The sequence below is a fragment of the Nicotiana sylvestris genome, chromosome 3 (assembly GCF_000393655.2).
Source record: "Nicotiana sylvestris chromosome 3, ASM39365v2, whole genome shotgun sequence".
NCBI lineage: Eukaryota > Viridiplantae > Streptophyta > Magnoliopsida > Solanales > Solanaceae > Nicotiana > Nicotiana sylvestris.
Window position 1 is genome coordinate 27,729,525 of NC_091059.1, and position 72,089 is coordinate 27,801,613.

The window sequence follows — 72,089 nt, forward strand, 5'->3', positions numbered from 1 at the left end:
GACTTTATGTAAATCAGGAGCAAAAGTCTTCGAAGGATGCAAAATTTTGTTGCAAATGTGGGTGATGGAACATCTCCAACAACAGCCCAAGATCATACAGTATGGGTCAAACAATGATAATTGCATCGAGAGCTATGAGGAAAGAACAAAAAATTATCAGGCTCCAGAAGGGATAGAAGCATGGGTATCTCATCTAAAGGCTTTAACGGCAAATCAGATTGAATGGACTTTGGGATGGCTCCCGATGAGGGAAGTAATACACATGTCAACCTCAAATAGTTATCTACTACTATTGGGATTGAGAAGCATTCAGCCGTATGCGCCACTAAGAGTCTTAAGGCAACTAGGGAGATATCAAGTAGTTCCTGATGATGAAGATTTGAGTATGCAAGTAATCGAATTACACCCAGAAGCCACTATTCCCGAGGCTCTACTTCAGCAGATGTGGAATGGATGTCGATACTTGAAAAGTGATACTCAAGTCCCAGACACTACAAAGGGTGAGATAAATCCTGGATATGCAAGGTGGTTTGAAAAACGGTCTCGCGTGGATGATGTACCAGAGCCTGAGCTAAGAAGGCCAACAAAAAGACCCCATGTTCAAAACTTCAATGATAAAATCCAAGAGCGGTTGATCTGGGGAGAAAAGGAAAAAGGGTACAAAGCAACTATCCATGCCCTAAAAGAAAATCTGAGAAGCCTCAGTTTGGAGAAAGATTTGCAAGCACAAGAAGCCGAAGGCGAGAAGAAGAGTCTAGCTTGTGAGAATGAAAATCTTCATGCTCGATTCCAAAGAATGAAAAGAGTTTCTGAGACACCAAAGAGGAGCTGGAAGGATCAAAAAACCATCGCCAATCTTTTTGAAAGAATGCAAGATTATGATTTTATTCTTGCAGAGAACGAAAGGGCATTGAGCAAAGCAAAAGAAAGGATCCAGCGATTAAACGAAGAAGCCATGTCTAATAAGGAACGCCAAGATAGGCAATCCGAAAAAGACAGGGCACAATTCAAGAAGGAAAAAGACCATTGGATACGATCAGAAAACCAGCTTCGTGCACAACTAGAAGAGGCAAGAAGATGCAACAGAGAACATCAACAAGCAGACCTCGATAGAGAAAGAGCGCAAGCAAGATTAGAGCAGGCCAGACTCCGAGCTCTGTTAGAATCAGCTCTAGATCGTGAAAACCGTGTCAGAGATATAGCTACCACTCGTCAGCAGCAATTGCAAGACCAAGACCAACGTCTCCAAGGTTTTAGGGCACAAATCCATGACCTGGCAGTCTTCACATCTCAAAGTTATGTAAACTGCCAAGGAATGAATTATGAAAGGTTTACAGAGCATGCACCCACTTTTGCTCGTCATCTAGCAATGGAGTTGGAAAGGATGTATCGTACGCTGGGAGGCCATCCAGGTCAAGCCCCGCATTGAGCAGATAATCCAATATTTGACAACAAAAATGGAAAGTGGGGCATGTTGTGAGATGTTAAGAATTGTATCTTTTATTTTGATTTAAGTGTGTGTGTTTCAAACCATTTTCTTAAAAGTTTTCAAATGTAATTCCATCTTTGTATAATGAATAAAAGTGATTGCCTTTAGTCCGAACTACGCAAGGTCTGATTCATGTAAGGGCATGATACGTAGGCAATCTCTATAAGATTCGACCACCACGATAAAAGACATATATAATAAATAAAAGTGAATAACAATAAAAATTTCAAGAAAGCTGGGACGACACAAGCAGCCGAGCAAAATGCATAATAGAAAGGGATTATTTGTCTAGGAGCATTGCATCTCAACGTGTGATTATATATGTGTTAAACTCTCAAAACTAACAAGTTTGTTCATTTTCAGAATTCAAGCAGTTAGTTTCTCTAAAGAGTATACTGGCATATTATCACTATCACACAAGATCAAAAGGACCAATACCCGAAAGTATGTCTATCCCAGATGTTGACACAGGTATGGAGCTAGAGGAGATGGATGTCGGGAAAATGAAAGAAGAGATGTTTAAACTCAAGCAGCAAATGGCTGAGATGTACCAAGCCTGGTCTACAGGACAGTTACCCCCATCTTACCCAAATAACCCTGCTCCATCAATGACCCAAACTCAGGATAATATTACCACTGAATTATCCCCAAACTTCCCCATTTACCAGCATTACCGAGGCACCACCTCCGAAACCAGTTCCATACTTTCCTCCACCTATGACTCCTGTTTTCGTAGCACCTCCCCCTGCTACATTTCACAAATCTCCTAGTGAGCCTACATTCCAGGCCCAAGACAACCAATATTACCCCCCGGAGCCTACCCTCAAAGCCTTCGAAATTAATTCATCTGCTCCTCATTTTGATCTCCCAACAGAAATTGACAAGCCAGCCAAAAATGCTGAACAAGAAGAGATGTTCAGGAAGGTCAAAAGTCTAGAACAATCATTCAGAGACATGCGAGGATTAGGTGGACAAGTCAGTGTAGCATACAAAGATTTGTGCTTATTCCCCAATGTACAATTACCAGTTGGCTTCAAGATGCCCAAATTTGACCTATACAACGGGCACGGCGACCCAGTAGCCCACTTAAGGGGATTCTGTAGCAAGATGCGAGGAGCTGGGGGAAAGGATGAATTATTGATGGCTTACTTCAGTCAAAGTTTAAGCGGATCAGCTTTGGAGTGGTATACACGCCAGGACCATGGGAGATGGTACACCTGGGATGACCTGGCACAGGCATTCGCATACCATTTCCAATACAATCTGGAAATCATCCCAGATCGATTATCTTTGACAAAATTTGAGAAGAAACACAATGAAAGTTTCAGAGAGTATGGTTTTCGGTGGAGAGAACAGGCAGCAAGAGTGGATCCTCCTATGAAGGAGAGTGAAATGGTAGACTACTTCCTCCAAGCCTTGGAACCAACTTACTATGCCCACTTGGTTTCAGCGGTTGGGAAATCATTCAACGAAGTAGTGAAGATGGGAGGTATGGTGGAAGAAGGCCTCAAGACAAATAAAATCATGAGCTATTCAGCAATTAAGGCGACTACTCAAGCTATTCAAGGCGGGGTAGGAGGAATCGGAAGAAAGAAGAGGGAAGAGGCAGCAGTAGTTGATTCAGGAATTTGGTCAGGACCAAGAGGTTCACCGCCTTACTATAATCAACAACGACCTCGCCAATCAACTTACCACCATGATTTATCCCAACACTACTATCACCCTTCGGAGTCTCATTTCTCCATTAACCATGCTCAAGCATACAATCAGCCACCTGTTCACGCCAATTGGCGTGCTCCTGTCATACCAAGTACTTACCCACGAGCCTATCCCGAACCAGGTTTCAGGCCGAGGCCAGCATTCAGGGGGGAAAGAGAACAGAAAAAGAAAACTTACACTCCATTGGGAGAGTCTTACACTAGTCTGTTCCACAGGCTGAGACAGCTGGACATGCTGAGACCAATACAATCCAAGCTACCCAATCCTCCTCCAAAGAATCTGGATTACACCATTAGCTGTGAGTATTGCTCCGGTGCACCAGGCCATGACACGGAGAAATGCTGGCATTTGAAAAATGCAATACAAGAACTGATTGATACTAATAAAATCGAGGTTCAAACCCCAGAAACTCCAAATATCAATAGAAATCCAATGCCAGCCCATCAAGAGGCCAATATGATAGAAATCATACAAGCTGATGGGGAGACAAAGAAGCCGTCACAAACTGTCATGATGATCAAGTCTCATGAAGCCAAACCAGATAAGCAGTTAACAAAGGAGAAACCGGTACCTAAACAGAGCAGAAATGGCGATGAATCATCTGTGGTAGACAAGGAGGGATCATCGAGCAAAGTTGCTCCAAAACAAGAAAGGCCGAAAGTGATAGTACCAGGGGTTGCTAACAAACCCATTGTATTCGTGGAAGGAGCCCGTACAGATCAGGTTATTATCGCACCTGTAATCCAGCTGCCGGTCATCAACAACAAAGCCATCCCATGGAACTATGAACGGATGACTGTAATGTACAAGGGAAAAGAAGTCAAGGAAGAAGTGTGTGAGGTACAAGGTTTGACTCGTTCGGGAAGATGTTTTACTCCCGAAGAGTTAAGAAAAACTAAAAATAATCCAACACCAACAAAGAGAGCTGTGACGGAAGAAGAGGCGGAATAGTTTTTAAGAAAAATGAAACTCCATGATTATTCTGTTGTGGATCAATTAAAGAAGATGCCCGCTCAAATTTCATTATTGTCATTACTGATCCATTCAGAGGAGCACCGTCTGGCTTTAATGAAAATCCTGAATGAGGCTCATGTTCCTGAAAAAATCTCTATAAATCATTTGGGAAGAATAGCCAACAGAATCTTTGAGACAAACAGAATTACATTTGCTGATGATGAATTACCTGTGGAAGGTACCGAGCATAACAGAGCTCTTTACCTCACCGTGAAATGTGAAAACTCCGTAGTAACCCGGGTATTGGTTGACAATGGGTCAAGTGCAAACATATGCCCTCTCTCCACTTTAAGCAAATTAAAAATTAAAGAGGAGAGGATCCAGAAGAATAGTATCTGCGTACGGGGGTTTGACGGTGGAAGCAGAGATTCATTTGGCGACATAGTGTTGGAACTAACTATAGGGCCAGTTGAATTCACAATGGAATTTCAAGTGTTGGACATAACTGTTTCTTACAACTTGTTGTTGGGTCGACCATGGATCCATGCTGCTAAAGCAGTCCCATCAATACTACATCAGGCTGTCAAGTTTGAATGGGATCATCAAGAAATAGTTGTGCATGGGGAAGAAAGTTTAAATGCTCGCAGCAGTACCATTGTACCAGTCGAGGGAACAGAAAATGACCAGGGACCATGGGTATACCAAGTGTCCGACACAGTGTCAGTGGAGAAAATTCCAGAGGGAAAATACCTTCCGAATCCAAAGATATCCTCTGCATCAGTCATGGTAGCTTATGAAATGTTAAAGAATGGCTTTATACCCGGCAAAGGTCTGGGCTTATCTTTGCAAGGAATTATACAACCAGTATCTCTCCCCGAGAACTGGGGAACATTCGGTTTGGGGTTCACACCCACTGTAAATGACGTAATAAAGGCCAGGAAGTTGAAACACCAAGCATGGGTTCTTCCAAAACCAGTCCCACGTCTGTCAAAGTCTTTTGTCAAGACCGGTGTTAAAAACCGCCCGATAACAACAATTCCTAAATCCCGGGTCAATCCTGAGGAAGAATTAATTGAAAGATTCGAGAAATTGTTTGATGATGTGAATATGTTGGAAAATGGAGAAGGGTGTAGCGACGCAGAAGTTCAATTCGTTGGGCCAGAAACAAAGCTTAATAATTGGAAAGCCACTCCTCTCCCCATTCGAAAGGAGTCTTGGTAGTTTATTTTGATTTTCTTTCAAGTTTGTTTGGGTTACTTCAGGGTTGTAATCCCAAAGCTTATCTTACAGTTTGTTTGAAGTGTGCAAACCTTGTTATCTTTCATCATCCAATAAAAAGCAGTTTCCTTTTTATTATCATTCCTGATAGTTTTTTTTTCTGTACAGTTCTTTTTACGCTGGCTCTAGTGATATGGCATGCATGAGGAATCCTCAGCCCAGTCTTAAAAATCAATCTGGTTCCGAAGTAATAATTCAAGAAATATATTGTGATTATGAATCAGAATATGATGAAGATGAGGTTTTTGAAGAGATTAGTAAAGAGTTAATTCACTTTGAGGAAAAAATCAAACCTAACTTGAGTGATACCGAGGACATCAATATAGGGGACACGAGTAATGTCCGGGAAACCAAAATAAGTGTCCATCTCGAACCAAAGATCCGAGAAGAGTTAATTAAAGCACTCATAGAATTCAAAGATATTTTTGCATGGTCATATGACGACATGCCGGGCCTGAGCACTGATTTAGTGGTTCACAAATTGCCCACCGATCCAACGGTGCCTCCTGTCAAGCAGAGGCTGAGAAAATTCAAGCCTGATATGAGTGTGAGAATTAAGGAAGAAATCACCAAACAGTTGGAAGCAAAGGTCATTCGAGTCACTCGATATCCTGTTTGGTTAGCTAATATCGTTCCTGTGCCAAAGAAAGACGGCAAAATTAGAGTATGCGTCGACTACCGCAATCTCAACAAAGCAAGTCCGAAGGATAATTTCCCATTACCCAATATCCATATTTTGATCGACAATTGTGCCAAGCATGATATAGGATCTTTCGTGGATTGTTATGCCGGGTATCATCAAATTCTAATGGATGAAGAGGACGCAGAAAAGACGGCATTCATCACACCATGGGGAACTTATTGCTACCGGGTAATGCCATTCGGTTTAAAGAACGCCGGAGCAACCTATATGAGAGCAATGACCACAGTGTTTCATGATATGATACACAAGGAGATTGAGGTATACGTGGACGATGTGATCATAAAATCAAAGCATCAGGCCGACCACGTTGGGGATTTGAGGAAGTTCTTCTTAAGACTTCGCAGGTACAACCTCAAGCTTAACCCTGCCAAATGTGCATTTGGAGTTCCATCTGGAAAGTTGCTAGGATTCATAGTCAGTCGACGAGGCATCGAGCTAGACCCATCAAAAATCAAAGCCATCCAAGAATTGCCACCTCCCAGGAACAAAACTGAAGTAATGTGTTTGTTGGGAAGGTTAAATTATATCAGCAGGTTTATTGCTCAGCTCACAACAACTTGTGAGCCAATTTTCAAATTGTTGAAAAAGGATGCTGCGGTCAAATGAACCGATGAGTGTCAAGAAGCGTTCGATAAAATAAAAGGGTATTTGTCGAACCCACCCGTGTTGGTCCCGCCAGAGCCAGCAAGAACTTTGATTCTTTACTTAACAGTTTTGGAAAATTCATTTGGTTGTGTATTGGGGCAACATGACCTCACTGGCAGAAAAGAACAGGCCATCTACTACCTTAGCAAGAAGTTCACAGTTTATGAGGTTAAGTATACTCATCTGGAAAAGACATGTTGCGCCCTAACATGGGTAGCTCAAAAATTGAAACACTATTTGTCATCCTACACTACTTACCTCATTTCTCGGTTGGATCCATTGAAATACATTTTTCAAAAGCCTATGCCAACGGGAAGACTTGCAAAGTGGCAGATATTGCTCACAGAATTTGACATCATCTATGTGACTCGAACTGCAATGAAGGCTCAAGCACTGGCCGATCATTTAGCCGAAAACCCGGTCGATGAGGAATACGAGCCGTTGAAAACCTATTTTCCTGATGAAGAAACAATTCATATCGATGAGGTGGAGCGAATTGAAAAACCTGGCTGGAGACTTTTCTTTGATGGAGCCGCTAACATGAAAGGAGTCGGGATAGGAGCTGTAATCATTTCTGAAACAGGGCATCACTATCCTGTTACGGCTCAATTGCGATTTTATTGCACCAATAATATGGCTGAATATGAAGCTTGCATTTTGGGGTTAAGGCTAGCCGCAGACATGGGTATCCGAGAAATCTTAGTCATGGGAGATTCGGATCTTTTGGTACATCAAATTCAAGGAGAATGGGAAACCCGAGACTTGAAGCTCATACCATACCGACAATGTCTACATGATCTTTGTCAGCGGTTTCAATCAGTGGAATTCCGGCATATTCCGAGGATCCGTAATGAGGTTGCCGATGCATTGGCTACTTTGGCATCAATGTTGCACCATCCAGACAAAGCTTATGTGGATCCACTACATATTCGAGTCCACGACCAGCACGCTTATTGCAATATGGTTGAAGAAGAATTTGATGGTGAACCATGGTTCCACGACATCAAGGAGTATATCAGGATGGGGATATATCCCGCACAAGCCACAGGAGATCAAAAGAGGACCATTAGGCGATTGGCAAATGGATTCTTCTTAAGCGGAGGAGTTTTGTATAAAAGAACACCAGATCTTGGATTATTAAGATGCATAGATGCCAGACAAGCTACAGCTGTCATGTCTGAAGTACATTCGGGAGTTTGCGGACCCCACATGAGTGGATATGTGTTGGCAAAGAAAATCCTCCGAGCTGGTTACTATTGGCTTACCATGGAGCGAGATTGTATCAGTTTTGTGCGCAAGTGTCATCAATTCCAAATACATGGAGATTTGATTCATTCTCCACCATCCGAATTGCACACAATGTCGGCACCATGGCCCTTCGTTGCTTGGGGCATGGATGTGATTGGACCGATTGAGCCAGCAACATCCAATGGGCACAGGTTCATTCTGGTAGCTATTGATTATTTTACCAAATGGGTTGAGGCCAAGACATTCAAATCAGTGACCAAAAAAGCTGTGGTCGATTTTGTCCACTCAAATATCATATGTCAATTCGGAATCCCAAAGGTGATCATCACAGATAATGGTGCTAATCTTAACAGCAACTTAATGAAGGAAGTATGTCAACAGTTTAAGGTTACACATCGCAACTCTACCCCATATCGGCCCAAGGCGAATGGAGCAGTAGAGGCAGCCAACAAAAACATAAAGAAGATACTTCGGAAAATGGTAGAAGGTTCAAAACAATGGCATGAAAAATTACCATTTGCATTATTGGGATACCGCACTACTGTTCGCACTTCAGTAGGAGCAACTCCTTATTTGTTGGTATATGGCACTGAAGCAGTAATTCCTGCAGAAGTTGAGATTCCTTCCCTTCGGATCATCGCCGAAGCAAAGATTGATGATGATGAATGGGTCAAAACCCGTCTGGAACAGTTAAACTTGATTGATGAAAAACGATTGGCCGCAGTATGTCATGGTCAATTATATCAAAGAAGAATAGAAAGAGCATACAACAAAAAGGTGCGTCCACGGAAGTTTGAAGTGGGTCAGCATGTGCTGAAACGTATTCTTCCACATCAGGTTGAGGCAAAAGGCAAATTTGCCCCGAATTGGCAAGGACCATTCATTGTGACCAGAGTATTATCAAATGGTGCACTATGCTTAACAGACATTGAAGGCAAATGCATAGACATGGCAATCAATTCTGACGCGGTAAAGAGATATTATGCATAAGTTTTTGAATGTTTGTATTTAGTATTATTTCGAAGATTGGAATGACAAAGGCAATTTATTCTGCTATCCAAACACTATACCATTTGTTTCCCCTTCGAGCCATATTTGTTTCTTTCTTACCCTCTCTTGGAATTAATAAAATAATAATAATAATAATAAAATAAAAAAAATCATCACTATTATCTAGTGAACTATGTTTGACCTGATTCCTCAAAGAAGGATACGTAGGCGCCTCACGGCTCGGTCATAGGGTGCACGACGTACACAATGTGCACGAAAAGAAACATTAAGAGACCCCAATCAAGAAACTGGGGCAGGAATTGTATTGGAAATAAGAAAAGGTTCCAAGAGTTGTAATTTTAAACCCATACCAAAGCTATTTAGCTTTTAATACCTTTTCCATTTTTAACCCCATACCAAAAAGACCTTTCGATCAATCTTAGAAAAATGCTAAGACAAGCAAATGAAGATGGTTCATAACACTCTGGTACAAACAAGAAAAGAAAGTAAAAATGAGAGAGTCTTATAGGTGAAAACCCACACGGGCACCATAAGGTGACGGAAGTTGAGAGAAAAGTAAAATGAGAGAGTCTTATTGGTGAAAACCTTCGTAGGCACCATAAGGCGAAAAGGAAGTGAGAAATGAACAAATGAGGAAGGTTTATCGGTGAAAACTCTTTGAGACATTACAAGTCCAACAGGTCTGTGAAATGAAAAATGAAGTTGGATTACGGAAATTTTGGGGGAAAATAAAAATGAGACAATTGAAAGGAGATTGATTAAAAGACTGGGTTGATTAATCCAAAATGCATACCCTGATCATTGGCGCCAGTAACTCCAATCAGATAAGTTTTTATTCTTTCTCCAACAGTCATCCAAACTTGGATTTTCTTTTCATTCTATAATTGTCGAAATCAGCGTGTTTCGTCACTAATAATCTTACTTTTCTAAAAGCTTTGAGATAAGTTTTATTCCAAACAAATAAGAAGGAATGTCAAGGTATACTACCAAGATTCAAGGTTACATGATGCAAAATACGGCCATGAAAGGCGGGAGATAAAAAGATATTGGTGTAAGAAAAGTGAAATCAAAAGTGGATCAGCAAAGTCAGAAGGGACATATGATTACAGTTAAAAGGATTTGAAGGAAAACATACAGAGGGAAATCCTATAGTCAAGGATCAATTACAAGGACAAAACGGTCTTTTTCAACCATTCCAAGGCAATAAAAAAGAGACGAAGAGAAGCCTCACCATCGGCAAGAATACCCCAGTTAACCACTCTGCTTTAAACTAACGAAGTTTTCTTTGAATTAAAACAGGGGCAAAGACAATATTTGTGTCAGGAAATACATGGTAAAGAATTAAAGAAATCAGGCGTCCACCTGGAGAATAAGGATGAGAAAAGAAAAAGTCAGGCGTCCACCTGGAGAATGAGGATGAGAATTAAAGAAGTCAGGCGTCCACCTGGAGAATGAGGATGAGAATTAAAGAAGTCATGCGTCCACCTGGAGAATGAGGATGAGGAAAGAAGAAGTCAGGCGTCCACCTGGAGAATGAGGATGAGAATTAAAGAAGTCAGGCGTCCACCTGGAGAATGAGGATGAGAATTAAAGAAATCAGGCGTCCACCTGGAGAATGAGGATGAGAAAAGAAGAAGTCAGGCGTCCACCTGGAGAATGAGGATGGGAATTAAAGAAATCAGGCGTCCACCTGGAGAATGAGGATGAGAATTAAAGAAATCAGGCGTCCACCTGGAGAATGAGGATGAGAAAAGAAGAAGTCAGGGGTCCACCTGGAGAATGAGGATGAGAATTAAAGAAGTCAGGCGTCCACCTGGAGAATGAGGATGAGAATTAAAGAAATCAGGCGTCCACCTGGAGAATAAGGATGAGAAAAGAAGAAGTCAGGCGTCCACCTGGAGAATGAGGATGAGAATTAAAGAAGTCAGGCGTCCACCTGGAGAATGAGGATGAGAATTAAAGAAGTCAGGCGTCCACCTGGAGAATGAGGATGAGAATTAAAGAAGTCAGGCGTCCACCTGGAGAATGAGGATGAGAAAAGAAGAAGTCAGGCGTCCACCTGGAGAATGAGGATGAGAATTAAAGAAGTCAGGCGTCCACCTGGAGAATGAGGATGAGAATTAAAGAAATCAGGCGTCCACCTAGAGAATAAGGATGAGAAAAGAAGAAGTCAGGCGTCCACCTGGAGAATCAGGATGAGAATTAAAGAAGTCAGGCGTCCACCTGGAGAATGAGGATGAGAATTAAAGAAGTCAGGCATCCACCTGGAGAATGAGGATGAGGAAAGAAGAAGTCAGGCGTCCACCTGGAGAATGAGGATGAGAAAAGAAGAAGTCAGGCGTCCACCTGGAGAATGAGGATGAGAATTAAAAAAATCAGGCGTACACCTGGAGAATAAGGATGAGAAAAGAAGAAGTCAGGCGTCCATTTGGAGAATGAGGATGAGAATTAAAGAAGTCAGGCGTCCACCTGGAGAATGAGGATGAGAATTAAAGAAGTCAGGCGTCCACCTGGAGAATGAGGACGAGAAAAGAAGAAGTCAGGCGTCCACCTGGAGAATGAGGATGAGAAAAGAAGAAGTCAGGCGTCCACCTGGAGAATGAGGATGAGAAAAAAGAAGTGAGGCGTCCACCTGGAGAATGAGGATGAGAATTAAAGAAGTCAGGCGTCCACCTGGAGAATGAGGATAAAGAAGTTAAGAAGAAGTCAGGCGTCCACCTGGAGAATGTGGATGAGAAAAGAAGAAATCAGGCGTCCACCTGGAGAATGAGGATGAGAAAAGAAGAAGTCAGGCGTCCACCTGGAGAATGAGGATGAGAATTAAAGAAGTCAGGCGTCCACCTGGAGAATGAGGATGAGGAAAGAAGAAGTCAGGCGTCCACCTGGAGAATGAGGATGAGAAAAGAAGAAGTCAGGCGTCCACCTGGAGAATGAGGATGAGAATTAAAGAAGACAGGCGTCCACCTGGAGAATGAGGATGAGAATTAAAGAAATCAGGCGTCCACCTGGAGAATAAGGATGAGAAAAGAAGAAGTCAGGCGTCCACCTGGAGAATCAGGATGAGAATTAAAGAAGTCAGGCGTCCACCTGGAGAATGAGGATGAGAAAAGAAGAAGTCAGGCGTCCACTTGGAGAATGAGGATGAGAATTAAAGAAGTTAGGCGTCCACCTGGAGAATGAGGATGAGAAAAGAAGAAATCAGGCATCCACCTGGAGAATGAGGATGAGAAAAGAAGAAGTCAGGCGTCCACCTGGAGAATGAGGATGAGAATTAAAGAAGTCAGGCGTCCACCTGGAGAATGAGGATGAGAATTAAAGAAATCAGGCGTCCACCTGGAGAATAAGGATGAGAAAAGAAGAAGTCAGGCGTCCACCTGGAGAATCAGAATGAGAATTAAAGAAGTCAGTCGTCCACCTGGAGAATGAGGATGAGAATTACAGAAGTCAGGCGTCTACCTGGAGAATGAGGATGAGAATTAAAGAATTCAGGCGTCCACCTGGAGATTGAGGATGAGGAAAAAGAAGTCAGGCGTCCACCTGGAGAATGAGGATGAGAAAAGAAGAAGTCAGGCGTCCACCTGGAGAATGAGGATGAGAATTAAAGAAGTTAGGCGTCCACTTGGAGAATGAGGATGAGAAAAGAAGAAATCAGGCATCCACCTGGAGAATGAGGATGAGAAAAGAAGAAGTCAGGTGTCCACCTGGAGAATGAGGATGAGAATTAAAGAAGTCAGGCGTCCACCTGGAGAATGAGGATGATAATTAAAGAAATCAGGCGTCCACCTGGAGAATAAGGATGAGAAAAGAAGAAGTCAGGCGTCCACCTGGAGAATCAGGATGAGAATTAAAGAAGTCAGGCGTCCACCTGGAGAATGAGGATGAGAATTAAAGAAGTCAGGCGTCCACCTGGAGAATGAGGATGAGGAAAGAAGAAGTCAGGCGTCCACCTGGAGAATGAGGATGAGAATTAAAGAAGTCAGGCGTCCACCTGGAGAATGAGGATGAGAAAAGAAGAAGTCAGGCGTCCACCTGGAGAATGAGGATGAGAATTAAAGAAGTCAGGCGTCCACCTGGAGAATGAGGATGAGAATTAAAGAAGTCAGGCGTCCACCTGGAGAATGAGGATGAGAATTAAAGAAGTCAGGCGTCCACCTGGAGAATGAGGATGAGAAAAGAAGAAGTCAGGCGTCCACCTGGAGAATGAGGATGAGAATTAAAGAAATCAGGCGTCCACCTGGAGAATAAGGATGAGAAAAGAAGAAGTCAGGCGTCCACCTGTAGAATGAGGATGAGAATTAAAGAAGTCAGGCGTCCACCTGGAGAATGAGGATGAGGAAAGAGGAAGTCAGGCGTCCACCTGGAGAATGAGGATGAGAATTAAAGAAGTCAGGCGTCCACCTGGAGAATGAGGATTAAAGAAGTCAGGCGTCCACCTGGAGAATGAGGATGAGAATTAAAGAAGTCAGGCGTCCACCTGGAGAATGAGGATGAGAATTAAAGAAGTCAGGCGTCCACCTGGAGAATGAGGATGAGAATTAAAGAAGTCAGGCGTCCACCTGGAGAATGAGGATGAGAAAAGAAGAAGTCAGGCGTCCACCTGGAGAATGAGGATGAGAATTAAAGAAGTCAGGCGTCCACCTGGAGAATGAGGATGAGAAAAGAAGAAGTCAGGCGTCCACCTGGAGAATGAGGATGAGAATTAAAGAAGTCAGGCGTCCACCTGGAGAATGAGGATGAGAATTAAAGAAGTCAGGCGTCCACCTGGAGAATGAGGATGAAGAAAGAAAAGAAGCAGTCAAGGCACCCACCTGGAGAACGAGGGAATGCAATTGAAGTTTTGAAATCAAAAGCCCGCTCATATAATATAGGAGCACATTTAGAATCAATAAAGCAGAGAAGTCCAACAAAATCCCCAGTAAGAAACAACAAGAGTCCCAAAAGAAAATACGGGACACAATGAAAAGGAATACGGAATAAGCCAAATGCCCAAGAGTCACCAAGATATCAAGACAACAAGAAACGCAAGGGCATGATCTAGATAAGATTTTTATAATTCATGTACCATAGTCTAGTTTAGCTTTTTGTATTTCCTTTAAAGTAAGGTGTAATAAGGAGGTCAGCAAGCAGTAAAAACAGCACGAAGCAGCAGTAACATCACAGTCCCACGGTAGTCCCAGCTACCCAAAACTTCCCGAACTACATTGACCTGATTCCTTTATAGCCAAGGATATGTAGGAAACCTTTGAAGCAGAGGTTCGGTCAAATCTTTCAAAAAATGCTTCCCACGGAGTATTTGAACGGGCAAAAATCGCTCGTATCCGCTCACTTTATCTTTGCACGAAAACTCTTCGAGTTTCCGCACAAAGAGGGGCAGCTGTGAGCACGTGATTTTTGCCTTACGAAAACTACTCCAAAATAAATCAAAAAATAAAATAAATTTCTTTTACTGTGTAATTCTTGAATTTGCGTGGTGTTAAATATTTGTGTTATGTCCGTAAATGTTTACTTTGTCATAATAAAATGAAAATTAAAATAAAATACATGTTGCATGCATATAAGATTTAATTATGTATTTGAAAGATAATTTAAATAAAATCACCAAAATATGCATTTCGTTCTATTTTTATATTCCAATGTGTGATTAATGTTTTATTTGTATGTTGAATAGTTGTTATGAAGTGGTTAATATTTTTGTGTAAGGTTAAAAATTGTTTTATAATTTTTGTTAGGATTTTTTAATGATAAATAATAAAATAGAATAAAAAAATATACAAATTGTAGAAATAGAATCGGACCTGGATTAAAATCCAGGCCCAAAACTAAATTACCCCCCTCAGCCCAATCCAGGCAACCCAGGTACCGGTCCAATTCAAACGAGTCAAAACGACATCGTTTGGTCGTAGTTTAGCAGAGACCGTTGGATCAAAGCCAACCAATGGCTGAGATCCCACGAACCTTAACCCACAATCCTTACCCGATCCGATACCCGGTCCAACCCGTCCCCCCAGCTTAAACCAAACGACATCGTTTGGTTAAGTGAGTAAATCCTGACCTTTCATCCTACTAGATCTAACGGTCAGCATCAATCCACCCCACCCCTATATAAGGCCCAAACCCTTACCCCGGCCCCCTAGCCAAACACCCCCCTCCTTCCCTGTTCATCGTCCCTTCCAAAACTCACCCCTAACCCTAGCCGCCCTAGGATCCCACCGCCTGAAACCCGGCGGCATCAACGCCGCCGGTCACCAAAATAACACCCTAGAATCCCCTGAACATCCTCTACACAGATCTAACCTTAGTTTCCTTCGAATCAGACCCCAACTCTTCGAATACTAAATCGAAGGTGGGTCTGAAAACTCCAACCTTTCCAATGGCTTCCAAAATAACACCATAGTACCCCCTAGCATGCCTTGTTATGGATCTGATGTTTGTTTGGCTCGAATCAGTTCCGAGCTTCTCGAATCTTCTTTTGAAGATTCGGACCAAACAAGAACAAACTCAGATCTGTTCTAAACTGACACCAAATGACCCCTAGGCTACCCCCACCCGTGTGTCATTGTTGGTTCCCCTCGAACCTACCCAGAAGTGTTCGGATTTAAAATCCAAGATCTGAAACCCTAAATTTCCAATCCTGGCAAAGATTGAGGTTTAATCGACCTTAGTCGAAGTATTTTCAGTGGAAAATACTTCGACTAAGGTCTGTTTGATTTCAAACAAAGTCCGAATCCAAGTTGAGTCCGAGTCGGAATAAAATTGAAGGATTCAAAGGTATTTTTTCTGTTTCTTATGTGTATTCTACATGTATTCTATGTTTGTTTCATTAGTCTGTTTAATTTTTCATGATTTTCTAGTCAATTCTGTTATACTGTCTCATACTCGTCTATTTGATCAGAATTATACTATTGTTTCTGTTGTTTATGAATGTTCATAATATGTGTAATCGACTCGATTAAGTTCGTCGATTAGTTGTTTTGTAAATTCTTATTGCCATTAATGCTGTTTGTAATACCCTGTTTATCTGTTTGGAATTGTTTATTGTCATTGAACTCAGTCAATTAGTTCTTCCCAATTAATTGATTCTCGTTTAATAATTCAGAAAGTTTGTCAATGGTGTGTATATATTGTTTTCTGAACAGGGCATTGTCAGTATATTGACAATGCTCCTGTGTATGTTTGATCTTGATTCAATGTTTAAGTCCAGTCTGAATTGTTATAATGATTTCATTGATATGTTGTTATGATGTTAGTTCTGAATTCAGTGTAATTTTACAAATGTTGATTAGATGTAATTGTGTTAGAAGGTTACATTCTTAGTTAGGATTCAGTCCAAAACTTTAGGATTGGTTATAGCTGCTTAAACAGATTTTAAAATCTGTATTGTTAGATTCTGAATTTAAGGCAGTAATAACAGTAATTACAGTAGGAAATCTGGGACATTTTCTGGGATAAAACAGTAAGGGTAATGTGACATAATAGTGGGCTGAAAGTGGTTTGTTAATGGTTTTAATTTAATAGGATAGTGGGAAACAAAGGGTAATGGGCTGCTGAAAAACAGGATAATAGCACTCAATAGGATTTAAAGTATTCAAAAGTAGTTTTAATGGAAACTTTTTGATTTTAAAAGGAGAAAAGGGTCCAAGAAGCACTAAAAGAGTATAGGACCAGCCCTGTATAAATACAGGGAGCTGGACTGATTTAAGGGAGAGACTTCAGGAGATTTGAGAGAGAAAAAATCAGATTTGAAGAGGAGAGCCTTTTTCAGACAGAAAAGAAAGGAAAGAGAGAAAATCAGGAGTTCAAAGGAAAAATCAGATTTAGATCAGATTTTAAGGGAAGAAAAAAGAGAGTGTGAGGAGAGAAAAATTTAGATTTTGAAGAGGAAAAAGAAACAGAAAAGAAACCAAAAGAGAACACTCACACATACACACAATCTGACACAGATACAAATACAGAAACAGAAAATCAGGAAGCTGAATTTGAAATAGGAAAGAAACTGAAAAATCTAAAAAAAAAATGTTGTTCTAGAATCTGTCCGTTGTTTGTTTGTGGATATTGTTCAGTTTGAAATCTGAAATTTTCCCTCAAGTTACTGTCACTGTTCATCTGGGTTAACGGGTCTGATTCAGACTTGCTAAATACTGCTATTCTGCTGATTTTGTTACTGCTGCAACTGCTGAAAACTTACTTCTTCTACCTTCATTTTCAGGTACTTATCTCTTAAATTCTATGTTGGAAAAAAGATTCAGCATGACAAATCAATGAAGCTTGAATTGCAAAATTCTATTTTTTATTTTGTCCAAGTTCATTAGTTTAAATTTCATTTTTTTTGTTTCATGTTAGTTAACTAGTAGTGAATTCAATTTGATAGTTATGAGTTAATTGTCTTTATTTGAAATTCATATAAAACTTTGTAATAATGTTTTCCATTCTAAATTTTCATTAAAGTATAGTTATGATTGAATTGTTAATATAGGGAACATGGCATGAAGTTGGCTATTAGTTAAGTCCTATGACATTGTTAGTCAGGTATAGAGTATTCTGAAATGTCAAGAAAATGCATGGTTAGTGTATTTCGATTGTTTGGTTGTGGATTAAGGTTAGATGTTGTTAGTTGAATAAAGAGTAGTATAAAAATGTCAAAAAAAAACCATATTGCTAGTTTTACCTGATTTAGTTATGGATTGAATGATGTGAGTTATACGTTCATATATGGCGTGATAATAGGTATATATATAACCATTAAGGGATGATGAGTTGATGTATCTCATTATGATGTTAAAATGCTATGAATGTTTTAGACATACAAACTATGTTGCATGTAAGGCAATATTATTAATCGATTTATAATTCCCTTTCTTATCAATTTGATGCCTATTTACCATCTTAAATAAATAATTAGGCCTATTAGATTAAAAGCAAGTATATGAGAATAAGATGAGATATACAAATTGCAACACTTTATATCAATGACAATTAGAAATAGGATTTGCACTAATTAAATAATGAAAAATTGTTCAAAAATACTTCTTCCCTTCATAAATCATGTTTGTTAGTTTCATATACAATTCATCCTTTGGCATATATATGTTGTATTTGTTTGAATCATATTTTTATTCTTTTCTTTGAACTTGAATAGTTGGGCTGAATATAATTTATATCCGGAAATTAATCGACGGTCTATATTTAATAAATTGTGAATTCTTTTAAAAGAATTCAAAGCTCCCTTAAATGTGAATTTCTCAGGATTTTCATATAAAATGTGTAGATATAATAAACAATTTGTGAAAAATCCATAATATTATTACAAAGATTTTGCGCAATTAGGGATGCGTTCGCGCACCCTGATTATATTAAAAAAAAATTTCGGATTATGCGTACGCGCAATTTCGAGCGAATATTTAAGAAAAGGATTTTTCCAAGGATGTTAAAATAATTTCATATAACCCGAGGTGTGCAGTTCATTATTTAAATAAAAAGGGTGATGATGTTCCTGATTTTATTTTAAATTTCGAACATATATTTTTTATAAAAACTATAACATGGACAATTTTATTGTGTACACGTACGCGTGGCATGATCCCCGATAATTATAAAAAGTATATAATACGAATATACGTACGCGTAATTCGTCCATATAATTGTAAACAATAAGTAAAAAGCGGTAGTAAAATCATGTAATAAAAATGTATTTCGTAAAATCAAGATGGTTAAGCCAATAATAAAAACAGTTAAGCGACCGTGCTAGAACCACGGAATTCGGAAATGCCTAACACCTTCTTCCGGATTAACAGAATTCCTTACTCAGGATTTCTGGTTCGCAGAATAATAAACAGAGTCATATTCTCCTCGATTCAGGGATTAAAATTGGTGACTTGGGACGCCTTAAAATTCCCAGGTGGCGACTCTGAAATAATTAAATAAATCCCGTTTCGACTGTCCTTCAATTGGAGAAAACTCCCCCACGCGCCCCGCGGGCGCATTAAAAAGGAGGTGCGACACAAAGCATAAAGAAGCAGCTATGGGAAAAAATGGAGTGGTAACTCATGAGACGATTGGCCGGATCGTCACATCCTCCCCAACTTAAACAAACGTTCGTCCTCAAATGAGTCAAGAAATATACCTGAAACCTCAAACATGTGAGGATATCTGCTCTGCATCTCCCGTTTGGTCTCCCGGGTAGCCTCCTCTATGGGCCGACCTCTCCACTGCACTTTCACTGAAGCTATATCCTTTGACCTCAACTTTCAAACCTGACGCTCCAAAATAGCTGCTGGCTCCACATCATAAGTCAAATCACCATCAGGTTGAACCGTGCTGAAATCTAGAACATAAGACGGATCCCCAATATACTTCCAGAGCATAAAAACATGAAATACCAGATGCACACTCGACAAGCTGGGTGGCAAAGCAAGCTCATAAGCCACCTCCCCAATCCTCCTAAGCACCTTGAAAGGCCCAATGAACCGAGGACTCAATTTACCCTTCTTCCCAAATCTCATAACACCTTTCATGGGTGAAACCTTCAACCGAACCTTCTCACCAACCATGTAGGACACATCCCGAACCTTCCTATCAGCATAACTCTTTTGTCTCGACTGCGCTGTACAAAGCCTCTCCTAAATCACCTTCACCTTGTCTAAAGCATCTTGCACCAAGTCTGTCCCTAATAGCCTAGCCTCACCGGGCTCGAACCAACCAACTGGAGATCTACACCGTCTCCCATACAAAGCCTCATATGGAGCCATCTGAATACTCGATTGGTAGCTGTTATTATAAGCAAACTCTGTAAGCGGTAGAAACTGATCCCATGACCCTCCGAAATCAATGATACAAGCATGCAACATGTCCTCCAATATCTGAATAGTGCGCTCGGACTGACCGTCCGTTTGAGGGTGAAAAGCAGTGCTCAACTCAACCTGAGTACCCAACTCTCGCTACACAGACCTCCAAAACTGTGATGTAAATTGAGTGCCCCTATCTGAAATGATGAAGGCTGGGACACCATGCAAACGAACAATCTCTCGGATATAGATCTCTGCCAACCGCTCTGAAGAATAGGTAGTATGCACAGGAATGAAATGCGCGGACTTGGTCAGCCGATCCACAATCACCCAAATAGCATCGAACTTCCTCAAAGTCTGTGGAAGTTCAACTACAAAGTCCATAGTGATCCTCTCCCACTTTCACTTGGAATATCTATCCGCTGAAGCAAGCCACCCGGTTTTTGATGCTCATATTTCACCTGCTAACAATTGAGACACCGAGCTACAAATCCCACAATATCTTTCTTCATTCTCCTCCACCAATAGTGCTGCCTCAAATCTTGATACATCTTCGCGGCACCCAAATGAATGGAATACCGCGAGCTATGGGCCTCATCCAAAATCAACTCCCGAAGCCCATCCACATTGGGCACACAAATCCGGCCCTACATCCTTAACACCCCATCATCACCAATGGTCACATCTCTGGCATCATCGTGCTGAACTCTGTCCTTAAGGACAAGCAAATGCGAATCATCATACTGGCGCTCTCTAATACCATCATATAAAGAAGATCGAGAAACCACACAAGCCAATACCCGACTGGGCTCCAAAATACCTAACCTCACGAACCGATTGGCCAAGGCCTGAACATAAACTACAAGAGGTCTCTCCCCAACTGGAACATATGCCAAACTCCCCATACTCACTACCTTTCAGCTCAAAGCATCGGTCACCACATTGGCCTTTCCCGGATGGTTCAATATAGCGATATCATAATCCTTAAGCAACTCCAACCATCTCCGCTGCCTCAAATTAAGATTATTCTGTTTGAACAAGTGCTGGAGGCTACGATGATCAGTAAACACCTCACAAGACACACGATACAAGTAATGTCTCCAAATCTTCAATGCGTGAACTATGGCATCCAACTCCAAATCATGAACGGGGTAGTTCTTCTCATGGGACTTCAACTGACGAGAAGCATACACAATAACTCTACTCTCTTGCATCAAAACACAACCAAAACTAACTCTTGAAGCATCACCATACATGGTATATGAACCTGAAGCTGATGGCAAAACTAACACTGGAGCTGTGGTCAAAGCTGTATAGAGCTTCTGAAAGCTCTCCTTACACTCGTCCGGCCATACAAATGAAGCACCCTTCTGAGTCAACTTGGTCAAGGGCGATGCGATAGATGCGAATCCCTGAACAAACCGGCGATAATAGCCTGCGAAACCAAGAAAGCTGTTAATCTCTATGGCTAAGGACGGTCTGGGCCAACTCTGAACTGCCTTTATCTTCTTCGAATCAACCTAAATACCCTCGTTGGACACCACGTGCCCCAAGAAAGCCACTGAACTGAGCCAAAACTCACACTTTGAGAATTTTGCATAAAGCTTCTCCTCCCTTAATCTCTGCAACACAACTCTCAAATGGTCCGCGTGCTTCTCCTGACTACGCGAATACACCAGAATATCATCAATGAAGACTATGACAAACGAGTCGAGATAAGGCTGAAACACACTGTTCATCAAATGCATGAACGCTGTTGGGGAATTGGTCAGCCCAAAAGACATCACCAAGAACTCATAATGACCATATCGGGTCTTTAAAGTTGTCTTAAGAATATCCGAGTCCTTGATCTTCAACTGGTGATAACCTGAACAGAGATCAATCTTGGAGAACACTCTCGCTCCCTGAAGCTGGTCGAATAAATCATCAATGCGAGGCAAAGGATACTTGTTCTTAATTGTTACCTTGTTCAATTGCCTATAATCAATGCACATCCTCATAGTGCCATCCTTCTTCTTCACAAATAGAACTGGTGCACCCCAAGGTGACACACTAGGCCGAATGAACCCTTTATCAAGGAGTTCCTGAAGCTACTCCTTTAATTCCTTCAACTCCGCTGGTACCATACGATACGCCGGAATAGAAATGGGCTGAGTGCTCGGCACCTGGTCAATACCAAAAGCAATATCCCTATCCGGTGGCATGCCCGACAGGTCTGCAGGAAACACATCGGGAAAATCCCTCACAACTGGAACAAAATCATTACTGGGAGTCTCTGCACCGACATCCCTCACAAAGGCTAGATACGAAAGACAACCCTTCCCAACCATACACTGGGCTTCCAAGAATGAGATCACTCTATTGGGAACATAATCAGTCACACCTCGCCACTCAATCCGTGGCACACCCGGTATAGCCAATGTGACTGTCTTAGCATGACAATCCAAAATAGCACGACACCGAGATAGCCAATCCATGCCCAAAATGACATTGAAATCCACCATACAAAATAATAAAAGATCCACACGGGTCTCCAGACCCCCAATAGTCACCACACATGACCGGTACACACGGTCTACAACAACAGTATCGCCCACCAGGGTAGATACATAAATAGGTGAAGCAAGAAACTCACGGGGTGTACTCAAATAACGAGCAAAGTATGATGAAACATAAGAAAAAGTGTAACCGAGATCAAATAATACAGAGGCATCTCTGTGGCAGACTGCAACAATACCTGTAATAATAGCATCTGAAGCAATAGCATCGGGTCTGCCCGGAAGTGCATAGAAATGGTCCTGACCACCACTTGATCGACCTCCCCCTCTGGGGTACCCCTAGATGACTAGGTGGGTGGTGGTGAAGTAACTGGCGCTGAAGCCGATGATTGATTCACCCGCACGTCTCAAATTGGAACCAACATAGCACATAACCGTGCAATCGACTAATTAATAGTGGACTCCCCCACTTGGCTCGAAGCCATAGACCAAAACATACACAATAACTCATAACTCATATACTTTATTTCTGCCATAATACCATAGTGAGATTAAACTCAATCCTTCATAAGCTCGTGGAATACAGACCATTTGGTACTTTATATCTTCTGCAAATCTCACATTCACTCTCGTAGTAGTCAAGCCTACTCTCTTGAGCAACCCAAATTCAAATTGTAAAACATACATTTCCCTGGTAACAGATATCTTCCAATAAATGACACAAGGGATTACGCAAACTTCAGAACAATCCGCAGGAGATAACCCCACCCGCTTTGCCTCAAACTAACATTTCTGTATACCTTCCACCGTCATAAACCTTACGTAGTCACTTAAACTTCCTGAGTCTGAACTTAGACTGCAACATGAAATTTACTCCACTCCCAACTAGGAAACATGGAAAGATTCTTCACACACCCATAACTCGGGGCTATACTGTTGATACCTAATTTTTCTTTATATATTTTTCTAATATGCAAAATAATTTCAAAATATCATATGTGTGCATATATAAGTATGACAAATGCTTTATTATTTTTCCTTAATTTTTAAAGATTTTTTAACCAATTTATTTCCCTATTTTGTTCATAAAAAATCCAATAATAATTCCCAAAATTATTATTTTGGTGATTCATTTGTTGGATCCTCATATTTTTACTAAAATATAGCTAAGATAATTTTTGTATATTTTTACAAATTTATTTAGTATTTTTAAAACTAAATTACATGTAATTGCAATGTTAGCCTCTTTTAGATTTAATTACGTTTATATCTATAAAAAAAATTAAGTCCAGTATTTTCAATTTGATAATTATGTACTATAAATCATTTTAGTACCTTTAATTTATTTACAAAAATTATTTTACTATTTTTTATAAATCAAATAGGAAAAATTGGCTATTTAAATGTTAGCCCCATTTAATTTCAATTATAGCCCGATTTTGAACACCAATTGAAACCAATTTGAAGCCCAATTACCCTAACCCAAATCCCATTCAAACCGACCCACAACCCATTTAAATGACCCATCCGGACTCCCATCTAATCCTAGCTGTTGATCGTTTAGATCAACAGCTCCTATTAATCATTTCCTAATTAAACCCAAAGACCCCCCAAACCCTTTTCATTCTTCATAATCCGCCGCCTCTGAAACCCCTCCTCTCCCAAATCCTCTCTACAACCACATCAAATCCTAGCCACCGTCACCCTAATCCACTCTAATCCATGGCCTTCCAAGGTCATCGGAGACTTGTATCAACCTCCTATGGCCCCTACGTGTTCGTTCTTGTGGTCTCATGACTAGATCCTAAAAGTGTTTTGTCTAGTATTTGCTTGATGACTGTTCTCCGGTCGTCTCTGACCTTTCTCCGGCCAGCCATGGCTATTCGAGTCAGACTTTTGACTCTCCTGCTTAGATCGATGGTTTTCAAGGCCTTTCTCATCACTTGGGGTTCTTCTGAAACCCTAACCTCTAAGGTTCTTTCGATTTCTCTTAGATCTGCTTCAGATCTATGTTTTTTGGACTTCTAAGCATTTTTCTCGAAGTTTCTTTTTAAAACTCTTCTTTCAAAACCCGTTATCTTTTCTGATTAGGGTTATTGTTAAGTTATTTCAAAATTTTCCTCTGATTTTTAATATGTTTTGCTATGTTTTCTCATATCGTTCTTCTACCCGAGATTGCATGTTAAAAGCCCTAATTTCTTTTGACAGTTTATTAGACAAATGCTTGTTTGCATGAGTTTTGTCTGATTTTGTTTGTTTATCCTCTTTTAAAACTCTACTGTTGTTGAAAATCCTATAGCTTTGAGTCTGAGACTGTTCGTTTAAGTGCATAACTCGATTTGAAGTTCTTTATTTCAAAACCTTTTATTCCTTTGTGTGATTCTTCTGACTCTGATTTTCTATCATCTCTAAAACTCGATTATGCTCGAAACCCTAATTTTTAAAAGGGGGGTTTCCTCACCTACTACTGTGAGATCTTCGCATGCCTTTGATATTCTATGTTTTCTTCACTACTGGTTCAATGTGACTTGACCTACTAGACTATCATGCTTCGAATGTTGCTATCTGCTGAATTTTGTGCTACTATTGTGTGCTATTTCCTTTTGCCAACAGGCTTGGCCTCGCATGTATAGTGTTTATGCACCTTATTTATATGTTGAGTTTCCTTCTTTGACTGATCTTCAAACTTGTGACTAATTTCAAACTTTTCCTTTGGGAAATTCTAATTTCACTCGCCGGTTAAGGTTAACGGATTTCTTTTCCTATTTTGCCTTACTGAATCCTTTCCAAAATTAAGTGTTTCTGTACCTAGACTCGATTGCTTACTTAATGTTATACTACTTCTTTTATGGCAACTGTCAGCCTGCTGACAAATTGATTTTCTTCCTTATTTTGAACCTGTCACTGCCCGTTAAGCAAGTGATCCCTTAATTAAAGGCAATCACTTGTATAATTGATTCTGAATCATGATTGTTTCCATGTTTGTAGCTTATTACCGCTCTCTTACTCGTTTTTAAAAAACTATATATACCCTGTACTTCTTTTCTTTCAAGGACACTAACACAAGGCAAAACACTTGAGTTCAAACACACACTCCACTAAATCTCTCTCTTTCTTTCTCTGTTACTTCTATATTGCTGCCTTGCCTAGCCGGCTGAAAGCCAAGGCTAGGCTGTGGGAAACTTTCTTATTTTTCTCTACATTTGCATTTCTTACTAGTATGTTCTAATTAAGCTTTTGCACAAACAACAAATGCTTATTTACTATTTCTTGCATCCTTTCTTGTCTACTGTTTGTATTTAACCCAGTACCATTATTAAAGCATGTTGTAACTTCCCTTTTTTCCTGTTCTGAATTAATGCATCATGACTTGTGAATCCTAAATCCCTACCCCAATGTGTTTAATACTTGTGGTTGGTTTGGGACATGACAACATTGGACATTGTTGTGCATGACCCAAACCTGATTCCCCTGGGATCATAACCTCCATGTTTATCTCATATGTAGTGATTGGGTTACAGGCATGTCAACACTTCTCATTGCTGTGCATGCCCAATGCTAACCCATACCAAAGTGTATAGGCTCATTGCAATGGACTCCCAATCCCCTGACCCCTTTATATGAAATTGTTAACTCTGTAAAATGTTAATGGCTGTCTCCCTATCATCCTTTCCCCTCCTCTATTCCCTCAGTTCTTGAAACTCTATTTCTGCACTTTACCATCTTCTTAGACTTAAGTTCTGGCCCCCTTATGTGAGCCCTGCCTTGGGACCCATAAGCTCCCTCTGAACTTGGACACAAAAGGGCAAGCATTTCCACACTACACTCATCCCTATCCTGGTTATGTAACTTGGGTGTGAGCACTGCCCGGGGTCCTATTGAGACTTTTAGGGAAATCTAACACACTCAAGTTCGAGAAAGGCTTTGGATCAATGGCATTTTTGAGGTGGTTTATTCCATAAATTAGAGAGGAAGTCAAGAATCAGACTTCCTCTAGTTGGAACTTTTCTTTGTACTTTTCTGATGTAATTCATTATTTCTGGTTTGTAATAATTTGTAATAAACATTTGGGGGTCGGCTAGTGAAAAAGGGTTAGGTAACTATGTATTCTCAAGGGTAGAAAACATGCCTATAGGACTGTTTTAAATTCTTTGTGTTCAATTTTGCATTTTTAGACACCATGTCTGTAGGGTTTATCTCAATTTCTTCATGGTTAATGTCACACCTAGATAACCTGCCTATAGGACTTATTTACATACTGCATGCCACTTAGATATCATGCTTTAGGTTCTAAACGACTATAAATAAGTGTCATGTTCATAATATCGAAATCAGTAACATATAGAAATCATGCCTATATGGATTCCCAAGTAAATCCGGTTCGTTTCCATTCACATTCAATTAGATATCATGCCTATAGGATCCCATCTAAACACTTAGGCAAGCCTTAGAGTAATAACCACAAAAAACTGAATCTGCCTTTGTTAATTGCTACAATCAGCAGGCAAGCATGATTCAGACTTCTTATCTGAGTTATGTAATAAACAGATCTGCTTCAATAATCAAACTCCCCTCGTCTTTAGTATTTTAATCAGACCTAAAAAGTATGTGCAAGTCATGCTAGTTATGTGCTTTTTTGTTTAAGGAAATGTATATGGGCCTTTATCTGTTTATATGCTTTCCACAACATGCAGTATGTGTTTTGTATGTCGCCTTAGATTTTTACCCTTTGAAACCAAACGGCCTAATATCCCTCTCCTTTAGGAATAGTAGTCCTAAGCTCCTCCGGGACTGATACGAATGGGACGGGTAATAGCGTGCAATAGTAATCGAGACCAATCCGCGCTTTAATACCTTAACGGGATGGGAAGGGTAGATATGGATATGATGACCGGTGCGCTAATGCCACGTGTATCCCCTCTTTTGAGGAGTGTCCTACCGGGTATCGCATTGATGTGATCCATATTAAATATAAACCTAGGACCCCCTTTCCCTTTATTTGCAAATTCCTTTTTAAAACTCTTCTTTTAATTGTTCTTTCTTTTTATGCGTTTAAATCCCCTAATATTTGAGCCCATACTTGTCTATTTGCTAAATTCACAATAAACTGTCTGGCAGGGAACCACACTAGTGGATCCTAAGGGGTGCCTAACACCTTCCCCTTGGGATAATTTCAAGCCCTTACCCTATCTTTGGTTATTCAAACGGAACTTAGAATTGAACCTCATTGGTGTCCTAATGCACCTTAAATAATTAGGTGGCGACTCTTCAAAACTGCAAAACCCAGCTCCGAAAAGGAATGAGTTGTCCCATACCAAATGTCATAAACCCGATTTCGTGAGAAAAAGGGGGCGCGACAGCATGACGACTCTGTTGGGGACTTTAGGCTTTTACCATTTCAGACTGTTATTGTGAATTTATACCTCTTTATGTGGCAATTACTTGTTTAATTTCTTTAAGCATTCAATTCCCTTTTCAATTGCAAAACTGACTTGTCTTCTTTGTTTCTTTCCTTTACTACTGCTTTAAATTATGAAACTATTGTATTTACTGCTTTCTTAACGTGCAAATACGTTCCAACATGCTTTTAATTATTTCATAATCATGCTCAACATCATATTCCACTCGTGCCCAAACAAATACCATAGCAACACTTATAATGAGTGGTTGCGCTCTTCCTATATTATTACCCCCTAAATCCGAAAAAGGCATATTTGCGGTAAAACCAGTCGATCAACGGTGTAGTCGACGGTTCCGTGCCTTTCCCCTTGAGTTGTCCGCTGAAGGGTACCAGTCTAAACCCCATAGAAACCTTACTCTGTTTAAACTGTGCATGCATCATGGTCAAACTTAGCCGGATCAGTTATGTTGTCCAATAATGATCCTTTAAGATAGCCTTGTCCAAAGTCCACTAGGTTACCCTAAACCCAAACGGACATCCCCACATTCTGTGCATTTATTTAGAGAACTAAATGCTTCAGGCTAATTGCTGGTATTAAATAGTCGAGTTTGGTGGGGGTAAGGGCCTAACCTTATATGTCTTGCAGAAATGAGGCACGAAGTCCCTAGATTCGGCATGGTCACCAACATCCACCCACGACTGCTAAGCTGGTGGAATGATCTTCACTCCAGTGATCAAACTCTTGTTCGAAAATATTTGGGAAATCTGCCTTCTCTCCTAGAGATCCAACCCAACAACAAGATCATAAAAGCTGCTACTTTGTTCTGGGATTGTGAGAGGGTTGTATTCCGCTTCGGGGACATTGAGATGACACCCTTGCTAGAGGAGATATGAGGATTGGCTATAACATGGAAAACTCTGGGTTAGTTAATGCATGAGAACCGCAAGGGCAGGGGCTTCCTTAAAATGATGGGTTTGAAGAAGAACCTAGAACTGACATGTTTGAAAGAATCCTACATCCCTTTTGACTATTTGTATGAGAGGTACGGGCACAACAAATCCTACCGTACCTATCCTAACGAGTTCTCCGTCATATCATTAGGGCATATTCATCGAAGAGTCTTTGTATTCATGTTTTGTTTCCTGGTGTTGATCATGTTTCCAATGAAGAAAGCAAGAATCCACACCAAGCTGGCTATGGTAACTAAGACTCTAATGGAAAGAATTGGTGGGCAACCCTTCAACATTGTGCCCATGATCATTGCGGAAATATACCGAGCCTTGGAGAAGTGTCAACGAGGAGCCAAACACTTCGAAGGCTACAATTTGCTACTTCAACTCTGGCTCATGGAGCATCTCCAAAGGGGTGAATACCGATAAGATATTAAGCGAAGGGACTGGGATGATCATATCGCTTTCCATCATCTGAGGCAAATGAATTACATGCACAATATGTTCGCTCAGCCAGAAGATGCCAAAGGATGGGTGGAGATATTTTACAATCTAACTGAGGACCAGGTACAAGGGATGCTCTAGTGGTTTCCTACCGAGGAATCATCGCCCGATCCAGATATGCACCTTTCCTGATATTGATCGGCCTGAGAGGAACATACCCTTACGTCCCTCTCTGGGTTATGAGGCAAGCTGGTAGGAAGCATGTTATACCCAGGGTCAACAAGATAAGTCATTTTCGGGCTGACTTCCAGAATGAGGATAGTCCTTATAAGTGTCAAGCTCAGCATATGTGGCACTGCAAGATCGTCATGAGGAGAGATACCATCAAGCCAGAAAGATACCACACTGGCTGCACTCCCTACTATTTAGACTAGTTGCAAGATAATCACAATGGTCTGGGCTAGCCAGGGTTTTCTAGGGGCCACATGATCATAGATGAAAGGGTTGAGGCACATGTCAAACACAACCAACTGCGCAAGAGGATCCAGGAGTGCGAAAGTGAGCATCGTGAGATACAAGAAGCCAACCAGAAACTGATTGAGGAATGGAAGGATATGGATGTCACTGCCAACAAGCGACTGGGATACCTGGAGCAAGGCATAGTGGAATTAGAAAGAAAGTTTCTCAAGAGGGTCGAAGACTGCCAAAATGCTGAAGGAAACGAAGGCAGACATCTAGCCAGAGCCTACCTATTGCTGGGACTTTGCGAGCTGGGAAAGCTATTCGACGGAGCTAAGGATGCCGAATCTGGGGAAGGTCCTTCTGGGACCAAATAGATAGGAGTTTGTCTTTTCTCTTTATAAAATGTAATAAGGCCAATGGCCATTAGTGACATTTATTTCCTGTTTGTTTAGTGTTGATTTGGAATTTGTCTTATTTTCTATTAATAAAATAAGACATTTAGCATTCTAAGTTCTCCAAATTAATTTGTCGCTAGGCCTACCTCGGGCACAAAGAGGTTCCCAAATTAGGACACATTTTACATTCCACACTATGTATTTAAATATCGCAACATTTTTATGATCCTCACTAACTTGTTACCTTTTTGTTTTTCCTTTTGGTTTATTATTCCCCTCCCCAATAGTTAGCTCGTGTACTCTGGCAACATCATCTTATTCCACGAGATCCAGGGGCCCTCCACCCACTCCTCCTCTTAGTCCTGTCAAAAACAAGAACAAAGGGAAAATGAAAGATTTGAACAATGTCAGAAAGGAGAACTCAGCTGAACAGGTAGAGGTCACTCATGGTCATGGTACCCAGGTTTCCAAAGAAAATGCATCCCAACATGAACAAAAAGCTGCTGAAATTCCAAGAAGAACTTGATCAGGTTCGGAATCTGGCAAATCTGTCATTTTCCCTCACCACTCCAGATATCATAAAGCAACAAAATCGTCCCACGCCTCACCATCACTGCAACACCTGCCATACCTCAAACAACAACCCGTTACTCATCCCAAAACTCCAAAACCCCACAAATGACCACTTTCACACCCACCATAACACCCCTATCTACGTGGAGACTATGCCACAGTCTACCCAACCCATCTCAAACATACCCGAGTCTGATGACAAGGATTTTCTCATCAGGAACTTGACTGAAAAACTTAAGAAATTGACTAGCCGAATTCAAGGCGTTGAAGGAAGTAAGGGGATTGAAGGGCTGAACTACGAGGATCTTTGCATACAACCCGATGTCGAACTGCCCGAGGGGTACAAACCTCCGAAGTTCGAAATGTTTGATGGTACAGGGGATCCAAGGGTCCATTTGAGAACATACTGTGACAAGCTGGTTGGAGTAGGGAAAGCCGAGAGAATCTGCATGAAGTTTTTCATGAGGAGCTTGAAGGGAGATGCTTTGTCTTGGTACATCGGCTAGGATCCAAAGAAATGGTCAAGCTGGGTAAGCATGGCGTCCGACTTTATGGACAGGTTCAGGTTTAACACAGAAAATGCGCCGGATATGTTCTATATTCAGAATCTAAAGAAGAAACCTACAGAAACATTTCACGAGTATGCTACTCGTTGGAGATCCAAAGCTGCTAAGGTCAGACCCGCCTTAGAGGAGGAACATAGGAACAAATTCTTTGTCCGGGCTCAGGACCTGCAGTATTATGAACGACTAATGATGATCGAGAGCCATAAATTTTCTGACATTATCAAGTTGGGTGAAAGGATTAAAGAGGGCATCAAAAGTGGTATGGTTACAAACTTCGAGGCCTTGCAAGCTACAAATAAGGCCTTACAGTCAGGTGGTGTGTCCAAGAAAAGGGACGTAGGAGCCGTAATGGTTGTACAGAGAACCAAATCTCCTATCAAATACCAAATTTACCCAACACCTCCACTCACATATCAACCAACTCCGAATTACCAAGCACTCTCACCCTCCTACCAAACTCCACCACCCACTTATCAATCACCTCCACCTCCCGCATATCAGCCTACTTCACCCAGATATTCCCAACACGCACATGTTTACCAAACCTACAATGCTCAACCATCCCACTATCAATCACCTCTTACATGCCAAAACTTCCCCAGACCTCGATTAAATTTTAATCGCACACCTCCAAAACAATATACAACCACTGCTGAACCTATTGACCAATTGACGAGAGACTCAAAGCTGCTGGTTATGTCACCCCCATCCCTGCTGCAACTCCTAAGAACCCTTCTCAGTGGGTTAATCTGACAAATCCTGTGCATACCATTCCGGAATGAAGGGATACACCATCGATGAATGTCGTTCTCTGAAAGACAAGATCCACTCTCTGATTGATAGTAAGATTATTGTGGCAAAGGAACCCGCTCCAAATGTCCGCAACAACCCTCTGTTAGACCATAAGGGTGGAGGCATCCACATGATTGAAACAGAGGATGATTGGGATCCCGAGGGATCAATCGGATTGATAGCAGAAGGTGATGACCCAAAGAAGCCAATAGTTACTCTTAATCCGATCGTGGTACAGACTCAGCCCTCTAGGGATGCCAAGGTAAATATGTCCGTGTGAGTTTGAAGCAACGTCATCTACAAAGACACTAGCACCAATTGAGGTCGAATTCATATCTCCAGCAAATGCACCCGCACCATTTGAAGTTGTAGTTTTACCACCCAAGGCACATGCTCCATTCGGAGTAAAGATATCCACGCCTATTCCAGTGGCGATGTCGACCATGATGCCATTCCATACAAAGGCTATACCATGGGACTATACAGCTGAGGCAAGGAGGAAAGGCAAGGTTAGGTTCCAAGAAACTATTGCGGCACAAGGTATGACAAGAACTGGCAGAGTTTATACCCCTGAACACTTACCTGAGTCAAGCAAGCAGGCCTCCAATCGGCCACACATTATTGAGATATGGTCGGATGATCTTTGGAGAAAGATACAGGCCAAGGGATACTCGGTCGTCGACCAGTTGAACAAAATACAGGCGCAAATCTTCATCCTTGCTTTGCTACAAAATTCTGAGGCACACAAGAATGCTCTGTTGAGGGTGCTGAGTGAAGCATACGTGCCAAGCAACATCATTGGCGAGGAAATGGCTAACATGGTAGGACAGGTATTGGAAATTCATAAAATTACTTTTCATGAGGATAAGCTTCCACCTGAAGGATTGGGTCACAACAAGGCGTTGCACATCACTGTGCAATACAAAGACTATTTTATCACCAGAATCCTAATCGATGGAGGGTCCAGTCTCAACATTTGTCTGCTGGTAACACTCAAGAAGTTGGGTAAGGGACTGCATGAAATAAAGGACGGAGCTATCAATGTGAAAGCTTTCGACGGCTCCCAAAGGTCCACCATTGGGGAGATTAGTCTGTGTTTTCAAATGGGTCCAACTTGGTTCGATATTGATTTCCAAGTGATAGACGTGCCAGCATATTACAATCTGCATCAAGCAGTAAAGTTTGAATGGAATCATCAGGAGGTGATCATTCACGGCGACGATAGTAACCCTATATACAGTCGCCAGACCATTCCATCAATCGAAGGAAGAAAGAAGCTAGGTGGAGAGACTTACTATCACATCGAATGGGTAAATGCTATTGACAAAGACAAATGGTGGGATCATAACAAGATCGAGAGTATACTGAATTGGAGTGGGTACGAACCAGGAAAAGGGCTCGGCAAGAACCTCCAAGAAATCACTAAGCCCATAAAACTTAAGAAGCATGGCACCACTTTCGGTCTGGGATATGAGTACACCTGAGAAGAATTCAACAACTGGTCGCCACCATGGTGCAGTCCTTAATATCCATTGGAGCAGCTGATACCACATTTGGAGCAGACTTTCCAACCGGCCGATATTATTTATAGGTCAAATGAAGAAGAAGCACTAGCAGCGATGAAGAACTTGTTCTTAGAAGACAATGACATGGACTGTTGTGTTGTTCTCGATGAGGAGGGGAGGAAGGCCCTTCCATACAGGCTGTAAGCAGAGGAGCATGCCTCAATAACTGGACCATCAGGACAACTAGAGCCCGATGAGTCTCGGGGAAGCAAGGCTAAAACAAGCATCATGCACTGTTTTATTTACTAAATGATTTTCTTTTGCATTTTAATTCCCGCAATAAGAGCTCCAATGTTCTAAAACAATTATGCAATTTATCCAAGCATTTTAACTTTTCTTATAATTTGATGCTTATTATTATTTTTCTCTCATTACTTTACTTATATAGCGTTACTATTACTTACCTTGATGAGCCAATAATTGTGACATGCAATAAGACAACGCAACAAACGGACATAGATTCAGAAGAAGATGACATACCAGAAGAGATTGTTAAGGAAGTTGAGAATTTTGAGAACAAACCTAAGTCCAACCTGGACGAGATAGAAGTTGTTAACATGGGAGATGTAGAAAACGTCAAAGAAACACGAATAAACATTCACTTATCGCCATCAGAAAAGAAGGAATACACATAATTTCTAAGAGAATATGAGGGTATATTCGCCTGATCGTATGATGACATGACTGGTCTGAGTACATCTGTTGTGGCTCACAAATTGCCAACCGATCCAACATGTCTGCCGGTAAAGCAAAAGCTCAGAGTTCAAGCCTGATATGAGTTTGAAAATCAAGGAAGAAGTCACTAAGCAGGTCAAAGCTAAGGTTTTCAGGGTAGTAGAATACCCGACATGGTTAGCCAACATTGTACCGGTGCCGAAGAAGGACGGGAAGGTTCGAGTCTGTGTCGACTACCGGGATCTCAATCGGACCAGTCCGAAAAATGACTTCCCTTTTCCAAACATACACATCCTGATCGACAATTGTTCCAAGCATGAGTTGCAATCATTTGTAGATTGTTTTGCTAGTTATCATCAGATCTAGATGGATGAAGAAGATGTTGAGAAAACGGCTTTCATTACGCCATGGGGAATGTATTGTTACAAGATGATGCCATTTGGGTTAAAGAATGCAGGGGCCACCTACATGAGGGCCATGGCAACCATTTTCCACAATATGATACACAAGGAGATTGAGGTATATGTAGATGATGTCATCATCAAGTCCAAAAAAGCCACCGATCACATGGGAGATTTGAGGAAGTTCTTCAATAGATTGCGAAGGTACAACCTAAAATTGAATACCGCAAAGTGTGTGTTTGGGGTTCCTGCTGGAAAATTACTTGGGTTTATTGTGAGTCACCGAGGAATAGAACTAGATCCATCAAAAGTCAAAACTATTCAAGAATTGCCACCACCAAAGAACAAAAAGGATGTGATGAGTTTCTTGGGAAGGCTTAACTACATCAGCTGGTTCATAGCGCAATCTACAGTTATCTGTGAGCCAATCTTTAAGATGTTGAAGAAGGACGCCGCTATCAAATGGACTGATGACTGCCAGAAAGCTTTCAATAGAATCAAGAAATACCTGTCAACACCACCAGTCTTGGTCCCGCTCGAGCTAGGTAGACCTCTATTACTCTACTTTACGGTATTGGATGGAGCGTTCGGTTGTGTTTTGGGACAGCATGATGAAACGGGGAGGAAAGAGCAGGCCATCTATTACCTCAATAAGAAGTTCACCCCGTACGAGGCCCAATACTCTTTGTTAGAGCACACCTGTTGTGCTTTGACTTGGGTAGCTCAGAAGCTGAGGCACTATTTCTGTGCCTATACTACATATCTTATATCAAGGATGGATCCTTTGAAGTACATCTTTCAGAAGCCCATGCCCACTGGCAAGCTAGCCAAGTGGCAAATCCTGTTGAGTTAGTGTTTACGTAACTCAGAAAGTGGTCAAAGGACAAGCACTAGTAGACCACCTTGCTGAGAATCCTGTGGATGGAGAATACGAACCCCTAAAAACGTATTTTCCTGACGAAGAGGTATCATTCATAGGAGAAGATATTGCGGAATCCTATGATGGTTAGAGAATGTTTTTCGATAGAGCAGCAAATTTCAAAGGAGTTGGCATAGGAGCAGTCCTAGTATCAGAAACCAATCAGCATTATCCAGTGTCTTCCAAACTCAGGTTCCCGTGCACCAACAACATGGCCGAGTATGAAGCTTGCATCCTAGGGCTCAAAACGGCCATTGACATGAACATTCAAGAATTGCTAGTGATTGGAGATTCAGACCTACTCGTACATCAGGTGCGTGAAGAATGGGCAACCAAGAACTCCAAGATACTCCCGTACCTACATCATGTATAGGAATTGAGGAAAAGGTTCACAAAGACGGAATTTCAGCATGTTCCCAGAATCCAGAATGAGTTCGCCGATGCGTTGGCCACCCTATCATCCATGATACAGTATCCAGACAAAAACTTCATTGATCCCATTCTAATAAAGATCCATGATCAGCCAGCTTACTGTGCCCACGTCGAAGAAGAAGCAGATGGAAAGCCTTGGTTTCATGATATCAAGGAATATTCGGCAAAAGGCGAGTACCCAGAATTTGCAAACCCCACTAAAAAATGCACACTTTGGAGATTATCCAACAATTATTTTCACAGTGGAGGAATACTATATAGGAGGACTCCCGATTTGGGACTATTAAGGTGTGTCGACTCAAAGGAAGCATCCAAGGTACTACAGGAAATTCGTGACGGGACCTGCGGTCCACATATGAACTGTTTTGTCTTAGCCAAGAAGATACTCTGGGCTAGTTACTTTTGGATGACTATGGAAACAGACTGCATCCAGTATGTCCGGAAATGCCACCACTGTCAGATACATGCAGACATGATAAAGGTACCTCCAAATGAGCTTAATGCAACAAGTTTACCTTGGCCGTTCGCCACCTGGGGGATGGATGTTATTGGACCAATTGAGCCTGCCACTTCCAATGGACACAGATTTATCCTGGTAGCAATCGACTATTTCACCAAATGGGTCGAAGCAGTATCTTACAGAGAAGTAACTAAGAAAGTTGTGGCAGACTTTGTATGTGACCACATTGTTTGTCGATTCGGGATTCCAGAGTCGATCATTACTGATAATGGCTCCAACCTCAACAACAAATTGATGAAAGCTATGTGTGAAACCTTCAGGATCAAACACAAGAATTCCACAACTTACAGACCTCAGATGAATGGGGCTGTAGAAGCCGCCAACAAGAATATCAAGAAGATATTGAGGAAAATGATAGAGAAGCATAAACAGTGGCACGAGAAGTTATCATTTGCTTTACTGGGGTATCACACCTCAGTCCGCACATCAACCGGGGCAACCCCTATATGCTGGTTTACAGTACAGAGGCAGTAATTCCTGTTGAGGTAGAAATTCCCTCCCTAAGGATCATGCAAGAAGTTGAGCTCGATGACGCAGAGTGGGTGAAATGTCGTTACGAGCAACTAGCCCTTATAGACGGAAAAAGAATGAATACAGTTTGCCATTATCAACTTTATCAGAACAGAATGTCCAGAGCCTTCAACAAAAGAGTCAAGCCGAGACAGTTCACACCAGGACAACTGGTGTTAAAGAAAATTTTTTCACATCAGGATGAAGCTAAAGGGAAGTTCTCTCCGAACTGGCAGGGTCCATACATGGTTCAACAGGTTCTGACAGGAGGAGCCCTCATACTCGCAGAAATGGACGAAGAAGTCTGGCCAAAGCCGATCAATTAAGATGCAGTCAAGCGTTACTATGTGTGATCTTTATGCTTTCCTTATATGATGTAATTTGAACTATGCCTGACATGATTCCCGTTTAAGAGGGGATACGTAGGCAGACCTATGGGTTCGGTCACAATTTAATAAAATTTTCATTTCCCCGTAATTGGAAATTGGACCCTCAAAATTCTGAAGTAATTTCAGCTAATCGTCGTAGGCAACAATCAGAAGCATCGACCCATTAAACTGGAGCCGAATTTTGAGGAGGACCCTGAAAATTCCCTAGCAAGAGAGGTTGCAATGTCCCGAACCACGTCACAATCATTAGTTCATCTAAAATATTATTATTATGTCATATTTTTTCGAAATCATGCATGTTTACTACTGAAATTGTTTTGTTTAGCAACGCTACCTCAATTATACATACAATACCACCAGATCAAAGCCAAGCAGGTCAAGCAGAGCCAGCGGGGATACGAACTAACCTCCCTCCTTTACAAAACTCACAATTTTTCTTTGGATGCAGGAACTTGGATTGCGCAATCATTAAACATATCATACACTCATGAGACGAACATTGTTCAGAAATACAACTCTCAGAATCGTTGCACTTACCCACATTTGCTATCCATACACATCAATGACATTCCGTGTGTCACAATGTCCCCATCAGTCACAATATCATAACCTAATATCAGCTAAGAAAGCTCTATTACCACTTGCCATTTTATTTCTTGCATAAGGCTACCATTCTGCCTTCCGTGATTAAATGCTGTCTCCATCTGCATTTTCTGCATTGCATAAGGCTACCTTTCTGCCTTCCGAGACTAAACGCTGTCTCCATCTGCATTTTATGCATTGCATAAGGCTACTATTCTGCCTTCCGAGGTTAAGCTCTACCTCTATCTGCATCTGCATGGCTGAAAGATCGCCACCTACTATAATTGCATGGCTGAAAGATCACCACATCATCTACATTTGCATGGCTTAAAGATCGCCACCTCATCTATATTTGCATGGCTAAAAGATCGCCACCTACTACATTGCATGGGCTGAAAAATCGCCTCATACTGCATCCGTATGGCTGAAAGATCGCCTCATACTGCATCTCATAGGCTAAAAGATCGCCTCATACTACATATCATGGGCTGAAAGATCGCCACATACTGCATCTCATGGGCTAAAAGATTGTCAAATTATCCAAAGGCGTCATTGTTCGGAGGCACCATTTTCATAGCCCAAGAATGCCATGTCATGGACTAAGAATCCCTTTTAATCTTTTGCATATCATTATTCAAAGGCATTATGGTTCGGAGGCACCATTCTCATAGACCGAGAGCATCATTTCATGGCCTGCGAATCCTTTATTATACGCTTCAGGGCCCAGGACGTCATGGTCTAAGGACGTCATTCTAACTGTCCGAAGACAATCTTCATGGTCCGATGGAAAATTGCATCATGTTTAAATTTACGCATAATATATGCTTGTATTACTTATTTGCAGGTAAACCGGCAAGCAACGACCATCTCGACAGGAGCGATCCCGCTCCAATTCCCATAGCCATAACAAACCTAAACCATTCCCCCATCCTGAACATTGCGTCCGTTCTCGAAAGTCTCGTGGCCTAATCCTCTTCAAACCGTTTCGCTCGGTCAAATTTGGCCATCATATCTTTACCCGACAACTCTTTCATTCTTTCCGGGTAAAGAGGGGCAGCTGTTGATATCTAATTTTTTCCTATATATTATTATAATATACAAAATACTTTCAAAATATCATATGTGTGCATATATAAGTATGTCCAAATGCTTTATTATTTTTTCTTAATTTGTAAATATTTTTTAACCAATTTATTTCCCTATTTTGTTCATAAAAATCCAATAATAATTCCCAAAATTATCATATTGGTGATTCATTTGTTGGATCCTCATATTTTTACTAAAATATAGCTAAGATAATTTTTGCATATTTTTACAAATTTATTTAGTATTTTTAAAACTAAATTACATGTAATTGCAATGTTAGCCTCTTTTAGATTTAATTACGTTTATATCGATAAAAAAATTAAGTCCAGTATTTTTAATTTGATAATTATATACTATAAATTATTTTAGCACCTTTAATTTATTTACAGAAATTATTTTACTATCTTTTATAAATCAAATAGGAAAGATTGGCTATTTAAATGTTAGCCCCATTTTATTTCAATTATAGCCCGATTTGGAACCTCAATTGAACCCAATTTGAAGCCCAATTACCCTAACCCAATTCCCATTCAAACTGACCCACAACTCATTTAAATAACCCACCCTGACTCCCATCTAATCCCAACCGTTGATCCTTTAGATCAACGGCTCCCATTAATCCTTTCCTAATTAAACCCAAAGACCCCCCAAACCCTTTTCATTCTTCATAATCCGCCGCCTCTGAGACCCCTCCTCTCCCAAATCCTCTCTACAAGCACATCAAACCCTAGCCGCCGCCACCCTAATCTGCTCTAATCCATGGCATTCCAAGGTCTTGGAGACCTGTATCAACCTTTCATGGCCCCTACGTGTTCGTTCATGTGGTCTCATAACTAGACCCTAAAAGGGTTTTGTCCAGTCTTTGCTCAATGACTGTTCTCCGGTCGTCTCTGACCTTTCTCCGGCCAGCCATGGCTATTCGAGTCAGACTTTTGACTCTCCTGCTTAGATCGATGGTTTTCAAGGCCTTTCTCATCACTTGGGGTTCTTCTAAAACCCTAACCTCTAAGGTTTCGAGTTCTCTTAGATCTACTTCAGATCTATGTTTGCTTTGGACTTCTAAGTGTTTTTCTCGAAGTTTCTTTTTAAAACTCTGCTTTCAAAACCCCTTATCTTTTCCGATTAGGGTTCTTGTTAAGTTATTTCAAAACTTTCCTCTGATTTTTGACATGTTTTGCTATGTTTTCTCATATCATTCTTCTACCTGAGCTTGCATGTTAAAAGCCCTAATTTCTTTTGACTGTTTATTAGACGAATGCTTGTTTGCTTGAGTTTTGTCCTATTTGTTTGTTTATCCTCTTTTAAAACACTACAGTTGTTGAAAATCCTATGGCTTTGAGTCTGAGACTGTTTGCTTATTCCTTTTATTCCTTCGTGAGATCTTCTGACTCTAGTTTTCTATCATCTCTAAAACTCGATTATGCTCGAAACCCTAATTTTAAAAGGGGGTATTCCTCACCTGCTACTGTGAGATCTTCGCATGCCTTTGATATTCTATGTTTTCTTCACTACTGGTTCAATGTGACTTGACCTACTAGACTATCATGCTTTGAATGTTGTTATCTACTGAATTCTGTGCTACTATTGTATGCTATTTCCTTTTGCCAACAGGCTTGGCCTTGCATGTATAGTGTTTATGCACCTTATTTATATGTTGAGTTTCCTTCTTTGACTGTTCAAACTTGTGACTGATTTCAAACTTTTCCTTTGCGAAATTCTGATTTCACTCACCGTTTAAGGTTAACTAATTTCTTTTCCTATTTTGCCTTACTGAATCCTTTCCAAAATTAGAGTATTTCTGTACCTAGACTTGATTGCTTACTTAATGTTTTACTACTTCTTTTATGGCAACTGTCAGCCTGCTGACAAATTAATTTCCTACCTTATTTTGAACCTGTCACTGCCCGTTAAGCAAGTGATCCCTTAATGAAAGGCAATCACTTGTATAATTGATTCGGAATAGTGATTGTTTCCATGTTTGTAGCTTATTACCTCTCTCTTACTCGTTTTCAAAAACCTATAAATACCCTGTACTTCTTTTCTTTCAAGGACACGAACACAAAGCATAAACACTTGAGTTCAAACACACACTCCACTAAATCTCTCTCTTTTTTTCTCTGTTACTACTATATTGCGGCCTTACCTAGCCAGCTGAAAGCAAAGGCTAGGCTGTGGGAAACTTGCTTATTTTTCTCTGCATTTGCATTTCTTACGGGTATGTTCTAATTAAGCTTTTGCACCAACAACAAATGCTTATTTACTATTTCTTGCATCCTTGCCTGTCTACTATTTGTATTTAACCCAGTACCATAATTAAAGCATGTTGTGACTTCCCTTTTTTCATGTTCTGAATTAATGTATCATGACTTGTGAATCCTAAATCCCTACCCCAATGTGTTTAATACTTGTGGTTGGTTTGGGACATGACAACATTGGACATTGCTGTGTATGACCCAAACCTGATTCCCCTGGGATCATAACCTCCATATTTATCTCATATGTTGTGATTAGGTTACAGGCATGTCAGCACTTCCCATTGTTGTGCATGCCCATTGTTAACCCATACCTAAGTGTATAGGCTCATTGAAATGGACTCCCAATCCCCTAACCCCTTTGTATGAAATTGTTAACTTTGTAAAATAATGGTTGTCTCCCTATCATCCTTTCCCCTCCTCTATTCCCTTAGTTCTTGAAACTCTATTTCTGCACTTTCACCATCTTCTTAAACTTATGTTCTGCCCCCCCTTATGTGAGCCCTGCCTTGCGACCCATGAGCTCCCTCTGAACTTGGACACATGAGGGTTGGCATTTCCACACTGCACTCATCCCTATTCTGGTTATGTAACTTGGGTGTGAGCACTACCCGAGGTCCTATTGAGACCCTTAGGGAACTCTGGCACACTCAAGTTCGAGAAAGGCTTTGGATCAATGGCATTTTTGAGGTGGTTTATTCCATAACTCAGAGAGGAAGTCAAGAATCAGGCTTCCTCTGGTTGTAACTTTTCTTTGTACTTTTCTTATGTAATTCATTATTTTTGGTTTATAATAAACATTTGGGGGTTGGCTAGTGAAAAAGGGTTGGGTAACTATGTATGCTCAAGGGTAGAAAGCATGCATATAGGACTGTTTTAGATTCTTTGTGTTCAATTTTGCATTTTTAGACACCATGTCTGTAGGGTTTATCTCAATTTCTTCATGGTCATTCTCACACCTAGATAACCTGCCTATAGGACTTATTTACATACTGCATGCCACTTAGATATCATGCTTTAGGTTCTAAACGACTATAAATAAGTGTCATGTTCATAATATCGAAATCAGTAACATATAGAAATCATGCCTATATGGATTCCCAAGTAAATCCGGTTCGTTTCCATTCACATTCAATTAGATATCATGCCTATAGGATCCCATCTAAACACTTAGGCAAGCCTTAGAGTAATAACCACAAAAAACTGAATCTGCCTTTGTTAATTGCTACAATCAGCAGGCAAGCATGATTCAGACTTCTTATCTGAGTTATGTAATAAACAGATCTGCTTCAATAATCAAACTCCCCTCGTCTTTAGTATTTTAATCAGACCTAAAAAGTATGTGCAAGTCATGCTAGTTATGTGCTTTTTTGTTTAAGGAAATGTATATGGGCCTTTATCTGTTTATATGCTTTCCACAACATGCAGTATGTGTTTTGTATGTCGCCTTAGATTTTTACCCTTTGAAACCAATCTGCCTAATATCCCTCCCCTTTAGGAATAGTAGTCCTAAGCTCCTCCGGGACTGATACGAATGGGATGGGTAATAGCATGCAATAGTAATCGAGACCAATCCGCGCTTTAATACCTTAACGGGGTGGGAAGGGTAGAAATATGGATATGATGACCGGTGCGCTAATACCACGTGTATCCCCTCTTTTGAGGAGTGTCATACTGGGTATCACATTGATGTGATTCATATTAAATATAAACCTAGGACCCCCTTTCCCTTTATTTGCAAATTCCTTTTTAAAACTCTTCTTTTAATTGTTCTTTATTTTTATGCATTTAAATCACCTAATATTTGAGCCCATACTTATCTATTTGCTAAATTCACAATAAACTGTCTGGCCGGGAACCACAATAGTGGATCCCGAGGGGTGTCTAACACCTTCCTCTTGGGATAATTTCAAGCCCTTACCATATCTCTGGTATTCAAACGAAACATAGAATTGAACCCCATTAGTTTCCTAATGCACCTTAAATCATTAGGTGGCGACTCTTCAAAATTGCAAAACCCAGCTCCCAAAAGGAACGAGTTGTCTCATACCAAATGTCATAAACCCGATTTCGCGAGAAAAAGGGGGCGCGACATATACCTCAAATCAAGATGAAAATCAAGCACCTAATAGTCCTTCTATCCTCCAGAAGACCCTTTTCGTCGCTTCCTAATCACATGAATACATCTCGCAGTCACATCACACTCATCATGTAGCTATCCAGTCATCACCTCCCTTAATAGGGACACAACAGAACATATGGATCCAGAAACACGCGCTCACGAAATCAACAGCTCAGGGCTCAAGCTATAGGCAAAATCCGGCCTCAAGTCTTCCTGACTGGCCCAACATCAACACACAGAGATCACATCTCGCCCCTTGATCGGGGAATCACAAGCCATCAATGCGTATCCGATACCAAGCACTCATGTGCTCATACGAACACGTGGAAGAAATTCAAAGAGTTACTTTTCAAGATGAATCAAGGACACACGATAAGAATTCAAGAATGTGAAATTTTTCCTAAAGGTTCTGCAGCCTCCCAAGGATAATTACAAACGTCTCCGTACCGATCCGCGAGACTCTACTAAACCTGCTCATGAGTCGTGAGACCTATGTAACCTAGGCTCTAATACCAACTTGTCGCAACCCAACCCGATCGTGATGGCCCCTCTCGTGAAGACAAGGCCAACCGACTCACTTCCAATTCACTTTAAGAAATTAAAATAATAACTACTAAGTTTTTAATTAGAAATAAAATCCCAAAATAAACTTTTAACAGTATAATTTATGGAAATAAAAGCCAACACAACCCGACATCGGGGTGTCACCAGTTATGAGCATCTAAAACAATACTACCAGTCTGAAAGTCTACTCCACTACTAAATAACTGAATCAGAAAGAAATAAGATAGAGGGAGGTTGCACTAGGCTGTGAATTGCCAAGCGACTACCTAGTAAACCTTTGAAGATCTGCTGGGACTGTCAACCCTTAGTAGCAGGACCTGTAGCACCCCAATCTGCACATAGAGGTGCAGGGAGTAAAGTGAGTACTTCCAACTCAGTGAGTAATAAAAATAAATGAAGACTGAACAATATAAAATCACATTAAACACAATATTTAGCTATCAGAGGCATAACAAAATTAGTAACACAATTTAACGATGAAATCTCATAAAAACACCTTTTTAAGCAGTCAATAATAGATAGGAAAACAACTAGTAATGGTAAATACATAAGAACTGCCCCTCGGGCACAATAACATCAAATCAGCCCCTCGGGCAATATCACAGAACAATACCAGCCCCTCGGGTTATATCTCATGTCACAATGGGTACCTGTGCTCACTGGGGGTGTGCAGACTCCTAGAGGGGCCCCTTACAACCCAAGCGCAATATCAAACCATCTCGTGGCATCATAAATAGGCTCTCGGCCTCATATCAATATCAAGCCACCTCGTGCGTACAATCTCTGGCCCTCGGACTCATTATCATAATTAGTGTATCACTGCTGCGGCGTGCAACCCGACCCAAAAGTATCCTCATAATACAGGCCCTCGGCCTTACTCAGTCAGAATCTCATAAGCCCTTCGGGCAATAGTAAAAATATGCAGCTCAGCTCAAAATATCTTTAAAACAGAAAACAGATTAGCATAGCTGAGTTTTAAAAACATTGAAAGATCTGGCATGACTGAGCACAAGTATGAAATCAAACAGTGAGGAAAATATCATTAACGATCCCCTAAGGGTTCAAACAGTTGGCACGAATCCCCAATATGACACTTAGCCCAAAGTATAATAATATCAAACAATTAGCTACCAAAAATACAGAAAAATAGTCATTCGGGATGGACTAAGTCACAATCCCCAATGGTGCACGGCCCCACGCTCGTCATCTAGCGTGTGCGTCACCTCAACACAGCCGAACGTTGTATAATCCGGCATTTTATACCCTCAGAACAACATTTAAAATCATTACTCACCTCGAACTAGCCCGAAAAGCTACTCTGCAACATGCTTGCCTCTCGAACCAACTTCTGAGTGCTCCAAATCTACCAAGTTCAGATTTTTTATCATCAAATTATTCTAAACGAATGAATTCCAATTGAAAAATATTGATTTTAAGCACAAAACCCAAAATCAATCAAAACCTAACCCCCGGGCCCGCATCTTGGAACTGGACAAACTTTATACTAATATATTTTTCATCATCTCACGAGTCCGTACATATAAAGAACTCGAAAATCGGAGTTCGTTTGACCCCTCAAATCATCCCTAGAAGGTCGCATAATCTCAAGTCCTAACTCCACCATTTTCTACTGATTTTCATGAATTAAACACTGATATTTTGTTCCTTAATCACAAATAATCAAGTTTTAGGGTCCAAAATCCTTACCTCAATGAAGAACAATGATTTCCTCTCTTCAAAATCGCCTCAAAGCTTTTTCCCCGTTCAAAAATGGTGTAAAAGGGTTTAATGGTCGTGGAGGGTTTATTTAAATACTACTCACGCGTTTTACTGTTCACCCGAGTTATTGTTCACCTGAGTTACTATTCATACTACTGTGAAAAAATGTAGCAGCTTTTCTTCTAGTCTAAATTGATCCGTTAACCTTTCGAGATCCACCCGAGGCCCTCAGAAATCTCAACAAATATACCAGCACATCTCATAACATCATTCGAACTTAGTCGAGCCTTCAAAACACCAAAAACAACATCAAAACACCAAAATCACATCAAATTCAAGCCTATGAACTTTGAAATTCCTAAATTCCACCAACGACGCCGAAACTATCCAAAACAACTCCAATTGACCTGAAATTTTGCAGACATATCCAAAATGACATTACGAACCTGTTCCAACTGTCAAAATTCCATTCCGACCTCGATAGCCTATTTTCCACTGCCGACCAGAAACTGCCAAAAACTAACTTTGCCAATTCAAGGCTAATTTTACCCCGGACATCACAAAAATATTCCGGACACACTCCTAAGTCCCAAATCACCTAACGAAGCTATCCGAGCCATAAAATCCGCATTTCGAGGTTGTTTACCAATAAGTCAACTCTCAGTTGACTTTTCTAACTCTAAAGCTACTTTTAGAGACTTAGTGTCTCAAACCATACCGAAACCATTTCGGATTCGATCCGACCAACCCGATACCACATAACACGGATAAACAAAGCATAAAGAAGCAGAAATGGGAATAAATGGAGCGGTAAATCATGAGACGACTGGCCGGGTCATCACATGAAGTGTGTTGCAGGAATGAGTGTGCTTTGCAGGAACAATGCTCAGAAAAATTGGCTAAGTGTGGAAAAAGTGCGGACCGCATAATTTGGAATGCCACAGTAGAAGAGGATTTGCGGCCACACAATTCTTGTGCAGGTCGCACAACTGGAAGTCAAGAATTGCACATTCTCTGAAGTTTGAATGTCAAAGAAATGGTCAAAGTGCGGTCGCACAAGGAAATGTGCGGTCCATACCAAAATCTGCGGTCGTACTAAAAATTGTGCAGTCCACAGATCATATTAGTGTAATTGCACAATAGGTAAAAGAGAGCGTACCGCACATGAAATTGTGCGGCCGCACTCGTCTCTTGAACCCTTGTCTAACCCCTTAAGTATAAATAGCGCTCTTCACCCTACTATTGAAACTTTACACACTCTAAGAAATCAAAACAAAGGCAAACACACTGCACCCAACTGATTCAAGCATCTGGCACTTAGTTCATCATCTTTTAGTCTTTCCTTAACACCTTCATCACTGGTATGTTCAATTCAACTTTAAAAATTTTCAATTTTCTTAATCTTGTTCATAATTATTTTAGTTATTTTTTAGAATAATTGTTAAATTCATCATCATGTGAACTGAAACTTGTGTTGGGTAACTTCCTATTTATTATTTGGTGGATGAGTATATTGTTTATCATGTTTAATTGGTATTACCATATCCAATTTATGCTAAAAGTTAGAAAACCTAAGAATCTGCTCGATTTGATTTTAAATTGTACGGACGCACAAGGAATTGTGCGGTCCGCAGATCAGTAGGCTAGGACATTTGGTATGAAATGATTATGCAGATCGCACTTGAAATTGTGCGGTCCGCAGAAAAGTGTGTGCGACCGCAGATCAAGCAATTCTTTGTTTTTAGATAATTGTCATTTTTGAGGTCCCAATGTGCAGCCGCACTCAAAATTGTGCGGACCGCATATCAATTATGCGGTCGCACTAACTATTGTGAGGACCGCAGAGTCATCACTACGGCTGCACTTCTTAATTGTGAGGTCCATACAAACCCATCTACGGTCGCACTCAAAAATGTGCGGACCGTACTTTCCTACCCTGCATAAATTTTGTGTCTACAACTGTCTACTATTGTACATTTGAACTATAACTGATTCCTGTTGCTATGTATTGCAGACAATGGTTAGATCTCGTGGACGTGGTGATACATCCAAAGGGAGGGGTGAATCCTCATGAGGTCGAGGCAAGAATACCCTACCACTCTCTGTGCAAAGAGTTATAGCCAAGAAGGCGACAGTCGGGAGAGATTCGGAGCCTGCTGAGTCTAGCTCGTATGTCCTGTCTAGGGAGGCATCGGAGGGCAACTCTGTGCAAGAGCATCCCGATGCTCAATCACAACCAAGACAACTTCAGGGAAGATTTCATCTCCGAGATGAGCCTTCGACCTTAGCAAGCACTTCTGTGGGTTTGGAAGATGATAGTCAGGGTTTAGAGCCCTCTTTTACACATGCCCCCGATGCACCAGTTACAGTTGATAATGATGATGATATTCGGGATGACGGTCGAGGGGTGATACCAGAGTTGTCGGCCTTGAGAGGTCAAAGAAGAAAGAAGTTTGGGAGATAGATTTGTGAGCCTAAATGCATTAAATAGGTTCTAAGAGTGGTGGCCTCAGAGATCGCCCACCCTTGAGCGTCAATTTGTATTGAAGGACTTGGATAGGTACAACCTGAATGTGTCAAGACAATCTCGAAAGAGAAAAGGGTGGACATGGTTCACTCAGAGTGTGGTGGATGCCAAGGAGTACTTGGTCCGGGATTCTACGCCAATGTGGCGCATATCAAGAAGGGGACCAAGGTGACAAACTTAAAAGTAAGATTTGATTAGAGCACCCTGAACATCTATTTGGGGATTGAGGATGTGGAACCGGTGCAGTATTTAGAGAAGTTTGCACTGGGTGATGCAGCTCGCCCTTGGCTAGGTGAGATATTGGCAGCTCCAGGACCACTACCACTATGGATCACAGCTGTTGATACCCAATTTTTCCCTATGTATTTCTTTTACATGCAAATACTTTCAAATATCATATACATACATAAATAAGTATGCCCAAGTGTTTTAATATTTTTCCAATTTTTTAAAAGATTTTTAAATTGATTTATTGCTCAATAATTATTCCCAAAATTATCACTTTGGTGAATAACTTATTTTATTCTCATATTTATACCAAAATATAGGTAGGTTACTTTTCATATATTTTTACAAATTAATTTGGTATTTTAAAAGCTAAATTGCATATAATTGCAATTTTAGCCTGCTTTAAGATTTAATAGCATTTTATAATTATGAAACTGGTTCCAATATTTTTAAATTAATATTTATATACTATTAACGGATCCAGTGCTTTTAATTTGCTTTCAAAATAATTTTTTACTATTTTTATAAAATAAAAAGGGAAAACTGGCTATTTAAATTTTGGCCTCAGTTCGTTTCAATTGTAGCCCCATTACATTTCGATTTTAGCCTAAAATTGACCCAATTTCAAACTCAAATTCAGACCAGCCCAATTCCTTTTGACCCAACCCCTAACCCAACTCAAACGACCCAACCTGGTTCCCCACCTACATTCTTAAATCTAGGCCGTTAATCATTCGGCTCAACTGCCACTATTCGCCCTACCATAATTAAACATAGGTGACTACCCTAATATCTCATTCTCACCTGGCCCGCTGCCTTTGAATCCCAAACCCTCTCAAATCCTCTCAAAAACTCTCCGAAACCCTAGCCTCCTCCTACCCCCTTTTCAACCACCAGTCACCGGAATCCATGGCTTCTCAGGCCATGGATAGTTGGTACTCACCTATCTTCACCAGTAAGCCAAGGTTGTTCGAAGCTTCGAGGCCTGACCTTGACGATTCCCTCTCCAATCTTCTCATACCTTTGATTCCATGGCTCCTCCGGCCATGCTTCGGCATATTCAAGACTCAGGAGCCTGATTCTTGACCTCTCCGACTCAAGATCGGACCTATTTCCAAGTCTTTCTCATTTCTAGGGTTTCTCCGAAACCCTAAGCTATTCAAGGTCCTTTCACCGTTATTTGCTTAGATCTATATTGTATCTATGCTTTTCTTGCCATCTAAAGTGTTTTCCCTAAAAGTTTCTTTTCAAAATCGTTTCTCTTCAATTTTAGGGTTTCTGAAAGGATTTTTTGGGAAAAATCTTTCTGATTTTTCTTCTTCTTTACTTTATGTGTGTTTGTCCATACCCTGCTGGTGTGATTACTCTTTATTACGCATGTACTGTCTTCTACCTTTTCTTTTCTGCTATGCATGTTAATCCCTGCTTAGTTTTCTTTACTCTTTTATTATGTGTGTTTTCCGTTAAGTTATTTGATCTTTTTTACTGGACTCTGTTCATGTTCTTACATGTTTCATCTACTTGTGTTCACGTTTGTATTATCTCCTTCTTCTGAACTTGTTTAGCTTCCGAGTTTTCTCAAATATATTCTTCATGATTTTTCTTCCTTTGTCATTCAAACATGTTATTATATCTGTTTTGTTGAGACTCTAAAACAAATGACTTGCTTTCTCACTTCCATGTCTGATTCAATTTTGAAACCCTAGGATTTTGGGGGTTTCCTTTGACGATTTTGATTTTTGTGTTCGCGTTAAGGCTCCACTTTGGGACCCTGAACTCTCAGACTCACTATGAGTCTGCAAATTGAACCTGTATCTTTTGGCTTATGATTCTGAACTTCTCTTCGATTAAACTCTCTTATAAATAATTTGACAACCTCTTCTTGATTCACATATTTGTGTGCTTTACATATGAGAACTCTTCTTTCAAAAGGTTTTGCCAACTACTAATTGATTCTGAATTCCTTTAATGGTGTTTACTTGATTGTTACTGATTTTTCCTAACTGAACCTTTCTTTACCCTTTTTCTGACTTGGTTCATTCGAACAAAGCTTGCAACTTTGATTTTATTGGTTGTTTGATTGATTCCCTTTCCTTATTTTTCACAAACCATGTACCATTGGACTTTTGCCTTAAATAAACCCTATGTATTTACCCTTATTATGTTACTTTGGAAAAGGTTTAGTCAAATTCTTTCCTTAATTGTCTTATGCCCGTTCGAAATCAGAATCCCTTAACTAAAGGGAGACTTTATGTGATTGATTGCAAACTATTTCCTTACCTTTTCTTACTTGTTTTCTGCACTATAAAAGGGGACTACCCTTCTGCACTTGAACACACTTTGAATTGCATACTCTTACACACACACACTCAATTACAATACTCTTTCAATTCTCTACTCTCTTTTGAGATCTTTTGTACTGCTTGCTTGCAATTTGGCTTGCAAGACTTCTGCCTTCACTTATTTGTTTCCATGAAACTGGTATGTCCTAATTTTGATTCCAGCATCATCCCTATGTGTTTACTTTATAGTTGCTACACTCTTGGCTACTTTCCTGTTTATGTTCTGTACTGAATATGCTACTCTCTATTTGCATCTACTGTTTGTTGTGAATTCCCCATACCCCTACTCCCTTCTATGTGTTTGAATTAAGGTTTATGGCCTGGCAGTATCCAAATTGTTGCTCAGGTTTGAACCTGATCCTTAATGGATCTTAACTCCCAAAATGTGGCCTAGTAGACTAGTTTGGGTGTGCCAGCACTCCTTAGTGTTGGGTATGACCACCAGTTTACGCTGGACTTTCCCTAATTCCCCTCTATTGCACTTGCATTTACTACTATCCTCTAAGTTCTGCCCCATCCCCCCTCCTATGAGCCTTGCCTTGGGACTTTGAGTTCCCTCTGAGCTTGGACATTTGAGGGCTGACCCTTCCACACTGCACTATAATCTGATTCTGCAATGATATTCGGGGGTGTAAGCATTGCCTGGAGTTCTTGAAGCTCCTTGGAACTTTGACACATCCCAAATAAGAGAAAGGCTTTGGAAATCTGATCTTTGGAAGTTGGTTTATTTCATATTTCAGACCTGGGGTCTGAATTAGGCTCTCCTTGGTTGGAATCTTTAATTTCTGATATATTTCTTATCTTTTTTTTATTCATTCTGGTCTATAATAATCTTGTAATAAACTGCTGGGGTGTTAGTGAAAAAGGGAGGGTTAGTCCTGCATGCAAAGGGGTAGATACCATGTTCATAGGGAATTACTATACTTCTGAAATTGTGCATCTCATGTAGATACCATGTTCATAGGGAATTCCTGCACTTCATATAGATACCATGTCTATAAGTCATTTTTGAAATTCTGCATATCATATAGGTAATATGCCTATAAGACTTCCTGCATTTTGCATATGCGTCTGTCACTAGGCAAACCTGTTTATAAGATTTAAATAACTAACTGCATATAGATGACCTGCCTATAGGATTTCTGCATGACAATAACAGCGCTTAAAATCAGTAACGCCTAGAAAGCATGCCTATAGGAGCTATCAACCAAACCTGAATCGTCAACTCGCTTATAAGCCTAAAATCAGTAGCAATAATGTTTAACGCCTGCAGATCTTATGTTCCTGTAATTGACAATTCTTTTTTTTTTGCAATCAGTTTACTTCTTTATTTCTGAAACTAATAGATATCATGCCTATAGGTTCCGTTTAACACCTAGGCAAGTTTTAGGGTAAAAACTATAATTGCATCAGTCTTTGATAATTATAACCAGCATGAAGGCCTAATTCGGACTTTTTATCTGAAAATATATGATAAATCAGCCTGCCTTAATGTTTATGTTTAATTCAGACCTAATCAGTACGTGTAAGACATGCTAAACTATATGATTTTCTCTGATTTAAGGAGGTTTATTTGAGCCATATCTGCTTACTTGCTTTCCCAATACTTGTTGTATATGTTTTGAATGTCGCCTTAGAATTTTATCCTTTTAAAAAAATTGCAAAAGCCCCAGCTCCCTCCTCTTTAGGATTAGTAGTCCCATATGCCTCCGGAACTGATAGGATTGGGATAGGTAATAGCATGCAATAAGTAACGATACTATTTCGCGCTTTAATACCTTAACGGGGTGGGAAGGGTAGATATGGAGATAATGATCGATGCGCTAATATCACGTGCGACCCCTCTTTTTTGAGGAGTTATTGCTGGGTATTGCATTGAAGTGATCCATATTAATCATAAACCTAGGACCCCCTCCCCTTATTTGCTTTCATCTCTTCTCGTGAAACCATTCAAATCTTTTTTTCACAAATTTCTGTCCTCTCTACTTACCTTCAAAAGTTTTCAACCTAATTGCAATGTTGTATGCAAGTCCTTATTTGACCCTTGATTGTTTAGTTGTAAAGTCACAATTGTAACATGGACGGGACCACACTAGTGGATCTTGAGGGGTGCCTAACACCTTCCCCTCGAGATAATTTCTAGCCCTTACTCGAACTTTGGTCTTTTTTCCAACTCAAATCTTTCTTAAAGTGTCCTAATGCACTATAATCATTAGGTGGCGACTCTTCAAAATTCCAAAACCCAATTCTCGAAAGGGAATAGAGTTGTCCTCCCAATATCATATACCCGATTTTGACCCATAGAAAAAGGGGGCGTCGACAACAGCAGGGGTTCCTATTCAGCGAAACACCCTCAACTTTGAAGCTAAAGGTTGGCAGACATTTGTGTGCAGTCAACTAGACCCATGCCAGAATAAATACAATCTCCCAATCCCGAGAACAGTTATAGTGGCTTCCATCATGGCCGGGTACCCAATCAATGTGGGTGCTATCATGTCGGCCAACATGTATCTGGTCGGTAGGCAGGGTGACAGCTCCTAACTGTATCCCAACACTACCACAGAGTATCTTACGGATGCGGGGGTGGAGTCCAAGAGCTTTGACACAAAGGTTTGGGCGAAGAAGCCCTTCACATGGTACTCTTTGAAGGACCCGAGGAATCCGAAGAACAAGGGTAAGTCGACTACTATTGTAGGCCAGTTTGATGAGCCGTCGGTGGTAGTTGCAAATTCCACAGTCATGCCTTCCATAGCAGTCGGGCCTTCCACCGATACAGCTGCTATGACTCTACCTCCATCTTCAGGGCGTCAGCTTCAGTTCCCTCCACTTTTACTCTGAGGCAGGTGCCTATGCCAGCTCATCCCCTTTCTGGGCTACGAGTCTCCCAGACATTGGCGAGCCTCAACAACTGAATGCGGACAACTACTGCAAAGATATCTGACCTATCCAATGCTGTTGCAGCACAAACATCTACCCTGTCACCCTAGATTCCTCCGACAGTAGAGGATACTTTGAAAAAGATTTTGGAGAACCAAAAGATCATCATGGACACTTTAGTGGCACACAGGGGAGCAATTGAGGAGCTTGGGAAGTAGGTGAAGAAGATGAGGAAATCCCAAGCTTCAAAGAAATTCATTGACAGGTTGAGAGTAGATGTCACCAAGATAGCAGCCATTGGAGACCTTCCATTTGACTTGCTGATAGAGACAGCTCCAACAGTACCAGCAGACCCAACAGCACTATCAGCAACAGTGGCACCAGCTGGCCAGTCTGAGGAGCTAGACCTCGCTGCCCACACTACTAAGGTGGTGCGACAGATGTTCGCCAACCCAGCTACTCCCCGAGTAGAGGATGATGAGATCTAGTTGGAGGAGCATGAGGGCGGTGATGTTGCTATAGACACAGAGGCCACATAAGGAGTCCTCTTTACTCTTTCCCTTCCTTTGTTTTTATTTTGTTAAGCATTCGGGGCAATATTTATTCTTATTTGGGGGGTGGAGTTTAATTGATTTGATATATTTGATATTTGATATTGGCCTGTAATAATTGTTAACATTTTCTTTTTCTTTTCATTATATATATATTCTTCTCCATACGAATTGATGTATGTATTCTCTTTCCCTTTCTCAGTTTGTATGTTCATTTATGTTTTCAGTAGTTTGCTTTATAGCTTCTTTATTGTGTCTTCTTAGTAGTCAATGTTTAGTCTGATAACTTCTTATTTACTTTAATAGCTTCTTTTTTATGAATAGAATTGTAATTAGAGTGAATGTCTATCTTTTAGATTTTACTTTGTGGCTAAGTCATTTTTCCCCTATAAATAGAGAGGTCTTACCCCATTGTAAATCATCCCAAAATTCAATAAGAATTCTCTCTCTCTCTTTCTCTGCAATATTGTTCTTGTTGTTTTATTGTTTCATACCATTCTTTTTAATTTAGTAGTTTTTTTTTCATGTTTAAGAGGTCAATAAGCCTTTGGTTTTCTTAATGTCACGGTTCTTTCCAAAGGTGATTTTTGTGTGAACTGGGTGACTCTTCCCTATGATGGATGGTGTGACAACCTTCTTAAGGGATTGAATCCATTTTTGGTGTTTAGGTAAGCATAGTAATAATAATGAATAAAAAATGAGTCAAGCTAGAAGAGTCAAACATGCTTCACTTGGTACCAACACACTTAACTACATGCTTATGATTAAAACAAGTTCTTGGAAAGAAATAGCTCTAGTTAGTGACCTTTTGACTCTTGTGTTGACTTAAACAATCATCCGGTGGTTTAGTCAAACCATTAGTGATTTTCAATCTTGAATATGGTTTTTGTGGGCCCTTGACTCTATCCTCTTTAGCAATCCAGTTGTGTGAGAGGTGAGATGTTTTGTTGCAAGTCCAAGTACCCGTGCGAATGGTCTAGAACTTGCCCCGAATGTGTTTCTAGGAGAAATTTTAAGTTTTGCTTGGCTTGAGAAGTGATTGTAGGCTCTCCTTGACCCGCTTGAAATTTTACATGTCCCACCAATGTTATTAGCCCTAGTCAACCTATTTGATCCTAAAACCTTTCTCATTTGATAACCATGTTACAAGCCTTTACCTATTTTGTAGTGACCCTCTCTTGGCACCCAAGATTTCCTTAACACTCTTGAGAAATAATTGGCTAAAACGTAAGTTTGGGGGAGAGACGAGGAGTTTGAAAGTGGTATCAAGGCACAAAAAGAGAAAAGGAAAGGCAAAGAAAAAGAAAGAAAGAACAAAAGAAAAATGCAAAAAGAAAGTGAATAAGTTGAAGAGTTGTAGGGATTCAAAGAAAAGCAACGATGCAAAGCATGGAGAAAGCAAAGAAGGAGAAAATGAGTATCATGACCAAGAAAGAGTGATGTTAAGTCTCTCTAGTTCCCTCAAGGAAAAAGAAAATGCCTCAAAGAGTCGACAAAACATGAGTCAAAAAGAGAAAATGAAGTGCTTAGGGAAAGATGAACTCGTTCTATTCCAACATATCCAACCTTGGTTCAAAAGCCTTCATTACATTCCGAAAAGGCCCTACGTGATTTCAAGCTGAGTGAACTTACATTAGTAATGATTTACATGAGGGGCAGGCATATGGTACTTAGAGCCGTACTTGTGACATTCTCTTGAGAGAGATGAGCGAACTTTTCACAAATCTTTGAATAGAGTGTTACATTCTTAAGTAAGATATGCTAACGGAGAGTAGAGGAGGAGGAGTTTGGGATCCACAATGACTTACATAAAAGAGCGAGCTTCCTTGATGAGTAAAGTCAACTTGTGATGCCTAAGTGTCACATTAGAACTATTTGTGCTTAAAACTTCAAATCATTTCCTTGTTGATAATCCATAAGTGGTGTGGATAATTATTGGTCTCAATTGATGTGTGATAGATGCACCTTAGATTAGCTGGAATAGCTCTTAACTTGTGGAGGTGGAAATTACCTTATTTGCTTGAGGACAAACAAAAGCTTAAGTTTGGGAGAGTTGATAAGTGGGGATTTTGACTGCTTATTAGCACCTTTTAGCTTTCTTTTTAGTCCAAAAGTGTTTAATTGTATTCCCAAAAATTGATGAAATATGCTTAATTGCAGGAGTATTGTAAAATGAGCCACTAAGATGAAATCCAACTCAAGAAAGAGTGATATGAACTCAAAGACAAAAATCATGCACAAAATCTCAAAGTGCGGACCTTAGATTTCCATATACGGTCACAGATTGTTCAGGAATTCATGTTAGAGGACTAATGCAATATGCAGACAGCACAATTATTGTGCGACCGCAAAATCTAATAGGAGAAAAAGTTCAGAGAGTTATCATTTAAAGATTAAAAGAAATGCGGACCGCACAATTATTGTGCCGCCTCAGAAGTCAGCTACGCGACCGCACTAAGAAATGTGCGGTCCGTCGAGGAGCCTTGTATGACCGCACCAAGAATTATGCAGATCGCAGAATATGAGAGATGTAGCTGCATTCCAGAATTGTGCAGCCGCAGATTCAACTCCTGGCAAGATTGAAGAAAAGTGCGGACCGCACATGGAATTGTGCGGCCGCAGAACCTCCAAAAGGGCATTTTTTTCGAAATTTCCAGCTTTGTATAAATAAAATAGTTTCACGAAATTAGGTCAAGTTTTGAATATTAAAAGTGTTGTAGCCATTTTTCGTTGCTTCTTTAGGCAACTTTAGCTTATTTTAGTGATTCAACATTGGATTTTTATCTTTTAAACTTTTAATATGAGTTTTATCATCTTTTCTTCTTTGTTTTCTTCTATACCCATTATAAGTAGCTATATTTCACAACCCTAGTGTGCAAACCTTATGAGTGATTAATTTTATGCTTGATTATGAATAGGTCTTTATTATTTAGCTAGATTCATGCTTTAATTGTAAAATTAATGGTTGCAAACATTGATTTATGCCTATTTGACTTAATCTCTTCTTGAGAAAGAGAGACCTAGTCTAGGTTAACTTAGCTAACAAGGAATTGGGTCAATTGAGAGATTGATTAACCCAATTAAAGGGTTCAACCTAGAGATAGTAACAACCTAATTTGAGCTCTTATTAACCATTTTGGAAGATACCCATTTGGTCTTAAGAAAGCCAAATTGGGCAAAACCACTCTCTGACGGAGAGGTATTGAGTGGGCAACATAGTGTTGTGAGCTATAACACTTCCCAGTCAACGAAACAACATAAAAGTCTTTATCCCATTAGGCAAACATCTAGATTATGGTCACAGCCCTACGCCTTGTTATATCTCTGAAAAACAACCAAAAATAATATTCTCTAGTTTCATATCTATAGAATTGCAATCCTTAGCATAATTTTAGGAGTAAAAATAAAACCGTATTTGTGGAAGTGAAACTTAGATGCTTCACGTACTCAATCCAAATATACACTACTAAGTCCCATCTCAGCTCCCTGTGGATTCAATCCCGACTCCTTATTGGATATTATTATTACAAACGACCATGTCATACCTCGTTAAAGGCGTGCATTTGGACGTGATCAGGTTTTTGGACTTTTTTCTTTCTATGTGGATAGATAAAATATATTTTGGACCTAACTTATTTTGCCCTATGCTCACTAATATCAAGAACATATAAATATGACCTATTTTGGGTTAGAAACATAGCAAGAGAGAAAACATAAGGGGCAGCCGTTTTTGAAGCCTTGTGAAAGAGAAAAGAGTGTTCTTTGCCTCTAGAAAATTTCTACTCAGGCAGTCTGCTTCAATTAGTATTTTCTGACTCGTTCACCATTGGATCGTGCTCAAATTTGAACTGGGAGTTTTAACATCTGGTTCTTGGAGTTCAAGGTGAATATTGAATTTGGAGGCTTGCAACTTCGATTTTGGAGACGTTAACACCAGCTCATTTTTTGGTGATTTCTCTCATTTCTTCAATTGTTTTGGTGCAATCTTATTTTTATTGTTGCTTTTGGTTTGGCATTTTCTTTGTGGCCAATTTAGAGCTTGTGTAATTCTTGTTGATTGATTTAGTGGAGCTTTGAGGGCCTTTGGTCCCGTGCTTTTTACTCTTTACATTTAAGAGGTTTTCCACGTATATCTTGGTGTCTCGTATTGATTATTTTACCTTGCTATATTTGTGGTGTTTGATATACTTGTTGTTCGTATATGTTTGTACTTGAATTTATTTGTCTTCTCTTGGTTCAAGTATATTGAAAAATGACTTGAGTATTATTCTGTTGCTACCTCGTCGTGCATATTGTTTTTGCTTGTTATTTCCCAACAAATTGGTATTAGAGCTTTGTGGTTATGTTTGATTGTGTTTATTGTCTATTTGAATGATGGAGGAAAATATAATCAAGATGGTGTGTCTAAATAGCAGTAATTATCATATTTGGAAAGGCAAGATGAAAGATATTCTATTTGTTAAGAAAATGCATTTACCTGTGTTTGCTCTAGTAAAACCGAATTTATGTTTGATGAGGATTGAGAATTTGAGAATTTACAGGTTTGTGGTTATATTAAGAGTTGAAGATAATGTTCGAAATCATATTGTAAATGAGACACATGCTAGAGGTTTGTGGGAAAAGCTCAAGACACTTTATGCTTCAAAGACTGGCAATAATAAGTTGTTCCTACTTGAAACAATTAATGAATATTCGATACAAAGAGGGTAGTCCTATTTCTGATCATATAAATGATTTTTATTGTGTACTAGACCAGATATCTAGAATGGATGTAAAATTTGATGAAGAAATACAAGGATTCTGGTTGTTAAATACTTTTCCTAACTCTTGGGAAACTCTTCGGGTTTCTTTGACTAATTCTGCTCCTAGTGGTGTTGTAACTATAGAACATGCTAATAGTGGTATCTTAAATGAAGAGATGAGGAGATTATCTTAAGCTTCATCTTCTTCAGCTTAACACTCCGGTGTTTTGGTTACTGAAGACAGGGGAGAGCAACTTCAGAGGTCAGAATGATAGAGGCAAAAGTAGAAGCAAGCCAAGGTCCAGGTACATGAATGTTACATGTGATAATTGTAACAAGAAGAGGTACATTAAGAAGTTCTGTTTCAAGCTTAAGAGAGAAATGAGACAATTAAAGAACGATGACGATAATGAAAATCGTGATTCTACTGATGTTGATGATGATCTTCTTTTTGCCCACGACGAAGATGCCATTAATTTTGTATCATGATCCAAACCTCAACATGTTGTGATGACGCCTATCACATTACTAGGCAAACCGACAATCACAAATAACTATGCATTTTAAATTAAAAACACGATGTAATAAGTTTAATAGTAAAAAATCTCACAATAACCGATAACAATAACTGTGACTCAAATACAAAATCCCCAAAATTTGAGTGTCACCGAGTACATGAGCTACTAAGTGTCAACACAATCTAGATCTCTAATACAAATGTCTGAAAGATAGAACAGTACAGAATAAAACTGAAAAGAAGGAGAGTTGAGATCTGAAGGCATCAAAGCAGCTACCTGATAACTAGGGATTATAGTTCATTTTATACTACTTTTTACCTGAGTTTTGATTAAAAATGTATAAAAAATAATTCCAAAGGCTTACATGTTGTACTTGTTTGCAGGATTTGGTCTAAAAGGTGACAATTAGTCAAAACCAGCTCAAAAGGAGTGAAACATGCACAAGTACCAAGAACAAGTCAAAGCACAGTTGCAACAGACCCACCGCGGTTGCAATCCATTTAGTGTGGTATGCGGTGAGGAGATTCAGAGAATGTATAATCAAGCCAAGAAGCCTCATCACGGTCCGTGGTGCATTTTATGCGGACCGCAGTACCTCGTTAGGGGTATTTTTATTCAGAAAATTCAGCCTAGTATAAATACTTTCTTTTCACATTTTTAAGGTATCTTTTATAATCTGTTAGATACCAGAGCACGTGAACGACGTTTTATGTCCATTTTGAGTAATTTGTAGCGAGATTAACACTAAATCTTCTTTATCTTAGTTTGTAATTAAATCTTATGGATTATTCTTCATCTATTTCTCTATTTTCTTCCATTATTATGAGTAGCTAGACCTATTAGCTAGGGTTGTGGCTCAACCCTACTGTGGGTATTTGATGGGTCTTTTGATTTAAGGCTTAGATGTTTATGGTAGTTGATATTTGGACTGATTTGTGTTTTCCATGTTGAATTAGTGGTTGCAAACACTAATTTGTGCCTATTTGACTTAGGCTCTTCTTGAGAAAGAGAGCTTGAGTCTAGGAAAATCAGTCCAACAAGGAATTGGGGTGTAATCAAGAGATTGATAGCCCCAATTAAAGGGTTAAACCTAGAGATAGTAATACCCGACTTGAGCCTATATTGCTTGAACAATTTTGACACCCAATTGGTCTTGAGAAAGTCAATTAGGGCAAAGTCACTCAAGCTACCGAGAGGTATAGAGTGAGTAATTCCGTGCATTGGCTATATCACAATCCCCAACATAACGTCTTTGCCTTAGGCTTTAGATCCCATCAAGTATTAACCTAGGAGAAAGTCACTTCCCTAGTGCCTCTTTCACTATTTAGAAAACCTTACAAGCAATCATTCTTAGTTTAATTTAGCTTATCATTAGCTTAAAAATTAGAAGTAACAAACAACCAAAGATGATTGGCAATGTAACTACGAATACTACTCATTTCTAGTTTAGATAGGAATCCAATTCCCACTTCTAGCTCCTTGCGGATTCGATCCCGACCATCTCGGGTAAAAGCTGCTTCGACCGCTCTCGCCACTTTGTAGTGGTGTAGGGTTGGCACCGATCACTACCCCAAATGTCTCCTAGCGGATACTGCTCCGAGTCTAGCAACCACCAGGTCCAAATGTACCTGGGTCTGCACACAAAGTGTAGAGTATAGTATGAGTACAACCAACCCAATGTACTCAATAAGTAACATGACTAACCTTGGGCTAAAATCAGTGACGAGCTTAGATAGGTACAGTCCAAATCCAGATAATAACAGTACAAATATGATAGGAAAACAACAATAATAACTCAAAAAAATCACATAATCAGTTATACACAGTAAAGAAATGTAGACATGCTTCGAAGTTCAACATTTTAGGCTCAATACTGATAAAATATGCCAAGTATAACTAGCATGAGGAATATTACATATCTATGTCTACATGTCAAATATGCATGTCACTTGTAATGCAACACAATGATAAACTCATATACTCATGCTCTTAGAGTATTCAACCTTACTCAACACGCTCAATCGCTTAGCACTCTCAATCGCTCAGCATTCTCAATCACTCAGCACTCGACTTAGTATTTAACAGTATATGCACTCACTGCTGGTATGTCAGACTCCGGAGGGGCTAATCCTTCCCAAGCGCTAATATAAGCCAATATGGCATGCTGCAGCGTGCAACCCGATCTCATCATGAATTAATAAAGCTTGTTGTGGCGTGCAGCCCGATCCCATAAATATCACTCAAAATCAAGCCTCCGACCTCAACTTAGTCATCAATCTATCTAGTCTCTCAGGCTCACAATTCTCATGCCAATAAACCCAAACAATTATACATGATGTAACAATAAATGATAACAGAGACTGAGATATGATATACAAATAATGAATGTGACTGAGTACATAATTGCAATTTAAGCAAATAACTCGATAGCATAAATAATCTCAGTGGGTCCCAACAATACCAGCATATAGCCTAAACATGATTTCTAAAATGGATCACAACTCAATTTCTCTAACATATAGAGATTACATAAATAACAACAAGATTTGATAACTACCCAGTACCACGAAATCAACTGAGTCAACTTTACCACGGTGCATGCCTACACGCCCCCGTCACCTAGCATGTGCGTCACCTCAACGCCAACTACATAACACGTAGTTCGGGGATTTATACTCTCAATACCAAGTTTAGAAGTGTTACTTACCTCAAACTGCGCAAATCCCTACTCTAACAAGCCCTTGCCTAGCGAATCAGCCTCTAAACAACTTGAATCTAGCCACAAGCAACATAATACAATCAATACAAGCTATAGAAATCAATTATATACAACAAAACTAAGTTCTTTAACCAAAGTCAAAAAGCCAACTCAAAAAGTCAACCCCGAGCCCATGCCTCAGAACCTGACAAAATTTACAAAATCTGAATACCCATTCAACAACGAGTTCAACCATACCGAAACCATCCAATTCCGACTACAAATCGATACTCAAATCCCCAAATCTTACTCTCTAATACATGGGTCAAAAATACCCAAATTCCACCTCAAAAACACCTAATATATGTGGGAGATTCAATGGGTATTCAATATTAATAGATAAAAACGATCAACAATTGCTTACCTCTTGAAATCTAGTGAAAACCCCTTCAATAATTGCCCTAATCCAAACTTCAAAATCCCAAAAATGAGAAAAATAATCAAACCCTTCGTTTTAAAAACACTGCTAGCGATCTTGCTTCTACGGACCTAATAAGCGCACATGCGTTTCCACTTTTGTGGAAAGAATTGTGGCATCTGTGAAGCCACTAAAGATCCCGACTAGCTGCTTCTATAGCCAAAAATCCAGCTTCTACGAGTCCGCTTTTGCGGAAGCTATCCGCATCTGCGGTTCCTGCCTTGCACGCCCAAACTCTGCTTCTGCGGTGTCGCACCTCCTTTTTACCGTGCCCGCGGGGCGCGTGGGGAGTTTTCTCCAATTGAAGGACAGTCGAAACGGGATTTATTTTTTATTTTAGAGCCGCCACCTGGGAATTTTAAGGCGTCCCAAGTCACCGGTTTTAATCCCTGAATCGAGGAGAATATGACTCTGTTTATTATTCTGCGAACCAGAAATCCTGAGTAAGGAATTCTGTTAATCCGGAAGAAGGTGTTAGGCATTTCCGAATTCCGTGGTTCTAGCACGGTCGCTTAACTGTTTTTATTATTGGCTTAATTATCTTGATTTTTACTAAATACGTTTTTATTGCATGATTTTACTACCGCTTTTTACTTATTGTTTACAATTATATGGACGAATTACGCGTACGTATATTCGTATTATATACTTTTTATAATTACCGGGGATCATGCCACGCGTACGTGTACACAATAAAATTGTCCATATTATATTCTTTATTACAAATTCATATGTTCGTGATTTTAAAATAGAATTAAGAACGTTACTACCCTTATATTTAAACAGTGATCTGCACATCCCGGGTTATATGAAATTATTTTTACATCCTCGAAGAAATCCCTTTTATTAAATATTCGCTCGAAATTGCGCGTACGCATAATACGAATTGCTTTAAAAAAATATAGTCAGGGTACGCGAACGCATCCCTAATTGCGCAATTTTTTTTTTGTAATAATATTATGGATTTTCCCCAAAATTGTTTATTATATCTACACATTTTATATGAAATTCCTGAGAAATTCACATTTTTAGAGATGCCTTTAAATTCTTTTAAAAGAATTCTCAATTTATTAAATGTTGCCCGTCGATTATAATTCCCGCGTATAAATTATATTTATCCAGACTATTCAAATTCAAAGAAAAGAATAAAAATATGATTAACACTATTTTTGGCAAATACAACATATATATCTACCAAAGAATGAATTGCATATGAAACATAAAAAATGATTTATAAAGGGAAGAAATATTTTCCAAGAATTTTCATTATTTTTATTTAGTGCAAATTCTATTTCTACTTACCATTGATTTAAAGTGTTGCAATTTGTGCATGTACATCTCAACTTATTCTCATATACTTGTTTTTAATCTAATAGGCGAAATTATTTTAATTAATTATGCTTATGATTGAGTTGGGATAGATATATATAAATAATCAAACCAATTTGATTCTCAATCTATATGAATTATTGCTAAACATTATCTTTCACATTGTATAAGTTCCTAGGCCCTTTATTATTAAGAAAGAGAACAAATCTACCTGTTGACTTAATAAAAAGATATTGCATACAATATTACTCATCATATTTGACATCGTGAACATAACGGATTGTACTAACGCGTCTTTCAACTATTGATTATAACACAACCAAGGTTGTGCCAAAAGATAGCAAATTGCAACCAACATCATCTAGCTTTAAACAACAACTAACTAACTAACAAAATAAATTAATAGCGTATTTTTCCTTGATATTTTCATATTATGCTATACCTAGCTAACAATACCATAAAGTGTAAATAAAAGCCAACTTTCTGCCATGCTTCCTATTTACACAACTCAAAGATAACTAAACTAATGAAATTTTGACATGGATAACATTATTACAAAGTTTTATACGAATTTCAAAATAAGACAATTAACTTGTAGCCATCGATTTTGACATGGCTACAATTAACTTGTAGCCATCGAGTCGAACTCACTACTGGTTAATCAACATGAAACCAAAGCTGAAATTTAGACTGAACTTTGAATGAGTAAAAAAAAACATAACTATCATTCCAAACTTCATTTTTCCTTCCAATGTTCTTTTCACAACATGAATCTTAAAAAATATGTACCTGGAAATGAAGGCAGAAGAAGTAGATTTCAGCAGTAGCAGCAGTAATCAAATCAGCAGAATAGCAGTATTTTCCCAAATTTGAGCAATAATAAAACCCGTGGAACCCAAATGCACAGTAATAGTATTTTTAAAGAAACTTCAGATTTTAACTGAACAATGGAATCAAATAAATCCGAACAGATTCAACGAAAGAACAATACTTCAGATTTCAGTTTCTTTTCTGTTTCCAATTCCTATTTCTGATTTTTCATTTCTGCTGTTGTATCTGTGTCAGATATTGTGTGTGTGTGTGACTGTTCTCTTTTGGTTTCTTTTCTGTTTCTTTTTCCTCTTCAGATTTTCATTTCTGATTTTCTGCTTGATTTTCCACACTCAAATCTATCTTTTCCCTCTCTTAAAAAAAAACTCTCACTGAAGACTGATATTCAGTCCTAAAATCTCTGTCTGAAAACTGATTTCTCTTTCTCTCCCAATTACCTCTTTAAAATCTGATCTCAATCTTTCTTCCAAATCTATATTCAAAATCTCACCTTTCTCCTAATCTCTCCTTATTTTTTCTTCTCTTCCTTTTTAAAATCTGTCCAGCTCCCTGTATTTATACAGGGCTGTCCCTTTCTTTTTAGTGCTTCTTGGACCCCTTTCTTCTTTTAAAAACAGAAAGTTCCATTAAAAACTGATTTTGAATACTTTAAATGATCCTATCCTGATTTTAAGCAGCCCCATTACCCTTTGTTTCCCATTATCACTTTAAATAATAGCCATTAACTTCCACTTTCAGCACACTACTATTAACATATTACCCTTACTGTTCTGTCCCAGAAATGTCCCTGACCTACTGTTTTCTACTGTTATTACTGCCTTAAATTCAGAATCTAAAAATACAGATTTTAAAATCTGTTTAAGCAGCTATAATCAATCCTAGGATTAACACAGATAAAAGAAAAACATTGGATACCATGTCAGAATTATTTTTACAGAGTTTAATAGGGTAACTAACAATCAAAACTAAAACCAAACAGAATGTTGAAATGATTCAGTTTATACAGACATATTAATCAATGAAACTTAATCAGATGATTGTAGTTGACATTGATCAGCAAATAATGAAAGCAAGCAAATCAAATAACTTTAGGATTATTGCCAGACTCAAGGATTTTACAGAAACTGATTAATTGACACCACTCATTAATCGACCGACTAATTACCATAATTGACAAACAATCAGTCTTCAGGTAGATGAACAGGCTGTGTCAATCAATATTAGTGGCAATAAGAATTCACAAAACAACTAATTGACGAATTTAATCGAGTCGATTACACATATTATAAACACTCATAATCAACAGAAACAATGATATAATTTTGATCAACTAATCGAGTACGAGGTAGAATCACAGAATTAACTAAACAGATATGAAAAATTAAACAAGCTACTGAAACAGGCAATAATTTATACATAGGATACAAAAGAAATCAGAAGAATACCTTTGAATCTTCAAATTTCAACCGGACTCGAACTCAACTTGGATTTGGACTTTGTTTGAAATCAAACAGACCTTAGTCGAAGTATTTTCCACTGAAAATACTTCGACTAAGGTCGATTAAACCTCAATCTTTATTTAATTCGGGCAGAATCCAAAAGTCTGGTATTTCTAGGGTTCCTGAAGATTCGATTTGGGACTTAACCATTTCTGGTCAGATTCGAGGGGAACCAACAATGACACAAGGGTGAGGGAAACCTAAGGGTGATTTGGTGTTAGTTTAGAACAAATTTGGGTAAGTTCTTGTTTGGTCCGAACCTTCAAAAGAAGATTCGAAGAGTTCTGGGGGGATTCGAACCAAACAAACACCGGATCCATAACGAGGCATGCTAGGGGGTGCTATGGTGTTAACTAGGGGCTGTTTGGTTTAGATCTGAGCTTGGCTCGAATCTTCAAATGAAGATTCGAGAACCTTCAGGGAGATTCGAGCCAAGTGGCTAACATATCTGGATAGAGGATGTTCAGGGGGTTCTGGGGTGTTATTTTGGTGACCGGCGGCATTATTGCCGCCGGGTTTCAGGCGGTGGGATGCTAGGGCGGCTAGGGTTAGGGGTTTGGTTGAGGACGATGATGAATAGTGAGAGGAGGGGGGTGTTTAGTTAGGGGGGTCGGGGTAGGGGTTTGGCCTTATATAGGGACGGAGTGGGTTGATTCTGACCGTTAGATCTAGCAGAATGGAAGGCCAGGATTTATCCACTTAACCAAAAGGTGTCGTTTGGCTTAAGTTTGGGGGGACGGGTTGAACTGGGTATTGGATCGGGTAAGGATTATGGGTTAGGGTGATGAGATCTCATCCGTTGGTTGGATTTGATCCAACGGTTCATGATAAACTACGACCAAACGCTGTCATTTTGACTCTTTTGGACTGGACCGGACCTGGGCTCTTTGGATTGGGCTGTGGGGGGGGTAACTTGATTTGGGCCTGGATTTTAATCCAGGTCCGAGTTTCATTTTACAACTTACATATATATTATTTTCTAATTTTATTATTAATCATTAAAATCTTAATTAAAATTATAAAAACAAAAATTACCCTTCTAAAGATATTAATTACCTTTTAACAATTGTTTAACACACAGACCAAACATTAATCACACAGTGAAATATTAAAACTAGAACAGACACATATTTTTGTGATTTTATTTTTTGAATCAATTATTAAATGCATAATTAAATCCTAGATATGCATGCAACATATATTTTTATTTTTATTTTCATTTTGTTATGACAAAGTAAACATTTACGGATATAAGACAAATATTTAACAAACACCACGCAAATTCAAAAATTGCACAGTAAAAGAAATTTATTTTATTTTTGATTTATTTTGGAGTAGTTTTCGTGAGGCAAAAATCACGTGAAAAATCACGTTCTCACAGCTGCCCCTCTTTGTGCAGAAACTCGAAGAGTTTTCGTGCAAAGATAAAGTGAGCGGATACGAGCGATTTTTGCCCGTTCAAGTACTCCGTGGGAAGCATTTTTTGAAAGATTTGACCGAACCCCTGCTTCAAAGGTTTCCTACATATCCTTGGCTATAAAGGAATCAGGTCAATATAGTTCGAGAAGTTTTGGGTAGCTGGGACTACCGTGGGACTGTGATGTTACTGCTGCTTCGTGTTGTTTTTACTGCTTGCTGACCTCCTTATTACACCTTACTTCAAAGGTAATACAAAAAGCTAAACTAGACTATGGTACATGAATTATAAAATCTTATCTAGATCATGCCCTTGCGTTTCTTGTTGTCTTGATATCTTGGTGACTCTTGGGCATTTGGCTTATTCCGTTTTCCTTTTCATTGTGTCCCGTATTTTCTTCATCTATTTGGGACTCTTGTTGTTTCTTGCTGGGGACTTTGTTGGATCACTCTGCTTTATTGATTCTAAGTGTGCTCCTTTCACATATGAGCGGGCTTTTGACTTCAATACTTCAATTGTATTCCCTTGTTCTCCAGGTGGGTGCCTGACTGCGGATTCATCCTCATTCTCCAGGTGGACGCCTGACTTCTTCAATTCTTTGTCCTCGTTCTCCAGGTGGACGCCTGACTTCTTCAATTCTTTCATCCTTATTCTCCAGGTGGACGCCTGATTTCTTCTTAAATTCTTCATCTTCATTCTCCAGGTGGACGCCTGACTTCTTCAATTCTCATCCTCATTCTCCAGGTGGACGCCTGATTTCTTCAATTCTCATTCCTCATTCTCCAGGTGGACGCCTGACTTCTTTAGTTCTTCATCCTCATTCTCCAGGTGGACGCCTGATTTCTTCAATTCTCATCCTCATTTTCCAGGTGGACGCCTGACTTCTTCAATTCTTCATCCTCATTCTCCAGGTGGACGCCTGACTTCTTTAATTCTTCATCCTCGTTCTCCAGGTGGACGCCTGACTTCTTCAATTCTTATCCTCATTCTCCAGGTGGACGCCTGATTTCTTCTTAATATCTTCATCCTTGTTCTCCAGGTGGATGCCTGATTTCTTTAATTCTCATCCTCATTCTCCAGGTGGACGCCTGACTTATTTTCTTTTCATCCTCATTCTCCAGGTGGACGCCTGACTTCTTTAACTCTTATCCTCATTCTCCAGGTGGACGCCTGACTTCTTCAATTCTTTGTCCTCATTCTCCAGGTGGACGCCTGACTTCTTTAATTCTCATCCTCATTCTCCAGGTGGACGCCTGACTTCTTTAATTCTCATCCTCATTCTCCAGGTGGACGCCTGACTTCTTTAATTCTTCATCCTCATTCTCCAGGTGGACGCCTGACTTCTTTAATTCTCATCCTCATTCTCCAGGTGGACGCCTGACTTCTTTAATTCTTCATCCTCGTTCTCCAGGTGGACGCCTGATTTCTTTAATTCTCATCCTCATTCTCCAGGTGGACGCCTGACTTCTTTTCTTTTCATCCTCATTCTCCAGGTGGACGTCTGACTTCTTTAACTCGTATCCTCATTCTCCAGGTGGACGCCTGACTTCTTCAATTCTTTGTCCTCATTCTCCAGGTGGACGCCTGACTTCTTTAATTCTCATCCTCATTCTCCAGGTGGACGCCTGACTTCTTTAATTCTCATCCTCATTCTCCAGGTGGACGCCTGACTTCTTTAATTCTCATCCTCATTCTCCAGGTGGACGCCTGACTTCTTCTTTTCTCATCCTCATTCTCCAGGTGGACGCCTGACTTCTTTAATTCTCATCCTCATTCTCCAGGTGGACGCCTGACTTCTTCTTTTCTCATCCTCATTCTCCAGGTGGACGCCTGACTTCTTTAATTCTCATCCTCATTCTCCAGGTGGACGCCTGACTTCTTCTTTTCTCATCCTCATTCTCCAGGTGGACGCCTGACTTCTTTAATTCTCATCCTCATTCTCCAGGTGGACGCCTGACTTCTTCTTTTCTCATCCTCATTCTCCAGGTGGACGCCTGACTTCTTTAATTCTCATCCTCATTCTCCAGGTGGACGCCTGACTTCTTCTTTTCTCATCCTCATTCTCCAGGTGGACGCCTGACTTCTTTAATTCTCATCCTCATTCTCCAGGTGGACGCCTGACTTCTTCTTTTCTCATCCTCATTCTCCAGGTGGACGCCTGACTTCTTTAATTCTCATCCTCATTCTCCAGGTGGACGCCTGACTTCTTCTTTTCTCATCCTCATTCTCCAGGTGGACGCCTGACTTCTTTAATTCTCATCCTCATTCTCCAGGTGGACGCCTGACTTCTTCTTTTCTCATCCTCATTCTCCAGGTGGACGCCTGACTTCTTTAATTCTCATCCTCATTCTCCAGGTGGACGCCTGACTTCTTCTTTTCTCATCCTCATTCTCCAGGTGGACGCCTGACTTCTTTAATTCTCATCCTCATTCTCCAGGTGGACGCCTGACTTCTTCTTTTCTCATCCTCATTCTCCAGGTGGACGCCTGACTTCTTTAATTCTCATCCTCATTCTCCAGGTGGACGCCTGACTTCTTCTTTTCTCATCCTCATTCTCCAGGTGGACGCCTGACTTCTTTAATTCTCATCCTCATTCTCCAGGTGGACGCCTGACTTCTTCTTTTCTCATCCTCATTCTCCAGGTGGACGCCTGACTTCTTTAATTCTCATCCTCATTCTCCAGGTGGACGCCTGACTTCTTCTTTTCTCATCCTCATTCTCCAGGTGGACGCCTGACTTCTTTAATTCTCATCCTCATTCTCAGGGTATGCATTTCGGATTAATCAACCCAGTCTTTTAATCAATCTCCTTTTAATTGTCTCATTTTTGTTTTCCCCAAAATTTCTGTAATCCAACTTCATTTTTCATTTTACAGAACCGTTGGACTTGCAATATCTCAAAGAGTTTTCACCGATAAACCTTCCTCATTTGTTCATTTCTTACTTTTTTTTCGCCTTATGGTGCCTACGGAGGTTTTCACCAATAAGACTCTCTCATTTTACTTTCTCTCGACTTCCGTCGCCTTATGGTGCCCGTGTGGGTTTTCACCTATAAGAATCTCTTATTTTTACCTTCTTTTCTTGTTTGTACCAGAGCGTTATGAACCATCTTCATTTGTTTGACTCAGCATTTTTCTAAGATTGGTCGAAAGGTCTTTTTGGTATGTGGTGGGAAATGGAAAAGGTATTAAAAGCTAAATAGATTTGGTATGGGTTTAAAATTACAACTCTTGGAATCTTTTTTCTTATTTTCAATACAACTCCTGCCCCAGTTTTCTTGATTGGGGTCTCTTGATGTTTCTTTTTGTGCACATTATGCATATTGTGTACCCTATGACCGAGCCGTGAGGCGCCTACGCATCCTTCTTTGAGGAATCAGGTCAAACGTAGTTCACCAAATAATAGTGATTTTCTTTTCTCTTTTTTTTTTAGTTTTTTTTATTTCATATTTGATTTTCATTGATTCCAAGAGAGGATGAGAAAGAAACAAATATGGCTCGAAGGGGAAGCAAATGGTATAGTGTTTGGATAGCAGAATAAATTGCCTTTGTCATTCCAGTCTTCGAAATAATGCTAAATACAAACATTCAAAAGTTATGCATAATATCTTTTTACCGCGTCAGAATTGATCGCCATATCTATGCATTTGCCTTCAATATCTGTTAAGCATAGTGCGCCATTCGATAATACTCTGGTCACAATGAATGGTCCTTGCCAATTCGGGGCAAATTTGCCTTTTGCCTCGACCTGATGTGGAAGAATACGTTTCAGCACATGTTGACCCACTTCGAACTTCCGTGGACGCACCTTTTTATTGTATGCTCTTGCTATTCTTCTTTGATATAATTGACCATGACATACTGCGGCCAAGTTTCTCATCAATCAAGTTTAACTATTCTAGATGGGTTTTGACCCACTCATCATCATCAATCTTTGCTTCGGCGATGATCCGAAGGGAAGGAATCTCAACTTCTGCAGGAATTACTGCTTCAGTGCCATATACCAACAAATAAGGAGTTGCTCCTACTGAAGTGCGAACAGTAGTGCGGTATCCCAATAATGCAAATGGTAATTTTTCATGCCATTGTTTTGAACCTTCTACCATTTTCCGAAGTATCTTCTTTATGTTTTTGTTGGCTGCCTCGACTGCTCCATTCGCCTTGGGCCGATATGGGGTAGAGTTGCGATGTGTAATCTTAAACTGTTGACATACTTCCTTCATTAAGTTACTGTTAAGATTAGCACCGTTATCTGTGATGATCACCTTTGGGATTCCGAATCGACATATGATATTTGAGTGGACAAAATCGACCACAGCTTTCTTGGTCACTGATTTGAATGTCTTGGCCTCAACCCATTTGGTAAAATAATCAATGGCTACCAGAATGAACCTGTGCCCATTGGATG

General features: G+C 39.9%; 1 protein-coding gene across 1 annotated transcript; it reads left to right on the top strand.

Moving 5' to 3' along the window:
• Positions 1–36,868: 36,868 nt before the first annotated feature.
• LOC138887173 (uncharacterized) lies at positions 36,869–47,720 on the top strand. Its single transcript, XM_070168890.1, has 2 exons — positions 36,869–37,189; positions 47,661–47,720. Exons 1-2 carry the CDS (start codon positions 36,869–36,871, stop codon positions 47,718–47,720), a joined length of 381 nt encoding a protein of 126 aa, XP_070024991.1.
• The last annotated feature ends 24,369 nt before the right edge of the window (positions 47,721–72,089 follow it).

What these genes read in the sequence shown, in the direction of transcription:
- LOC138887173 (XM_070168890.1), top strand. Translation starts at nt 36,869, where the DNA reads ATGCTGGTTTACAGTACAGAGGCAGTAATTCCTGTTGAGGTAGAAATT. An exon ending in GTCCATACATGGTTCAACAG is followed by an intron (nt 37,190 to 47,660) that starts GTTCTGACAGGA and finishes TATGTATTGCAG; the next exon opens with ACAATGGTTAGATCTCGTGG.